This window comes from Schistocerca nitens, chromosome 2, assembly GCF_023898315.1.
Source record: "Schistocerca nitens isolate TAMUIC-IGC-003100 chromosome 2, iqSchNite1.1, whole genome shotgun sequence".
NCBI lineage: Eukaryota > Metazoa > Arthropoda > Insecta > Orthoptera > Acrididae > Schistocerca > Schistocerca nitens.
Window position 1 is genome coordinate 344,180,950 of NC_064615.1, and position 72,089 is coordinate 344,253,038.

General features: G+C 43.0%; 1 non-coding gene across 1 annotated transcript; it reads left to right on the plus strand.

Moving 5' to 3' along the window:
• The first annotated feature begins 34,968 nt into the window (after positions 1-34,968).
• On the plus strand, positions 34,969-35,041 carry Trnaa-agc (transfer RNA alanine (anticodon AGC)). Its single transcript has one exon. It is a non-coding gene; the product is annotated as a tRNA-Ala (tRNA).
• The last annotated feature ends 37,048 nt before the right edge of the window (positions 35,042-72,089 follow it).

A 72,089-nucleotide genomic window follows, 5' to 3' on the forward strand; every position in this document is an offset into this window, starting at 1 on the left:
CAACACAGTATATGTTCCAAAATCCTATTGGAAATCGACGTTAGTGATATGGGTCTGTAATTCAGCGGATTACTCCTGCTTCCTTTCTTGGGTATTGCTGTGACTTGTGCAACAGATCTCTTGACGAGCTGTGCAACAGATCTCTTGACGAGCGAGCGATTGTATATGAATGCTAAGTACGCAACTGTTGCATCACCATACCCTGAAAGGAACCTGACTGGTGTATAATCTGAACCGGAGGCGTTGCATTTTTAATTGATTTTAGCTGCCTCGCGACACTAGGGGTATCTACAAAAAAATGGTTCAAATGGCTCTGAGCACTATGGGACTCAACTGCTGAGGTCATTAGTCCCCTAGAACTTAGAACTAGTTAAACCTAACTAACCGAAGGACATCACAAACATCCATGCCCGAGGCAGGATTCGAACCTGCGACCGTAGCGGTCTTGCGGTTCCAGACTGCAGCGCCTTTAACCGCACGGCCACTTCGGCCGGCTAGGGGTATCTACTTCGTAACTAATCATGCTGGCAGTTGTTCTAAGTTCTAATTCTGGAATATTAACTTCGTCTTCTTTAGGGAAGAAGTTTTGGAAAACAATGTTTAGTAATTCTGCTTTAGTGGCATTGTCATCAGCGACGTCACCATTGTAATCGCGCAATGAAGATACTGATTACGTCTTGCCGTTGGTGTACTTTACAGATGACCAGAATCTCTTAGGATTTCCTGCCAGATATCGAGACATAGTTTCGTTGTGGAAACTATTAAAAGCATCTTGCATTGAAGATGGTGATGAATTTCAAACTTCTGTAAAACTTCCGCAATCGTGGGGATTTTCCGTTTTTTTTTTTTTAAATTTGGCATGCTTTTTCGTTGGTTCTGCAACAGTGTTCTTAGCCGTTTTGTGTACCATGGGAGATCAGTACCATCTCCTATTAACTTATTTGGTATATATCTCTCAACTGCAGTCGATAGTATTTCTTTGAATTTAAACAGCATCTGGTTTACGCTTACATAGCCAGATCGGAAGGAGTGGAGACTGTCTCTTAGAAAGTCGTAAAGCGAAATTTTATCTGCTTATTTAAACATATATTCTTTGCGTTTACTTTTGGTGGTTTTGAATGTTACAGTTATCAGTCTCACTACAACAACCTTGCAGTCACTGCTCCGTGTGTCTGTCATGATGCGCCCTGTTTGTTGAGAATTATTTTTTGCTAAAGGGGCAAGTACGTTTTCGCAGACATTACTCTTCGAGTGCGCTCCTGAACTAATTGTTCAAAATAATTTTCCGAGAAAGCCTTTAGAACAATTTCAGACGCCGTTTTATGCCTACCGCCGGCTTTAAATATATATCTTTGCCAACATATCGACAGTAGATTGAAGCCACCACCATCTATCATTGTATGAATGGGGTGCCTGTTTGAATTGAGACTCAAGTTTTCTTTGAACTGCCACAGCAACTGTATCACCTGAGCCAGGGGGCGGTAAAAAGAAGCAATTATTAATTTATTCCAGTTGTCAAGTATAACATCTACCCATATTAAGTCACAGGAACTATCTACTTCAGTTTCCCTACAAGATAAACTGCTTCTGACAGCAATAATCATTGCAACTGCATTTAATCTATCCTTTCTGAATACAGATGGTTTGTAAAAATTTCTGCTGAAAAAATGGTCAAATGTGTGTGAAATCTTATGGGACTTAACAGCTAAGGTCATCAGTCCCTAAGCTTACACACTACTCAACCTAAATTATCCTAAGGACAAACACACACCCATGCTCGGGGGAGGGCTCGAACCTCCGCCGGGAGCTCCTCTGATTCTTTACCAACACAGTTAAGACAGTTTACAGCTGCAATACCGATTATTGCTAGGTCTATCTTCCTCTGCTTGCCCTACACCCTTTTAGACTGAGGCCCTTTCTATAACTTCCCAAGACCCTCTAACCTACCCGAGTCCCCGCCACACAGCCCCCGCTACTCGCGTGTAGTGGATCCTTGACCTATAAAGCGGACCGCGCGGTTAGAGGCGCCATGTCACGGATTGCGCGGCCCCTCCCGCCGGAGGTTCGAGTCCTTCCTCGGCCATGGATGTGGGTGTTGTTCTTAGCATAACTTCGTAAAGTTAGTTGAAGTAGTGTGTAAGTCTAGGGACCGATGGCCTCAGCAGTTTGGTCCCTTCGGAATTCACACACATTTGAACCCATTAAGCGGAGCCCGGGATCCCACTACCCTATGGCCCATGTCGAAAAATCCGCAGCTTACACGGTCGCAGAACCGTCTGAGACTCTGATTCATACACTCCGCTGGGCTCTATACCTATCGCCACAGTCGGTTCTGTTGACGATACTACAGATGGTGAGCTCCGCCTTCATATGGAAAGACTTGCAAACAATAAACTAGCATGGAAGGCTGCATTAAACCAGTCGTCGTACTGAAAATCACAACAATAATAAGTGTAGCTCTTTGTTGCTAACACGGCGATACGAGAAAGAGCTGGTGGGAGCCTTAAAATAAGTGGTACATCGTTAGTGCTGTTATCATTATCTTAAGCAACAAAGCGAAATATGCGTTTTGTGCTTAACCGGGAAGCTTAGATAATAAGTTCTCAATTCAGGGTCACAATAACTAGATCCTCTCGTAGTATATGTTATTCCTCACAATGTAGTTGTCAGTTTAGTCACGCACTCCACTTGGTCGGGCTGTATCAGGGAAACCGTAATTGACTGCGAAAACATCGATCACGCGAAAACTCGCGCAATTGGCACGCGGGATATAATGTGTCTTGAATACACGTAAGCATATGTATTCGACCTTTCTAGGCTCCAGATAAACTTATGCCTCAGTACCAGTCATGTGCCTATCAAACAAATAGCGCGTGCACGGAAAAATCTAACCAGGCTTGCCAGTGGATGGAAATTTACGGACTGAACGCAGCACATTGTACTGGTTGGAGGGCATCTGCAGACGCTAAAATTATATCTGGCTTGCCCCAGAGACATGTATTCGGCGTATTACCGTTGATGTTATACATCAACCACTTCGCTGATATTTTATGATCTTCGCCATTATTACAGAAGCATAATTTTATTTACTGGTCCGTAGCTGACAATGTAGTTTCTGGAAACAGAAAATCCTCAACTAAACTTTTTTATTTCAGTTTATTTATATGACAACGGGACTGTGAGTCCGAAACTAGTCGAAAAGAATAAGACATAAATAAAAACAGTGCAGTCTAACTGTGGAATTGCTACTTGCAGAAAATAATACCTAGCGGATAGTGTTCACTTGCAATATTCGATTTTTCAGAATTGCGGTTATTTATCGGCAAGTTTTATCCACTGAGATTGTACTGATAGCCAGAAGTATCTTAAGTCTGATGCAAACGATGGCAACGAACTCGTAATGCAGAGACATGTACACTTCACGAGGTGTAGAAACGTACTGGGTTTTAATTGCACGATTTGTAAGTCACTTGGTTCAAGAATCATTACAGAAGGTTGTATACATGGAAGAGGCCTGGAGATACTCGAAGGTTTCAAATAGATTATATAATGATAAGACAGAGATTTAGGAACCAGGTTTTAAATTGTAATACATTTCCAGGGGCAGATGTGGACTCTGACCACAATCTATTGGTTATGAACTGTACATTAAAACTGAAGAAACTGCAAAAAGGTGGGAATTTAAGGAGATGGGATCTGGATAAACTGACAGAACCTGAGGTTGTATAGAGTTTCAGGGATAGCATTGGGGAACTATTGAGAGGAATGGGGGAAAGAAATACAGTAGAAGAAGAATGGATAGCTTTGAGTGATGAAATAGTGAAGGCAGCAAAAGATCAAGTAGGTAAAAAGTCGAGGGCTAGTAGAAATCCTTGGGTAACAGAAGATATATGAAAGAAGAAAATATAAAAATGCAGTAAATGAAGCAGGCAAAAAGAAATACAAACGTCTCAAAAATGAGATCGGCGGAAAGTGCAAAATGGCTAAGCAGGCATGGCTCGAGGACAAATGTAAGGATGTAGAGGCATATCTCACAAGGGGTAAGATAGATACTGCCTACAGGAAAATTAAAGAGAGATTTGGAGAAAAGAGAACTACCTATGTGAATATCAAGAGCTCAGATGGAAACCCAGTTTTAAACAAAGAAGGGAAAGCAGAAAGGTGGAAGGAGTATATAGGGAATCTGTACAAGGGTGGTGTACTTGAGGACAATATTATAGAAATGGAAGAGGATGTAGATGAAGATGAAATGGGAGATATGATACTGCGTGAAGAGTTTGACAGAGCACTGAAAGACCTAAGCCGAAACAAGGCCCCGGGAGTAGACAACATTCCATTAGAACTACTGATAGCCTTGGGAGAGCCAGCCCTGACAAAACTCTACCATCTGGTGAGCAATATGTGTGATACAGGCGAACTACCTTCAGACTTCAAGAAGAATATAATAATTCCAATCCCAAAGGAAGCAGGTGTTGACAGATGTAAAAATTACCGAACTATCAGTTTAATAAGCCACGGCTGCAAAATACTACACGAATTCTTTACAGACGAATGGAAAAACTGGTAGAAGCCGACCTCGGGGAAGAGTTTGGATTCCGTAGAAATGTTGGAACACGTGAGGCAATATTGACCCTACGACTTATCTTAGAAAATAGATTAAGGAAAGGAAAACCTACATTTCTAGCATTTGTAGACTTAGAGAAAGCTTTTGAAAATGTTGACTGAAATACTCTCTTTCAAATTCTGAAGGTGGCAGGGGTAAATTTACAATTTATAAAGAAACCAGATGGCAGTTATAAGAGTCGAGGGGCATGAAAGGGAAGCAGTTCGTGATGTGATTGTAAAGTGGAAACGCAAGGAACAATGAGAGCCAAACCAATAGGTAGATTTCTTGTACTGACGGGACCGTCGAGCCTTGTAAAAAAAAAAATCGCGTATCGCATGAAATCACCGCAAGAAATCACTCGTGAGTTCAAAATATGCACCAGCAATGCAGCTAGTACAATAACGGTGCGTATGCGGCACAGTGGTCGGGCAACTCCTCATATGCCACACATATCTGTAGTCGGTGCTAATCGACCCTTGAGGTGGCGTAAAGAGTGAGGCTATTGGACAGTGGATGACTGGAAACGAGTGATATGGAGCGATGAATCACGCTAAATCCTATATATGGATGGGTTTGGGTGTAGTGAACGTCTGGAGAATTTATGTGTAGTGCCAATAATGAAATACGGAGAAGGTGATGTTACAGTAGGAGGGTGCTTATCGCGGTTAGGGTGTAGTACCCTTATTCCGCTTCTACAAGGGTCACTCCAAAATAAATGCACACTATTTTTGTAAAAATACATTCTGCATGTGTGAAAGTTTTACAATGTGTAGATACATCCTTCCCGCTTGTTTTCAAACTTAATTCAACCTTTTCCCGTGAGTGGCGCCGTCACAGCATGTCTTCAACATGGCTGCTACACTTGACGATCGTCAGAAGCAACGTGCTGTCATAGAATTTCTGTGCTGTGAAAACGAGACAGTGGGAAACATCTACAAGAGGTTGAAAAAGGCGTATGGAGATGCTGCTGTCGATCGCAGTACAGTTAGTCGGTGGGCAAGCAAGTTACGTGATGAAAGCGGGCACGGCAGTATTGAGGATTGTCCTTGCAGTGGCAGAGCTTGTACTGCAGACACTCCAGACAATGTGCAGAGAGTTAACGAAGTGGTAACTGCTGACAGACGCATCACAGTGAACGAATTGTCACGCTACGTTGGGAAAAGAGAAAGAAGTGTTTGCAAAATACTGAAAGTGTTGGCGTTAAAAAAGGTTTGTGCCAGGTGCGTTCCCAGAATGTTAACAGTGGCTCACAAAGAAACAAGAAAAACGGTATGCAGCGAACTTTTGGAACAGTACGAGAATGGAGGAGATGAATTTCTTGGAAGAATTGTGACAGGTGATGAAACATGGCTCCATCATTTTTCACCAGAGACAAAGAGGCAATCAATTGAGTGGCATCATGCAAATTCACCCAAGGAAAAAAAAATTCAAAACCACAGCTTCTGCTGGAAAAGTAATGGCTACGGTGTTTTTCGATTCCCAAGGACTCTTGCTTGTGGACATCATGCGAAGTGGAACCACCATAATTCTGATGCATATGTGACGACACTGAAGAAACTTCACACTCGACTGAGTCGTGTTCGACCACGTCGGCGAAAGCAGGATGTTTTGCTGTTGCACGACAATGCACGGTCACATGTCAGTCAAAAAACCATGGAAGTGATCACAAAACTCGGATGGACAACACTGAAACACCCGCCTTACAGTCCTGACCTGGCTCCATGTGACTATCACCTCTTTGGGAAACTGAAAGACGCTCTTCGTGGAACAAGGTTTGAAGATGATGACTCCCTTGTGCACACTGCCAAACAGTGGCTCCAACAGGTCGGTCCAGAACTTTATCGTGCGGGTATACAGGCGCTGGTTCCAAGATGACATAAGGCAGTTGAGAGGGATGAAAATTATGTGGAGAAATGAAAATATTGTTCCTAAAGGATGTATCTACTCACTGTAAAACTTTCAAACATGTACAATAAAAGATGGATTTAAAAAAAAAATAGCGTGCATTTCTTTTGGAGTGACCCTCGTAAGAAAACGATATATGAACAAGGACGTGAACACATTTTACAGCATCAGTTCGGAGACGATGGTTGTTTGTACAAGCATGGCAATGTACCTTGTCATAAAACAGCATCTGCAAGGCAATGGTTTGTGGACTGGATCGTTCTTGAAATGGACTGACGTGCTCAGAGACCCTATATGAACCCAATGGAACACCTTTGCAATGAGTTACAAACGTCGACATCGCTCAAGACCCGAGCGTCCAACATCAGTATTTTCTCTGGTTTCGGCTCTGGAGGATGAATGGACTACCGTTCTTCCATAGACATTCAAACGCTTCATTAAAAGTATACCCAATAGAGTTCAAGCTGTCAAAAAGCCAATATTAATATCCACTAACAGGACTAGTCTCAAGATACTTTTGGTAAGATAGCGCATGTGAAATGGGATGGTGAAGAGAGCTCAGTTTTAGCTACAGAAAAGAACAGCATTCGAGTCATCAATTAGAAACAGGAAAACCACAGTTTATCTAAAAAAAGAGAGCCCTTAGAAAGACACTTTTACTGTCTGTAAAGGAATACAGCTATAGTTCATGGCATTTGTCTCAGGGTGCATTAGCAATGCATACTGAACGTTGCCTCTGGAAAACCACTACGCTGTCTAAGTACACAGTACCACGTCACAATAACGTCGATAACAAGAAATAGAAAGCGTCCTAGAGACTCTGAAAGTAACTCAAAGGTATTATTTGCACATGTCAGCCGTTTCCACCGGAAACCAGTACTCTTGGGTATTGTATTCATGCGTCATTGTGATGCTGAGTTCTTGAGCATTGTATTCATGAGCCACGCTGAAATATGAGCGTGAGTGTATCCATGCGCTACAAATCACAGAGAATTTTTTTCTTGAAGTAGAACAAAATAATTACGTATCATTAAGAACAATTGAATTTAGCAAGTAAGAATATACACAATTCCAGAACGCAAGAAACGTAACAAAATTATTGCCATTTTGGAGGGGAGTATTTAGTATGTTGGGAGAGGAGTGCAGGCGGTAATGGGCCCAGGCACATGTTGTTCGGTGTCTGGGCAGTGGTGGAGTGTGGTCAGAAATGGCATAAAGAATATCTTTAAACTGTGATTTTTGTTTGTCCCACTCAGATTCATACATACAACAAATCGTGATTTAACGGTAAAATGGCAAAGAACTGAGTTCTTGTAAGAGCCAAAAGTGAGCTGTAGCTTTTACGGCAAGACTTTAGTAGCCGGAAGTGCCGGTTAGGTCGTCCTCGAGAAATTATCTTTCTAGATAATAAAGGTAAATATGGATACCACTATTTTATGAGCTTTGACAATTCACCGTTAAAGCAAATCATCAGGTGCAAAAATATTACATGTGTCTGAAGACCATTCATGGAGAACAGAGCTGACGCTCACCGTCGACAACATCATAAGGTATTTGGAACACCTTGGGAGAATGTATGAGTACCATGACGAAACTATTCCACCTGGAATGCAAGATATATGAGAGGTGGAATATCGTAAGACTTATCGATTAATTCAATTCCAAAGAAGGAAGTTGCTGAAAGGTGAACCATCCTTAAGTCGTAGTTGCGAAATCCTGACACGAATAGTTTACAGAAGAATGGAAAGACTTGTAGAAACTAACTTTGGGAAAGTTCAGTTTGAATTCCAATGAAATGTGCGAAGACTAGAGGTAATCCTTACTGTAGAATTTGTTTTAGTAGACTGAGCGAAGAAAGACAAAGTTACATTTACAGTATTTGTAGATTTAGAGATAGCAAACGACAATTTCTGCAGGAAGCAGACTGTACTTTTAAGATCGAAGGACATGAAAAGAAAGTAGCCTTTGAGAAGAGATTGAGACAATTCAAGATATATGAGAGGTGTCGGAAGTTCCATGCGGCTTTTTGCGGATGATGCTGTAGTATACAGAGAAGTTGCAGCATTAGAAAATTGCAGTGAAATGCAGGAAGATCTGCAGCGGATGGGCACTTGGTGCAGGGAGTGGCAACTGACCCTTAACATAGACAAATGTAATGTATTGCGAATACATAGAAAGAAGGATCCTTTATTGTATGACTATATGATAGCAGAACAAACACTGGTAGCAGTTACTTCTGTAAAATATCTGGGAGTATGCGTACGGAACGATTTAAAGTGGAATGATCATATAAAATTAATTGCTGGTAAGGCGGGTGCCAGGTTGAGATTCATTGGGAGAGTCCTTAGAAAATGTAGTCCATCAACAAAGGAGGTGGCTTACAAAACACTCGTTCGACCTATACTTGAGTATTGCTCATCAGTTTGGGATCCGTACCAGGTCGGGTTGACAGAGGAGATAGCGAAGATCCAAAGAAGAGCGGCACGTTTCGTCACAGGGTTATTTGGTAAGCGTGATAGCGTTACGGAGATGTTTAACAAACTCAAGTGGCAGACTCTGCAAGAGAGGCGCTCTGCATCGCGGTGTAGCTTGCTGTCCAGGTTTCGAGAGGGTGCGTTTCTGGATGAGGTATCAAATATATTGCTTCCCCCTACTTATACCTCCCGAGGAGAATGTAAAATTAGAGATTCGAGCGCGCACGGAGGCTTCCCGGCAGTCGTTCTTCCCGCGAAGTATACGCGACTGGAACAGGAAAGGGAGATAATGACAGTGGCACGTAAAGTGCCCTCTGCCTCACACCGTTGGGTGGCTTGCGTAGTATAAATGTAGATGTAGATGTAGAAGGTTCTAGGTTATTTTCGAAGTTACTGAATTTGTATGTTGGACAAGCAGTAAAGGAAACCAAGATGAAATTCGGAAGGGGAATGAAAGTTTAGAAAGAAGAAAAAAGTTTGATGTTGCCGATAACATTGTAATACTGTCAGAGACAGGGAAGATCTATTGGATATAAAGTATAGGACCTTGAAGAGAAGTTACAAGATGAATATCAACTAAAGTAAAACAAAAGTAATGGAATCAGGTGATGCTGAGGGAATTAGATTAGGAAACGAGGCACTAAAAATAGTAGGAGAGTTTTGATGTTGGTCAACAAAATAACTGACGATGGTCGAAGTAGAGAGGGTATAAAATGCAGACTGGCAACAGCAAGTAAAGCGTTTCTGAAGAAGAGAAATTTCCCATCATCAATTATAAACTTAAAAGTCAGGAAGTATTTCTGAAGGTATTTGTTCGTAATGTAGCGTTGTAGGGAAGGGAAATGTGGGCATTAACCAGTTCAGAGTAAAAGAGAACAGAAGATTTTGAAATGTGGTGCTATAGAAGAACGTTGAAAGTTAGATGGATAGATCGGATTAATAAGGAAGAGGTACTGAATAGAATTGGAGTGAGAAGAAATTTCTGGCAAAACTTGATAGATTGATAGGAAAAATCTTGAAGGAGTTCGGTATTGTCAGTTACGTAACGGAGGGAATTATGGGGCGAGGGGCAAAATTGGTAGAAGGAGAGCAAGGCTCGACAGTAGGTTGTAGTAGTTATGCAGAGATGAAAAGATCTGCAGAAGGGGAGCTGCACCGTACTACCTGACCACGATATTATTGCCGGCCGAAGTGGCCGTGCGGTTAAAGGCGCTGCAGTCTGGAACCGCAAGACCGCTACGGTCGCAGGTTCGAATCCTGCCTCGGGCATGGATGTTTGTGATGTCCTTAGATTAGTTAGGTTTAACTAGTTCTAAGTTCTAGGGGACTAATGACCTCAGAAGTTGAGTCCCATAGTGCTCAGAGCCATTTGAACCATTTGAACCACGATATTATTGCACTTGGCCTCCCGGTGCTGTCATCGCAAACCCGAGATGACGTCACCGTAAACAAATATAGTGGAGACTGAGGAAAACGCAGCGCACTGTGAATGATTTCAAGGCAGATGTGGGTATTCTATTAAGTGGTTCAACGTGTTCTCGTGAAATATCACGAAAAAACTCACGATAAGCCTACCGAAGCGCCCTCACTAGCAGGTGCAGTAATATTGTAGTCGACTAATGCCATTCCTCGAAATGAAGACCACAACAACAACAACAACATTCGAGCGACTTCGCAATCCGTTATTCTGTATTGCAGCCCGTTACTCAATACTACAGTAGGTTGTCTCCGCAGCCGTTACGAAAGCTAGCTCAGAACGAAAAGCGTGTGATTCCTATGAGACAACGGAACGATGTTAAAGCGGCCACAGCGCGACGTCACGGTGGCAGAGAGTGAAAGTGCTGGCAGGGAAAGCTTACAGCACAGAGAGCGCGGCGCCCGCTCACCACAGAGCAGCGTTCTTGCCGATGTGAAGCAGTCGTTTGTCTCAAGATCCACAGTCAACTGCTGCAACGGATATGCAACCAGAAATACAGGATGTTTTAGGAGGAGTGGTAAATATTTTAGGAGGTGGTAGTGTAGACGAATTGCAGTAAAATATGTCAGATACAGGGTGACATTTATTTAACTATGCGAAAAAAATCGTTATAAATTCTGAACGGTTTGAGCTAGGACGTTCAGACTGCATAGTTGGCCGCGGGGCATGATGGGAATCAGTATGCGCATTGTTGTTTGGTTTAGAGAGGAAGCCCACTTTCATTTGGATGGGTTCGCCAATAAGCAAAATTGGCTCATTTGGGGGGAATACGCATTTCACGATAGAGAGGCTTCTTCACTCTCAATGGGTGACTGTTTGGTGCGCAGTGTCCAGTCACGGAATAATCGGTGCTACGAGGGCCGTTCAGAAAATAACCTCCTGTTGATTTAAAAAAATACACCAAGTTAAATAAAAATATTTTAATATATACATCTTACAACTACATCTTTGCACTATTTTTCTACATAGTCTCCATAGCGATTGAGGCACTTATCGTATCTCTTCACAAGCTTTGAAATTCCTTCTGCATAAAAATCACCCGCTTGTGCCTGGAGCCAGCCTGTGACCGCATCTTTGAGCTCTTCGTCGTCATCAAACCGCTGTGACCCGAGCCATTTCTTCAAATGCATGAAGAGGTGATAATCACTTGGCGCCAGGTCTGGGCTGTAAGGTGGATGGTTGATAACGTCCCACTTGAAGGACTCAAGAAGGGCCGTTGTTCTGCGAGCAGAGTGAGGTCGGGCGTTATCCTGCAAGAAAACGATACCGGAAGTCAGCATACCACGGCGTTTGTTCTGTATAGCCCGTCGTAACTTTTTTATTGTTTCACAGTACACGTCTTGATTAATGGTCGTACCACGTTCCATGAATTCAACCAACAACACCCCTTTGGCATCCCAAAACACCGTTGCCATCAGTTTTCTGGCAGAAAAATCTTGCGAGGCTTTTCTTGGTTTGGTAGGCGAATTTGAATGTGCCCACATCTTTGATTGTTCTTTTGTCTCAGGGTTCACGTACTTAATCCAGGTTTCGTCACCGATCACGATTCTGTTTAACAATGGTTCTCCTTCGTCCTCATAACGTGACAGAAAGTCTAATGCAGAGGCCATTCTTTGAGTTTTGTGGTGGTCGGTAAGAATTTTGGGCACCCATCGTGCACAGAACTTACGGTAACCCAATCTTGCTGTCACTATCTCGTACAAGAGAGTCTTAGAAATCTGTGGAAAACCAGTAGACAACTCCGACATTGAGAAACGTCGATTTTCACGAACTTTTGCATCAACTGTCTGAACCAGTTCGTCAGTCACCAATGATGGTCTACCACTCCTCTCTTCATCATGAACGTTTTCTCGTCCACTTTTAAATAAACGTACCCATTCACGGACAACTCCTTCACTCATAACTCTTGGTCCGTACACGGCACAAAGCTCACGATGAATAGCTGCTGCAGAATATCCTTTGGCTGTAAAAAACCTTATGACAGCACGCACTTCACATTTGGTGGGGTTTTCTATTGCAGCACACATTTCAAACTGCCACAAAAACTAAACTAGCGCAGGTACGACGTTCACTCGACCACAGCTTGATGCCGACTGACCTGTTGAGTGCGTGAACGCACAGATGGCGTCGCTACTCCCCCCACAACCCGCACTGTGACCAATCGGAGGTTACTTTCTGAACCGCCCTCGTATATTCCTTTATGGCACGGTGGCCACCGAATGGTACGTGCACGTTTTGGAAGATGATTTGATCCCCATTACCCAAAGTGACCCTGATTTCGATAAGATGTGGTTCATGCAAAATGAAGCTCGACCCCCATCGAAGTAGCAAAGTGTTTGATGCCCTGGAGGGGCACTCAGGGGACCGCGTTCTGGCTCTGGGGTACCCGGAGGCCACTGGCATGGTCTAGATTTATCCGCCATATTCTCTGTGCCTGCACACATGCGACTCCTTTTTGTGGGGCTATATCAAACACACATTGTACATCGATAACCCCAAAACCATTGCTGAGCGAGCGGTTCTAGGCGCTTCAGTCAGGAACCACGCTGCAGCTACGGTCGCAGGTTCGAATCCTGCCTCGGTCATGGATGTGTGTGATGCCCTTAGGTTAGTTAGGTTTAAGTAGTTCTAAGTCTAGGGGACTGATGACCTCAGATGTTAAGTCCCATAGTGATTAGAGACATTTGAACCATTTGAACCATTGCTGAGCTGAAAACAGCCTTCAGGAGGTCATCGACAGCATCGATGTTCCGACTCTTCAGCGGGTCATGCAGAATTTCTCTATTCGTCTGGGTCACATCATCGCCAATGACGGCAGGCATGTCGAACATGTCATAACATAAATCCGAATAGCTGTAACGAGGTTTACATGTTGAATAAAGTGTGTGCACGCCGTAGTTTGTAACTAATTTCCATTTTTTCATGTAGTTAAATAATTGTCGCCCTGTAACATGTGTCCAGTATTTATTGAGTACAGAGGTACAGCTGAGTTCAATGCATTTTCGTTTCGTGCTTTGGTACAACGGTTTCTATGGGCGTATTTATCGAATGTCAGCAGTAGAGTATTGATGTTCACATTGTGAAGTTGTGCTTTAGTTAGCAGAGAAGTTTTCATTCTGATTTGTTGGCCAAGTCTACTGTACTGTAGAGTGTAAACATGCCGCACGTTTTTACACATGCTGAATATGCCGATATTGTACTTGTGTATGGGTTTCGTATTGGAAACGCTGCTGTTGCTTGTAGAGAATACGGCATATGATTTCCTAACCACAGACTATCACATTCAAGAGTGTTTACTCATTTGTTCAATACACTGAGTAACACTGGTACAATGCACAGCTGTATATTGCATCTAAAAGTTTAAATGAGCACACTGTGGATGAAGTAAAAAACATTACTCAGTCGATAGAACGCAGTCCTTCAACAAGAACACATAGAATTTCTGCACGTTTCGGTATTCGACATACAAGAGTATAGCGAACATTACATATGCACGGGTTCCATCCATATCATTTACAGCTCATTCAACAGCTTCGAGAAGGAGATGGATGATAGACGATTGGAATTTTGTCACTGAATACTTGTAACACTCGTAATTCACATCAATGATCTGTAGGAAACCGACATGCCTTTGTGGAGACACATTTTCAAGAACCCTTCTCTGTAAATGTGTGGTGTGTTTTGATAGACAATAAGTTGATTGGGCTTTTTGTGTTACCGCGTAGTCTTACAGGACCCCGTTATCTACACTTTCTTGAAAATGAGCTTCCAACATTATTGGGAGAGATTCCTTTGGCTAAAAGAATGAGTATGTTAATCAGCATAACCGGGCTTCTACACATTGTAGTCGTCGGATGACACATCATCTAACCCTAACATTCCCTGGAAGATGGATCGGTAGATATGGGCACGTTTTTTGCCCATCAACATCTCCGGACCGTACCCCTTTGGATCTTTGCCTGTGGGGATGGTCGAAAGGCGAAGTCTACAAAGAAGCAGTAACCACAAGAGTCGATTTGACCATACGGATTATGATTAGTGCAGCCCTTATAAAACAACGTAAAGATGACCTCAGAAGAGCTGCACGTGGTGTTATCAAGCGAAGTCAATAGTACATTGAAGGTGGCGGTGGAATTTTTGAAACTCAGCTGTGAACGTCCTCATTTGCCTTTCCTTTAAGTTAGTTTGGGTTACATAATCAAAAAAAAATGTGGGATTTTTATTGCCTTCCTAAAATATTTGCTATTCCTCCTGAAACACCCTGTATAACTGTGTAACGCGTCCGCAGCTCTCTCGAATTTGCATGTGGCCTCCTTGTGAATCAGCAGCTCACCCAGTATTGTCTAGAGTCAGGTTTGGTTAGCTTGGGGCTTCCGGCCTGGGGCGTTCACCACCACCGTCAGTCTTCTGTCAATGTCGTCACGCACTGAGCGTCAGCGGAACGGAGCGAAAGGCACCACTGACATTTATTTCCTCGAGGAAATATAGAAACTCGTCAAACAATACTGACATTCAATGCATAGAGACTTTTTATCTAACCCACTGTGTTTTGTTTTGTTTCTAACTACCAAAAAACGCCAAGAAACTAATTTTTCTTCGTCGATAGAGCTCACTTTTTCTTTCCTGAAAAACTTCTGTGAAAGAAAATTGTTTCATTACTTTGCTTTCTCATTTATTGCCAATGTAGTCTTTTTTGTCAAGTTATTGTAAAACTTAAATCACTTTTCCCTTTAATATACATCCTAAGACAAAAAAAGACACTCCACGAGGGAATCATCCGAATGGGACGGAAATCGGTAGATGTGATGTACATATACAGTCAAGCAAATAATTACAGTTTCAGGAAAACTGAATGATTTATTCGCCAGGAAGAGCTTTACAAATTGAGCAAGTCAATAACGCATTGATCCTCCTCTGGCCCTTTTTCAACAAGTTATTCGGCTTGGCACTGATCGATGAAGTTGTTGGATGTCCTCTGAGCCGGTTGGAGGTCCCTGCCCAGAATACGCCAAACGTTCTTAATTGGGGCGATCTTGCTGGCCAAAGTAGAATTTGGCAAACACGAGGACAAGCAGCAGAAACTCTCGCTCTGTGCTGGCGGGTATTATTTTGCTGAAATATAAGTCCAGGGTGGCTTATATGAAGGACAACAAAACCGGCCGTAGAATATCGTCGACGATCCGCCGTACTATAAGGGTTCCGCGGACGACAATCAGAGGAGTGCTGCTGTGAACAGAAACGACACACTATACCGTCTAGCGGGTTCATATCTCACCGCCGTCGGGAGCTTCTCCATACACGTCTTCGCTGGTCGTCGAGCTAATTTCAAAGCGGGACTCATCACTGAAGACAATTCTTCTCCAGCCAATGAGATTCCAGGCCAAAGACGTGTCTAGCTAGAGAGAGTGGTGGGATTCCAACCTGACTGTCTCTCGCCATAGGGTCTCACAACCAGGAGTGGTGGTATGTGGTGTCATTCCTTTACATAGCACAACTCCTTTGGTTGTCACCTGCGATATCCTTACAGCATACTGGTACATCGACAATATTCTACGACCCGTCTTGTTGCTCTTCATGGTATGCCATCCTGGGCTTACTTTTCAGCAAGATAACTCCTGCCCGCACATGGCGAGAGCTTCTACTGCTTGTCTTTGTGCTTTTTAAACCCTACCTTGGCAAGGGAGGTCGCCGGATCTCTACCCAGTTGAGAACATTTGGAGCATTTTGGGCAGGGGGCTCCAACCATCTCGGGATTTTGACGATCTAACGCGCCAATTGGACAGAGTTTGGCGCGATATGCCTCAAGAGGACATCCACACACTTTTATCAATCAATGCCAAGCTGAATAACTGCTTCCACGAGGGCCAGAGGGGGACCACCGCTTTATTGAATTGCTCAATTTGTGAAGCTCTTTCTTTCTCTTGAATATCATCCATTTTTTCTGAAATTGCAGTCACCGATTTCCGTCCCATTCGGATAATTCCTTGTTTTGCCTTAGAGTGTATTTAGCCTCTTCTGTGTAACAGCACACTCGTAGGAAGACTTATAGGGTAGCTATCCAAGTTCTCACAGAACCTTTGCAGTGTGGCACTAAAACCAAGTAAACTATAAAATAATGGTTAAGAAGAGACAAAAGCACAAGCACCACTGCTATAGCGTGAGCGAGAATAGGTGCACATCCGATGTTAAGAAACGAAGCCATGTCAACGACAGAACTGTTGGTTGGTTGGTTGATTTGGGGGAGAGGACCAAACAGCGGGTTCATCGGACAAGGAACCATCCTGGCATTACCTGGAGCGATTTAGGGAAATCACGGAAAACCTGAATCAGGATGGTCGGACGCGGGCTTGAACTGTCGTTCTCCCGATTACGAGTCCAGTGTGCTAACCACTGCGCCACCTCGCTCAGTATCAAAACTACACTACCGAGGATGTTGACGTTGATTTTTCCTGTTCTGTTCCATTGACGATTAATGTGAATGCCACCATTTGCAATGTGTTGTGCATTTGTGACGTTCCCTTCCTTTCGGTTCCGTTCCATGACGTTCAGGATGAATCGACCTTTAGCAGCGGGATGAGCGCTTCATTTATCATCACTGGGTCCGACTGTGGAACGTAATGTGCAACAGAAGATTGATACACTGACTTGAGAAAATGCAATGAGAGAGCGTTAAATATCTCTGTAAGTTGAGCAACATGCCATGGAGGTGAAGTGTTGTAGAGATGGTGCATAAACTAGTGTGAGAATGTTGGAACACCTGCCGTACTGCAGTTGTATTAGTCTTACTCTGGCGCGCCTTGGTCTGCCTTGAGGAACCGTTTAGTTTTCTAGATATTCGTGACACACGATGGACATCAGTCCTGAAATAATCAAAGAAACTATCAACAGACAGGATGCTCTCTTTGTATCGCCACAACCCTAGCAAGTTTCGTCACGCATCGGGACACGCACTTTTGCGTTCGCGACAAGCCATTAGAAAAGAAAAAAAAACCCGGATAATTAAAAATCTATACATACCATTGCAGATTCAGGACCAACTTTTAATGACTGGCTCATTGGTGAACGTATCAAGTTGTTATTGTTGGATGTAAGGTCCGCCAGTTATTCAAAACATCGTTTTTCCAAGCTCCCAAACATGTTTCAGCACTTCTGTGCCATCATCAGTGGGTTTTTGTTTTATTTAATCTGTAATGTGAACATTTTTACAAAATGATTACAAAATTACGGGAATATTTAATTCAAACATCAATTTGTTTCTTTTAGTTAATACCTCTACACTTGGTTTGCATGGTTTTTCAGGACCTCTTGTGTGTTATTTATTACAGGTAGCTTGCCATCTACAACCAAACGATGTTGATGAGAAATTTTGTTGGGTTCAAAATGGTTCAAATGGCTCTGAGCACTATGGGACTTAAGTTTCGAGGTCATCAGTCCCCTAGAACTTAGAACTACTTAAACCTAACTAACCTAAGGACATCACACACATCCATGCCCAAGGCAGGATTCGAACCTGCGACTGTAGCGGTCGCGCGGTTCCAGACTGTAGCGCCTAGAACCGCCCGGCCACCCCGGCCGGCAAATTTTGTTGGGAGTTCACTTTATGTTTTAAACGGAATTTAGTTTGTTGCGATATTTCGCATTCTTTTTTACTTATGTTTTTGTGTTGACTTAAAACATTACTTATGTTTTTGTGTACGATCCTGCAGAACAATCTGTCTGCTCTCTCTTTTGTTAGTCGCTTGGGGATCGCTGGGACCCTACATATCGTTGTATGTGGCTCTCCTGGGCCCAATGATTTCGTATTCGCGTGACAGTGTTGGAATCCCCACCAACACGAGTAGCAATACTGCGTAAAGACAAATCACCAGCATCGCACGTGGTGCTGGCGGGTTTCGCCACATGCTGAAAGACGTTTGTTCTTTTCTCACAACAGAACCAACATTTACATGCGATTTCTGGAGGAGGAATGTGCTGCGTAATCTTTCCTTATATACAGAACGAGGATGGTGTCACTCTTAGCTACTTTGTGTGGCAGCGCGGAAATGCTAATCTGTTTGCTTACCCAAATATGCAGTACACTTCATGCCAGTTTGACGTTTGTTGCATGCCGTCCTCATAATGTTGCAGTTTTAATGTCTAACAGTGTAGCCAGAACTGTAACCTAACCGTAGCTGAGCATGTTAAAGCGCTGCCCCCGATCGAATCCACCTCGCGGATTACCGACGACGGCTGGTGAGCCGGCTAGTCTGAATGCGCTTTTTAAGCGCTTTCCCACGGCCACCCAGGTAACTAACGGCCGGGTTCCTCCGTCTCGTCTGAGATATACGTTGTGCAAACATGTAGGAAATGTTTTCACACATGAACATAGATTTACTGTAGACGAAGATTGATGGGATATACTGATTCTGTCCCGCGCGGGAATAGTGGCATAATCCGGCCACTAACGACCACTAACATTGTCTTAACACATACAACAATGACGACCCAGTAGAAGAAACGGAAAAAGGCAAAATTAGTAGAAGAGGAGTGTAGTTAGAGTCGCAAAGAAGCTCTTACTGCAACCATACGTCGATAAATTACATTTTATAAGAATGTATTGCTAAGTGTAATATGGTTCAAATGGCTCTGAGCACTATGGGACTTAACATCTGAGGTCATCAGTCCCCTAGAACGTAGAACTACTTAAACCTAACTAACCTAAGGACATCACACACATCCATGCCCGAGGCAGGATTCGAACCTCCGACCGTAGCAGTCGTGCGGTTCCGGATTGAAGCGCCTAGTACCGCTCGGCCACCACGGCCGGCTTAAGTGTAATAAATGGCATACTTCGTAATATAGCTTTTAAGACACTGTACTCTCATTCGGGAGACTAAGATTCTGTTCCCGATAAAATCCTGTGTTCAGTGATTCCCTAAATCACTCAAGGCAAATTCCAGGATAGTTCATTTGTGATGTGGTGCTCCATCTCTTATGACCTCGTCATCAGTTGCTTTAAGTATGATGCACTTTTGAGGCCAGCGTACGAGGACACATTCCCGTGCACCAAAAAATTGTGAAACAACGACATCATAACTGCAACATTTTTCCGGTGAATGGAAAAGGTTGGAGGACAGGGGATGTAGAAGGGAAGGAGTGAGCATTTCAAGATATGATACGTACCTACCTCTGCTTAAAGAGGTCTGAAATTTTGCGACTACATTTTGATATCCGTGATATGCCTCCTAAACAAATAAAGGTCGTAGCCCACCTACACTTACACTCAAGAAGGCGCACTATCTCACTGTGTGATGTTCCTGACTTGCAAAAGTTGACCCTACTCTCTGCTTCTTGAATGTTCTGTGGCATGATCCCCCTCTGGCATCAGAAGTTATTTTTTCCCAGGTGACTAACCTCCTGTTAACAGCCTGACCATTAGAGGTGCACTGATGAATGAGGAAAACGTGTGTTCCTTCGATTGAGTAATGGCCTCAGTATTTCCTTTTCTTAACATGGGGAGCATTTCTTCCTCTAAGGGCCTTTCTGAATTATTCACAGTACAGAGATCTGCCACTTCACGGAAAAACGTTAACAAAAGACTTAAGTTCCCTGTTAGAAGAAACTCAAGCATGTCTCGCGCATGTTGATCGTTCCCGATTTTGGCATATGGTTTACAGCCTTATGAAAGTGTTGTTGAAAGGAATGGTTCCCACCAACACCAACCTTTGATTTAAGTCCCGTTGCCTTCTCCCGAACACAGACGAACGGCTTTTACGACACTTAACAGGAATGAAGGGGCACAAACAGAAATATCACATAAACTTTACTCGATGACTGAGAGTAAAATCGTATTGGTCAAATGGTTCAAATGGCTCTGAGCACAATGGGACTCAACTGCTGAGGTCATTAGTCCCCTAGAACTTAGAACTAGTTAAACCTAACTAAGCTAAGGACATCACACACATCCATGCCCGAGGCAGGATTCGAACCTGCGACCGTAGCGGTCTCGCGGTTCCAGACTGCAGCGCCAGAACCGCGCGGCCACTTCGGCCGGCGTATTGGTCATTTACGATTTATTTATAGTATGAATACCACACATAAACACAAATAACTCCCTTCCAAAATGGCACACAGGGTTCACTGTAGGACTGAGGAAACAACACAGGAACAGACAAAATACTACGACGGTGTTTCACAACGCTGTCTACCCTGACATATCGATCACATTTCACACAAGTAGTGTCAGTAGGACCAAAAGGTGCTCGTCCAACGTAATGCCCAGCGCGCTAGCTTCCGAGACAGAGATTTGAGCCAGACCCAGTCCCGGGCCCAGGTTAAGTCTGCGCAGCGTTGATCTCGTTTACCAGGCTACCTGAGAATAGTTTCTGGGAGGATTGCCACGCTCGTATACGCAAATTTTGGGCTGGCCCCAGTCTTCGCCTTAGAAAATATGATAGCACACAGAACAAAGGCTAACACGATTCACAGACGGGACAGACCCACCGACTTCCCTCTTCTAGGTTAGTTACCCTGACGACTATAATGACAGAAAGAGAAAGTTTTATTCTCTAGATAAACCACGGACATTAAGCTAATACGTCAGCCCCGAGGAAAGCAAATGATAAGCCTGTTGGACGCGTCTGGGATACTGAAGTGAAGTTTGTGATCACATAAGAACATGCCGTGATCAATGTCTTTGAGCTGTGTGTGGCTATTGATTCTTCATGGATCAGTATGACCCCCGAATGTCCATTACATTATGGAGTGTCTACTAGGACTACAAACAGTCGTCATCTGGGCCAAACGGGTTGCTAACACACCCTATAGAAGTGCAAATTTTTTCGTACCATATTCTCCTCTCCTCTACGTTACTTTCTTTTGTTTTATTGTCAGTAACAACGGATTATTTCCAACCAATAGACCAAAACGTGAAACAGTTTCGAATCAAATACACTAATAAAATTAATACTAGACCTAACTCAAAGAGATCTAACACTCCAAGAAAATCTTGACGATCCACAAATGGCAACGACAAGTGTAAGAAAACACAATTATTTATTTTGTTTATTGCTGCTGTATATACACTGCAGTCGCTTGCGCGGTTTTTCATGGGTCGTTTGTGGACTCATTGCTTGCATTCTTGGAATCGTTGTTGCTAGGCTTTCTAAATAAAAACTCCGTGGATTTTTATACTACGACAAACTTGTTCCAGGCACATGCTCTCCTAAAACTGCTCTCCTAAAACTCACTACCGAAATCGACAGATAACGTTTTACTCTATACCTTCCATCCTTCACCACGGAGTTACGAGTCATGCTTCAGGGGCCGTGGTTCCTATCTGGTTCGTTAAATGCCACACAGTACCGGGAAGACCGCTCGTTGTTCCAGGTGAGCAAATGCTCTTCTATCTCGTCCATTTTGCCGATGGTGCCGCAGGCTTCTAGTCATTGCAAGCAAATCGGAAATAATTCTTTAATACTCACGAAACGAAGCAGATTTAGTCCTCCTTTTTCCTTTTATGTCCAATATTCGTTAACAGAAATACAAACACAGTTACAAACCAAACAACATGGTCATCTCTCCAGTACATTTACACATCTGGCGTAGCATTACGGAAAAGTTACAACAGCAGAAAACGGTAGAGAAATGCAGGAATACCCATAGAAGATCGACAGTTGGTGTAGGGATTGGCAGTTGACCCTCAACATAAACAAATGGAACGTACTGCCCATAAACAGGCAGAGAGACCTACTGCTGTTCGATTACGCAGACTGGTGATAATCCACTGGAAAAGTTCCAATATCGTTCTTCTGACGTAATACGGTTACAGTACACATAAATAAATTAACAAAAAGTGCTCCCCACACTCGTTTTGCAATGTACTCGAATTGACTAATAAATTTTAGACCTTTTAGTCCGATTACGCAATATGTGTACTAAATATAATGTTTATTTTACTGTCACTCTCACATAGATGTTACAGACGGCCATTTGGTTATACCGAACACCTGTGCCTCATTTGTTGCTGTTGTTGTTGTCGTGGTCTTCAGCCCTGAGACTGGTTTGATGCAGCTCTCCATGCTATTCTATCCTGTGCAAGCTTCTTCATCTCACAGTACCTACTGCAGCCTACATCCTTCTGAATCTGTTTAATGTATTCATCTCTTGGTCTCCCTCGACGATTTTTACCCTCCACGCTGCCCTCCAATACTAAATTGGTGATCCCTCGAAGTCTCAGAACACGTCCTACCAACCGATCCCTTCTTCCAGTCAAGTTGTGCCACAAGCTCCTCTTCTCCCCAATTCTATTCAATACCTCTTCATTAGTTGTGTGATCTACCCATCTAATCTTCAGCGTTATTCTGTAGCACCACATTTCGAAAGGTTCTATTCTCGTCTTGTCTAAACGATTTATTGTCCACGTTTCACTTCCATACATGGCTACACTCCATACAAATACTTTCACAAACGAATTCCTGAAACTTAAATCTATACTCGATGTTAACAAATTTTTCTTCTTCAGAAACGCTTTCCTTGCCATTGCCAGTCTACATTCTATACCCTCTCTACTTCGACCATCATCAGTTATTTTTCTCCCCAAATAGCAAAACTCATCTACTACTTTAAGTGTCTCATTTCCTAATCTAATTCTCTCAGGATCACCCGACTTAATTCGACTACATTCCATTATCCTCGTTTTGCTTTTGTTGATGTTCATTTTATACCCTCCTTTCAAGACACTGTCCATTCCGTTCAACTGTTCTTCCAAGTCCTTTGCTGTCTCTGACAGAATTACAATGTCATCGGCGGACCTCGAGGTTTTTATTTCTTCTCCATGGATTTTAATACCTACTCCGAACTTTTCTTTTGTTTCCTTTATTGCTTGCTCAATATAAAAAATTGTTCAAATGGCTCTGAGCACTATGGGACTCAACTGCTGAGGTCATCAATCCCCTAGAACTTAGAACTACTTAAACCTAACTAACCTAAGGACATCACACACATCGATGCTCGAGGCAGGATTCGAACCTGCGACCGTAGTTGCTCAATATACAGATTGAATAACGTCGGGGATAGGCTACAACCCTGTCTCACTCCCTTCCCAACCACCGTTTCCCTTTCATACCCCTCGACTCTTATAACTGCCATCTGCTTTCTGTACAAATTGTAAATAGCCTGTCGCTCCCTGTATTTTACTCCTGCCACCTTCAGAATTTGAAAGAGAGTATTCCATTTACTCGTTGGAAAGAAAGTGCATGTAGATACTACGTGAATGCATTTCTCATGATCTTTGCATATACTTCAATATTTGACAGTGATGGTCCACACTAACATTTCGTTTTTAGTACAGTACGCTGTACGTCACAATGTGTTGACCTTGTAATGTGTTGACCACACCGCCTGTCATTTTTCATACTATCCCTTGTTAGTAAGTGTGGGCGTAAGATGCAGCTACGATTTTTACAGTTGTATCAGATAGATGTACATGAGACGTTCTGATCTGGACAACAAGTGTTTATTAAAAAATTATTCAGTTAAAATGGTTTATAACTATTCTTCCCTCACAGTTTCACTACCTTCAAATACATCGTGCATCAGCCGGCCGAAGTGGCCGTGCGGTTAAAGGCGCTTCAGTCCGGAACCACAGTACCGCTACGGTCGCAGGTTCGAATCCTGCCTCGGGCATGGATGTTTGTGATGTCCTTAGGTTAGTTAGGTTTAACTAGTTCTAAGTTCTAGGGGACTAATCACCTCAGCAGTTGAGTCCCATAGTGCTCAGAGCCATTTTTTGAACATCGTGCATCATACCTTTTACTTTGCTATGGCGCAGTAGTGTAATCTGCACTACATTTACGCTTTGTAGAGATTAATCTTCTATTGTTTTATTACATAAATTGGTTTCAGTATAATGTTATTCTAATATAATTTACCAAAATTTGTATCATCATGATAAGACTCTTTCTTTGTGTATTATTTTTGTACAGAAACGATTGAAAATTGGGCTGCGACTCCGAAACAAGTCACAAAGGAACGAAGTATAAATAAATAAAACAACAACGTGTGCATATGGATCTTCTCTTTCCAATACAAACAGTAACACCCATAAAATATTTAAAACTATTTGTCTGGAAGGAAACAACTACAAAGCTGTACAAAAAGCAGATTCCATATTGAAATCCGTTGTAATAATCCCAAGCAAACGTAATGTACCCACAAAACCAGTACTGTTGGTCTGTATGGGACCATTACCAGGTAGGATTTTTAAGAGAAGATAGAAAAGACCAATAATAACAGCTCAGTGCATTGTTTTCTCACAATTATCAATGACATTGCGGCCTGAGTGGTCACGTCTAGGTACTTTTGCAAGATGAGAGAAATGTTTTCCATAGGTATGGTCCTGGGTTGCCAAGTGGCAAGTGATTATATGACATTCGTAGTCTAGTAGCCACCGCCACCTTGCGTCAGATATGACCTTGGAGTGCACACTGATGGTGTTGGCCGACGCTACGCCTGAAGGAACGAGATCCACAGGGTTCTGCGGGCTGACAGCTGCTGTCACGATCCCAGGCGCAAAAATCTGAAACATCCAGTTCCTCACGTTTCTGTCATCGAGCTACTCTGTCAGTCATGTCTATGAGATTTTTCAGATATTCATTGTTTCGACTTAGGTCTTTCAGTGCTCTGTCAAACTCTTCACACAGTATCGTATCTCCCATTTCATCTTCATCTACATCCTCTTTCATTTCCATAATATTGTCCTCAAGAACATCGCCCCTGTATAGACCCTCTATATACTCCTTCCACCTTTCTGCCTTCCCTTCTTTGCGTAGAACTGGGTTTCCATCTCAGCTCTTGATATTCAAGCAAGTGGTTCTCTTTTCTCCAAAGGTCTCTTTAATTTTCCTGTAGGCAATATCTATCTTACCCCTCATGAGATAAGCCTCTACATCCTTATATTTGTCCTCTAGCCATCCCTGCTTAGCCATTTTGCACTTCCTGTCGATCTCATTTTTGAGACGTTTGTATTCCTTTTTGCCTGCTTCATTTGCTGCATTTTTGTATTTTCTCCTTTCATCAATTAAATTCAGTATTTCTTCTGTTACCCATGGATTTCTACTAGCCCTCGTCTTTTTACCTACTTGATCCTCTGCTGCCTTCACTTTTTCATCCCTCAAAGCTACCCATTCTTCTTCTACTGTATTTCTTTCCCCCATTCCTGTCAATTTTTCCCTTATGCTCTCCCCGAAACTCTGTACAACCTCTGGTTCAAATGGTTCAAATGGCTCTGAGCACTATGCGACTTAACTTCTGAGGTCATCAGTCGCCTAGAACTTAGAACTAATTGAACCTAACTAACCTAAGGACATCACACACATCCATGCCCGAGGCAGGATTCGAACCTGCGACCGTAGCGGTCGCTCGGCTCCAGACCGTAACGCCTAGAACCGCACGGCCACTCCGGCCGGCACAACCTCTGGTTTAGTCAGTTTATCCAGGTCCCATCTCCTTAAAATCCCACCTTTTTGCAGTTTCTTCAGTTTTAATCTACAGTTCATAACCAATAGATTGTGGTCAGAGTCCACATCTGCCCCTGGAAATGTCTTACAATTTAAAACCTGGTTCCTAAATCTCTGTCTCACCATTATATAATCTATCTTAAACCTGTCAGTATCTCCAGGCTTCTTCCACGTATACAACCTTCTTTTATGATTCTTGAACCAAGTGTTAGCTCTGATTAAGTTATACTCTGTGCAAAATTCTACCAGGCGGCTTCCTCTTTCATTTCTTAGCCCCAATCCATATTCACCTACTACGTTTCCTTCTCTTCCTTTTCGTACTGTCGAATTCCAGTCACCCATGACTATTAAATTTTCGTCTCCCTTCACTACCTGAATTATTTCTTTTATCTCATCAGACATTTCATCAATTTCTTCATCATCTGCAGAGCTAGTTGGCATATAAACTTGTACTACTGTAGTAGGCGTGGGCTTCGTGTCTATATTGGCCACAATAATGCGTTCACTATGCTGTTTGTAGTAGCTTACGCGTACTCCTACTTTTTTATTCATTATTAAACCGACTCCTGCATTACCCCTTTTTGATTTTGTATTTATAAACCTGTATTCGCCTGACAAAGTCTTGTTCCACCTGCCAGCGAGCTTCACTAATTGCTACTATACCTAACTTTAATCTATCCATTTCCCTTTTGAAATTTTCTAACCTACCTGCCCGATTAAGGGATGTGACATTCCACGCTCCGATCCGTAGAACGCCAGTTTTCTTTCTCCTGATAACGACGTCCTCCTGAGTAGTCCCCCCGCCCGGAGATCCGTAATGTATTAATAACTGCAGCAATAATCCAGTACATACGTAATCGTTTGTGTAGTAAAAAACGCCGAAATTGGCATCTCCACACAATTTTCCTTACGTTTGTTTACAATCACATTCTCATATTCCCTTTCTAACTCAGATTGGAAAGCTCAGAAGCAAGGAAGTCGTGTGTAGCAATACTACGTAAGGCATCGCTTAATGGGTTATCTCTAAAGGAATTGCGTCGTCTTCACTATCACTGTTTTGGTTGTCACTAGACAGAGTATCAGGGTTCATTTCCGCAACATCTTCCCAATTATTATCACTTCACAGGTGACTAAAGATATTTATTGATTCATCGCCATCTTCTTCTTCTCCACCATCCACATTTTGTGCAGGTTGAAGTCAGAATTAATGAAGCATTTTAATTGTTTCGTTTTTCGTTTAATTCCACACACTTTTAATACAGCTGACAGCATCTCCTACGCTCACAGAATTGGTTATGCCATACACCGTTGTGGCGTTGTCCATTATCGCAACTAGGGAACGCAGAAGGTTCTTTCAGTTATTTAATTTAAAAGACCTGATCACTCCTGTCGAAATCACGTCTGTCGTCAGGAAAAAAAATTTACTTCCACATCTGATAACTTTTCACTGAAATCACATGGTGCACTATTTACGAAAAGTAGGATTTTACGTTTCTGGATGCTCATTTTCGAATTTAAATTTTTCAGCCAAGAACGACAAACGTCACACGACATCCATGTATATTTATTTGCATGCCAAGAGCAATAAAAAAGGATATGTCATTGCTTTTGAAGCACCGTGGACTATTTGCTGTATGTATCACTAGTAGTTCTTCTTTTTCACCTCCGAGGTTTTTCCATTTTGCCGCCTTTGATCTGATCACCCTTCGCAGTTACTGTTTTGTCTGGAATAGCTTTAAAAATAGACCTGTTTCATCCAAGTTGTAAATGGCATTATCACAATAAGTACACTAAGTCTCGACTTCCAGTTGGATACAACACCTTGATTAACTTCGGCACTTTCTCCATAGACTGTTCGGAAAACAAAACTGCGTCGAACACGAATTCGGTCTAGCCGACCATTGCTTGCGTTGAAATGAGAAATTCCTAGAAAAGAAGTAAATTTAAGAACTTTTTCTTGTAGCATCGGTCCACTAATACGCAATCCTTTGCATGCGCTGCATTAAACCACCGTAAAACTTCTTTGAATTTTTGTTCGTGCTTTCTTCCCATTTAACATACCTGCAGCGATTTGCAAGCGTATTCTGTATTTGTCTTTTTCCGTAATTAAACTCACTCGCTAACAGACGCTGAGGAATTTCCTTTCTCACTCTGTCTCAAACGACAGAAATTCGCTAGTCTAGTGAAAGAACAACGAATTTTCTTTTATTTGAAGTAGCCACGACTGTTAACTACAAAAGAAAAATCATTTGCTATTAGAAGTACAAATGACAATGAAATTTTTGGGATTGTTGTGTCACATTGTCGACGAGAAACCTTGCAGTAATACAGTATTGTAATATTGTAATTTCCTCTTCTATGATTTTTTGTAGTCGTTTTAAAGGGAGGACATTGTTAGTGAAACAGTGGTCGGAGGTCGGGAAAAGGGGTGGTCATCTTAAAGGAGATAGATGCATTGGTCTAATGGAAGTTTATTTCCGTTCCTCTGGCCGTTTAGAGATGGGTCGGCTTAAAGGGGTGGTCTTCTAGAGAGGTTTCGCTTCATCTGAAATTATCGCACTTTTTAGTACATTGTTGCCAACATTTAAATTTAGCTTCACTTCCAACTCAGTTTTGTAGTTCTCAGTGTTATTTTCTCCGAGCTGTGGGTACACTCATTTCCCCGTTTAACTTCCACGGAAACAAAAATATTTCAAACTTCTGAACTTTAACTGTAGGGCTACAAATATACACCACACACAACCATAGGCGTTCTGAGGCATCTTAAATTAAGCGGTGAAATGCAGTAAACCAGTAATTGTTAGCAGTATGCACCGCCATTACAGATTAAATTATTTACGTTTCCAAACCCTCCAATCATATCATTCCAGTAACCATAACTCCGCAAGCATGTCAGCCATTGTTACGTTCTTCGCAAAATTTTTGCTACGGAAATACGGATACCATGAGAGCAGCCTTACTTTCTTCGAATGAATAACGAAGGGACTACTGCAAGCTTATTGTGACTCCACTATATGGAAATAAATGACAGACGTTTTATTTTCAACTGTAACTGTTATGAATCATTACACTACACTGTGAGAATCTGTTCACCTTCTCGCACTAGGGCATAGGGTGGGTTATCGTTGCCCAGGCACTATAAACAGATAAACAGAGGTTTTAAATAACATCCATGGGAGGAATAAACAAACTCAGAACTTGGAGCTGATAAGATAATAGTCCGTGGTGTGAGGAATTTACAGAAGGATGTTCAAAAGTTAATGATAGTATGTACAAAACATAACTGCAGTATCTCAAGAAATAGTTAACGAACTGGTGTACCAACATTAGCCAAAATGAAAAATACTTTGAAGGAATAGGTACGAATGTGATTAAATAAGCAGGTGATTTGTCCTTTTATTTGCTTTTTAGCAGTAGGGCGGTAGGTTTTTTAGAAAGCTGGAAATCTGCAAAAGCAGTAAATCTGACAACAGTGTGCAGAGCATACGTTTATTTCCACGAGGGTTCAACTTGGTTGAACAGAGTATAGCTGCCTATAGTCACAACGACTAACAACGCCAGTAACATTATTAATCAGTCACAGAAGGCTCATTCTAAAGTTCTTTTTTTATTCACACAACAGATGTTACGAACCGAAAATTGGGAGCAGCAGAAGTACTGGCTGGATTGACAGTAAATTTCATTGGCATTCGTCTTTTCTGCTTGCTTCTTCCATCGTCTCCAATCAGTCGTCAGAAGTCGGAAACTTTTAGGTCAATACCATATTTGCTTCAGCACCCGCCGCTTGCTGACCTTTGAGACCCTACAGTACAGTGGCGAAGTGCCAGCAACAACTTCATTGTTGAGTAGGAGCAAGTTGTGCAGGTGGCAGTTGACTTAACCAAACACTATCTTAGACACAACGAATGTGATTAAATAAGCAGGTGATTTGTCCTTTTATTTGCTTTTCAGCAGTAGGGCGGTAGGTTTTTTTTAAATATACACAAATTTGACATGCTTGCAGAGTCATGGTTACTGGAATGATATGATTGGAGGGTTTGAAAACGTAAATAATTTAATCTCTAATGGCGGTGCATACTGCTAACAATTACTGGTTTACTGCATTTCACCGCTTAGTTTAAGATGCCTCAGAACGCCTATGGTTGTGTGTGGTGTATATTTGTAGCCCTTAAATTTGCCACAAACACCATCTTAGCGTTGGACGTATGTACAGTAGTAGTTGTTTGTTTTTATGCTATTTGGAAGAAATGACACTGAAGGAATGACTCTGTGACAACAGAGTCCGTTTAGAGTCACGGGCCGAGGGAAAAACATTATCTCCACGTGCTAGAGAGAGAAACACGAGGAGAAGGAGTACATGCGTACTTCTCCCGGCTGATTCTTAAACACCTTCTTTTTTCTTGCGTTTATTTTTGGTCAGTTTTCGCGCCCCTCTATACCTGAAATGGCGGGAGCCTATCTCGCCAGCGCCTCGGTATGGAGGAATAGGTTTTCCGTCGAAATTTTACATAGATACACAAGGTGATTTTTTTCCACCGTGTACAAACTCTACAATTTGACTGGAATACTCTCATTCAAATTCTGAAGGTGGCAGGGGAAAAATACAGGGAGCGAAAGGCTATTTACAATTTGTACAGAAACCAGATAGCAGTTATAAGAGTCGAGGGACATAGAAGGGAAGCAGTGGTTGGGAAGTGAGTGAGACAGTGTTGTAGCCCCGATGCTATTCAATCTGTATATTGAGCAAGCAGTAAAGGAAACAAAAGAAAAATTCGAAGTAGGTATTAAAGTCCATGGAGAAGAAATAAAAACTTTGAGGTTCGCCGATGACATTGTAATTCTGTCAGAGACAGCAAAGGACCTGGAAGAGCAGTTGAACGGAATGGACAGTGTCTTGAAAGGAGGGTATAAGATGAACATCAACAAAAGCAAAACGAGGATAATGGAATGTAGTCGAATTAAGTCGGGTGATGCTGAGGGAATTAGTTTAGGAAATGAGACACTTAAAGTAGTAAAGGAGTTTTGCTATATGGGGAGCAAAATAACTGATGATGGTCGAAGTAGAGAGGATATAAAATGTAGACTGGCAATGGCAAGGAAAGCGTTTCTGAAGAAGACAAATTTGTTAACATCGAGTATAGATTTAAGTGTCAGGAAGTCGTTTCTGAAAGTATTTCTATGGAGTGTAGCCATGTTTGGAAGTGAAACATGGACGATAAATAGTTTAGACAAGAAAAGAATAGAAGCTTTCGAAATGTGGTGCTACAGAAGAATGCTGAAGATCAGATGGGTAGATCACATAACTAATGAGGAGGTACTGAATAGAATTGGAGAGAAGAGGAGTTTGTGGCACAACTTGACTAGAAGAAGGGATCGGTTGGTAGGACGTGTTCTGAGGCATCAAGGGATCACCAATTTAGTACTGGAGGGCAGCGTGGAGGGTAAAAATCGTCGAGGGAGACTAAGAGATGAATACACTAAGCAGATTCAGTAGGACCTAGGCTGCAGTAGGTACTGGGAGATGAAGAAGCTTGCACAGGATAGAGTAACATGGAGAGCTGCATCAAACCAGTCTCAGGATTGAAGACCACAACAACTACAACAACAAACTCTAGGGCTTTATCGATGGGAGGATACGGAACACAATAGGTCTAATGAACTTATGTCTAGAAATGCATGTTTCCATGCTAGAGACCATTTATTCAATCATAAATTGTTACAGAGACTGCGGTTTAATACGCGCTGTACCATGCAGCTGCAGTCAGTGTTGAAAATGATAGCCATGCCTGTTAGCGCCGTAGCATGTTCTGTCTCACACGTTCACATCAGCCAGGCTGCATCCGAACAGTGTCAAAGGCAGCCATGAATACGCTGCTCCAATGTCTCCACATCTGGTGTGGGTTCCACATACATCTGGCTAGACTGCCTAGACCGGTCCATCGACCAGGGAAGACACTACTGAGTTGCAGCCGGACGAAGCAGAAAGATGGGAAAGTAATAGCTTCACCCCGGCTCATGAAATTTGACGTCTTCACTTCCGCAGTTCTCCATAAGCAAGTTAAGACAGCAAACTTCCACATAAGAAAATATCTTTCACGGATACACGTGATTTAATATTTATTCCTAGTTCATATCCAGAAGTCAATTATACAGTGCTATAAAGTAGAACTTCAATTATATTCAGTTTAATTGTTGTATTGTGAATTTCAAATTGGTTGCATCTTGGCAGTAGTAAGACATAATGATGAAGAAGCCAGACTCAGTTGTTGTTGGACGTAAATGCAATTATTAACGAAGGTGCTTACGGTGGAAGGTATTTCATATTACTCGTAGATATTTTTATACATCCATAGTCTCAAAATTTTCTCTGTTGAGTTTTATTTCGATTCTTACGTATGATGAAGGTAAGCAATTTGAATACGGTAGACATGTCGATTTGCCGATAGGAAATGAAATCGAGTGAGATAATTTGGTTGAACAAAATGTTGAACAAATTCTCCCTTCGGAAACTGAATTCATGTCAAGTTTGGAAGAGAAAAAACAAATTTTGAATAGTAATCCCGTGCAGCCCAAATCCCTGCCGAAATTACACAGATCCCACAAGTGCATAGAATGGCTTAGGCCTACTTGTAACATACGTTTGAAAAATAACAAGTAGATAACAACAATTTAAGTGTTAGGTTTGACAAACTGTAGAATGAGTTAAAATCTTTGAAAATCAATTTAAATGCTAGGCACGACAAACAAGATAACGACATAAAATCTCTACATATCAATTTAGTCATGAAGTTCAGTCAATTAGAATCTGAACTGTAAACCGAACTAACTACCCTGATCTATAAAAAGTTACACGAAACAACAAAAGATCTTGCCAAACACAGCAACAATTAGATATAAAGCATGCCTTAGTAAATGCAAATATTTTATGCCATCCAAATATGAATTTAGATTTTTGTATAGCAGCTGAAGCTTCATTACATGGTTTTGGAGCTTGTCTTTTCCAAGTAAACACAATAGACGCAAACCAATAGATTAACATAATTAGTTCTGCTACTGAACATTCGTATACGACCACTGAATTAAAACCCTTGGCTTTCCTATGGGCAAGAGTACTCATTTGAAAGTATACACGCGGCACTCCGCGTGATTACACTCTCCATGTCACGGATTGCACGGCCGCTGTCGCCGGAGGTTCGAACCCTCCATCGGGCATGTGTGTGTGTGTTCTTATCATAAGTCAGATTAAGTTAAAGCAGTGTGTTTAAGCCTAGGGGCCGATGACCTGATCTCAGCAGTTGGGTCCCTTAGAAATTCACACACATTTGAACATTTTGAAATTATACGCGTACCTGGAAAAGACGATATCATACTGTATGCACTCTCTAGATCAGCCCGAGGTCTCACAGATGTAAATGTCATTTCAGAAAAGATTACAGGTCACAGAATTTTGTTAATGAAAGACACACACTACTGTCAGTATTACTTAGAGACGTGCGAAGACATACAACAAGATCTAGATGACAGACTGTAAAAACACAGCTTATTCAGAACACCTGTGAAAAGGTAAAAGCACACTATAAAATTCCATGATTTATTATTTTATCAAGAAACACTAAGCAAAACAAGTGGTGTATGTATTCCTGACTCTTATAAACAGGCTTTAGTATGGCACACACTTTTCTTTGTGGGGCCACTATGGAAAAGATAAACGCCTAAGAAAACTTAACAGGTGTTGTCACTTTCCAAACATTCGTAGGTACATTCACAACCACTTAAAAACTTGTTAATTTGGCAGAAAGATAAGCCAGCAAGCACATTGAGTTACATCCAATCACCGAACCAAATCCAGAGAATTATTCTGAGCCAATATCACGGATCGAGTCCCAGCTGGAGGCGACTGTTCAAACGAAAGCATTTTCCTATCGATCTTTCCATCGTTTGATGACATACGGAATTAAACTCTGAGGAAACCAAAAGCTGGCAAAGAAAAGAATGTGGTCCAAAAACATGTACTAAGAATAATGAGTAGTTGTAGAAGCCCTTTCTGGAAATAAAAATTCTTACTACTATTTCCCAATATATTCACAAATGTGTTTCAATAGGAAAAATGCTCAATTGTACAAAGTAAACAATGAATGTCATGAGTACAACACTAGGAGGAAGCAAGATTTCCACAATGCTTATAAAACTGTGTCGATTGTGCAGAGGCGCCTGCTCCACACTGGTAAGGAAGTTCATAATGCTTTCCGTTCAGAAATTGAATGCAAGTTTGACACCAAGTCCGCGTTTAATGAGGCCCTCTGGCGAGGTTGTTTTACGGTTTGGAAGAGTTTCTAAATCTAAAACGCAATGATAAACCCTCTAAAACTACAAAATCTATTTGTAGTGTAATATAAGATAGTACAGATGTGAGGATACAGATCGGTAGTTTCCAAGTCACGAAAATTGACATTCCTGTGCTATAAAATCTATATGTAATGTAATACACCGGGAATTTAAGACTGAAAAAGTAGCATATAGATACTCACGTAGAACTAACATACAGTACATAGTTTTTTCTTTACAGGTGTCCTCTGTACATTTAATTTGCTGTTACGTAATTATAGTGTAATTTGGAGCTTACCACATGTGTATAATATTTTTCTCTCTTTTCTAACATTGCTGCCAATCTAACTCTGTGTTTAAAACAATCACATATTGACAAAAATCAAGGGTAAAATTGACATACACTGTACCCTTGTGAGCTTATCGCAGTTAGACCGATGAAATAAGAAACAAATATATAAAAGTTCCCCTATAGCTGTACGAGACATGCGCTGAGCGGAAGCCGTTATTTCAAGGACGCCACTGGGCCGCTTTCTCCCGAAGGACGCAGCTAATGCTGAGTGCGGAGCAAGTCTGCGAACAAATCGCGTCTGCACGTGAGTGTACCACTGATTTTAAACACCTACAATCTCACTGAAATTAGCTGTTTATTGTCTACCTAGATTTAGAAGCAATGAATACAACGGGGGCGTAGCTCAGATGGTAGAGCGCTCGCTTAGCATGCGAGAGGTACCGGGATCGATACCCGGCGCCTCCAATTATTTTAACTTATCCGTTTCCCCCGTGAGGGCCACACCTCAACGTTAACAACTTCGGGATGTTCATAAAGAAGGCGCTTGTTGATTTCTATGACAGGAGTACAATAAAATATTAGAAAGATAATACGAACTCAGTAGTGGCGTAGTGGCTGATGATTACTCATCAGTATTTTCAGTAGCATGAACTAAATCTTGAAGTGAAATTTTACGTAAACCTGGATATACGCAGTTATGAAAAAATTCCATATATCAACGTAAGCCCGCAAAGAATACCCAGTGGCACGAAGCATCTACACACCTGGAAATTGAAATAAGAACACCGTGAATTCATTGTCCCAGGAAGGGGAAACTTTATTGACACATTCCTGGGGTCAGATACATCATATGATCACACTGACAGAACCACAGGCACATAGACACAGGCAACAGAGCATGCACAATGTCGGCACTAGTACAGTGTATATCCACCTTTCGCAGCAATGCAGGCTGCTATTCTCCCATGGAGACGATCGTAGAGATGCTGGATGTAGTCCCGTGGAACGGCTTGCCATGCCATTTCCACCTGGCGCCTCAGTTGGACCAGCGTTCGTGCTGGACGTGCAGACCGCGTGAGACGACGCTTCATCCAGTCCCAAACATGCTCAATGGGGGACAGATCCGGAGATCTTGCTGGCCAGGGTAGTTGACTTACACCTTCTAGAGCACGTTGGGTGGCACGGGATACATGCGGACGTGCATTGTCCTGTTGGAACAGCAAGTTCCCTTGCCGGTCTAGGAATGGTAGAACGATGGGTTCAATGACGGTTTGGATGTACTGTGCACTATTCAGTGTCCCCTCACCGATCACCAGTGGTGTACGGCCAGTGTAGGAGATCGCTCCCCACACCATGATGCCGGGTGTTGGCCCTGTGTGCCTCGGTCGTATGCAGTCCTGATTGTGGCGCTCACCTGCACGGCGCCAAACACGCATACGACCATCATTGACACCAAGGCAGAAGCGACTCTCATCGCTGAAGACGACACGTCTCCATTCGTCCCTCCATTCACACCTGTCGCGACACCACTGGAGGCGGGCTGCACGATGTTGGGGCGTGAGCGGAAGATGGCCTAACGGTGTGCGGGACCGTAGCCCAGCTTCATGGAGACGGTTGCGAATGGTCCTCGCCGATACCCCAGGAGCAACAGTGTCCCTAATTTGCTGGGAAGTGGCGGTACGGTCCCCTACGTCACTGCGTAGGATCCTACGGTCTTGGCGTGCATCCGTGCGTCGCTGCGGTCCGGTCCCAGGTTGACGGGCACGTGCACCTTCCTCCGACCACTGGCGACAACATCGATGTACTGTGGAGACCTCACGCCCCACGTGTTGAGCAATTCGGCGGTACGTCCACCCGGCCTCCCGCATGCCCACTATACGCCCTCGCTCAAAGTCCGTCAACTGCACATACGGTTCACGTCCACGCTGTCTCGGCATGCTACCAGTGTTAAAGACTGCGATGGAGCTCCGTATGCCACGGCAAACTGGCTGACACTGACGGCGGCGGTGCACAAATGCTGCGCAGCTAGCGCCATTCGACGGCCAACACCGCGGTTCCTGGTGTGTCCGCTGTGCCGTGCGTGTGATCATTGCTTGTACAGCCCTCTCGCAGTGTCCAGAGCAAGTATGGTGGGTCTGACACACCGGTGTCAATGTGTTCTTTTTTCCATTTCCAGGAGTGTATATCTACAATTATTACTCCGCAATTCACATTTAAGTGCTTGGCAGATGGTTCATCGAACCACAATCATACTATCTCTCTACCAAATCGTATACAATCTTTGTTGTTGTGAAGAAGTAGTTGGTTCAAATGGCTCGGAGCACTATGGGACTTAACATCTGAGGCCATCAGTCCCCTAGACTTAGAACTACTTAAACCTAACCAACCTAAGGACATCACACACACCCATGCCCGAGACAGGATTCGAACCTGCGACCATAGCAGCAGCGCGGTTCCGGACTGAAGCGCCTAGAACCGCACGGCCACAACGGCCGGCGCAGAAGTAGTTCAAGGATTTTCTGTCTGTAACCAGACTCGTCACCTGATACATGTTAAAATTTCGGAGAAAACTGTAACATTGTAATTCCTTGGTATTTGTCTGTCCAAGTCCCGCTATAGTAAACGAGCGGACAAGGATTCGTGGTCTGCAGTCGGCTAAAACGATCTCTTGATGTAGCGAATGTTGTGAATCGAATGCATGACCTCAGCGCAGCTGCAGCAAGAAGCTTAAAGTGATGAATGCTTACTTGCTAAGCTGTATCCTGCACCAAAGGATAAAGGTGATCTTTTGGTGAGGTCTGTGTGGGAGAACTGCAGAGTGATCTGTTGAGCAAGTTTGACGAAATATACTTCTAGCAGAACAGCAATGGATGCGGAAAGAGATCCTTCGTGTTATATAAACGAAATTACAATAGTAAAAAAGGCGAAGAAGAAACAAGATTGCGAAAGAAAACGTTACAGAGTACATAAATACTTTTCGACCAATATCGAGTGTAACAAGAGAGGCGATTAATGGTAAAGTGTGTCTTTTTTTACTTGCCATGTATGGCATGGCACTAATGTACAAACTGAGGAGGAACTGGCATCAGGATTGATCCATGAGAGAGTCTACCATTTACTATGAATGACTTCCTAGACTTTTGTCCACTCATAACACGCAGGTCGGAGTTATTTGACATATTTCGCGAAAGAGTTGTTGTTTTTAGGATTGAGTTACATATCTAACTGAATATTCTAATATGTCAAAAAGAACTAATGATGTTTTGAGCTTCTGTAATCTAGACTAGCTACTCCTCTTACGTTCACAGCGTACTTAAGGGCCACAGTACTTTTGCTGTATCCCGCACACCACTTAAAATATGTCTTTCAGGAACTCGGGAAAAATTACATTAGTTAAGTTATTCCTTCAGCACATGTCGTACTAAGGCTCCGTATCTCTCTGTTAAGAGACTGGCATATCAGAAACTAATTTCTCATCAGCAGAGACAAAAGAAAGGCCAGGTTTGGTATCAATCTGCCTTCTAGTTGTAACTGTTCATTTACCTAATGTGGTATCGTCTCGTAAGTTCTTTCGTTAATTTAGTTATTGTCTCTCCATTTACAGTGTAAATTTTACACCGCTGTGCACATATTCCAGCGTAAATCTCTGTAATGGTGCATCATAGATACTTTACGAAATGAAGTAAAAATCAGTTTGCTTCAGTCCCAGAACCAACTTCTGTGTCGTGAGTATCTTGACACGGGAACTAAGTATTTAAAATTAGCAATGATGTTCTTAATAAACATAATCGAGTCATCCATCGTTAAAAAACCTGCTGTTTTGTGTCTCTCGTTACTTATCCCCATTACTACATTTTCTTCTCCGACATGATCTTATTGGTGCTGATTGTGTTGGTACTCGTAACCTCCCAACCAGTGCCTCTAAGTGAAACCCAAGGCAAGGCATTCCGTTCAGTGTAGCTTCAAAAGCGTCATACTCAGTCATGCTAACAGCTGTGAATCAGGCAGTCATTTGCTACATTGTTTAATCGTAGCTAATCACATGGATGTAGATGTACGGAAATGGTAGTGGCAGAGTCATAACACCAGAATGCTCCCTCATTTGAGTCGATAATCTAAATACATTGTTCACCGAAGGTTTACATTCACGTAAGAAAACCCGATATTTTGAACTGATATCGGAGAAAACAGTGCAGTAGTATTAATCATCTTTTTTATTGGATAATAAAGATATGATTTCGTTAAGAATGTTACCAAATTAATGTCGTTCGTTACTTACAAAGACACTGTTAGTTCGGTCGTTTGGTGATTTCGCCTGGAAAGTTTTCTGGGAGTTTTAGAAATCGCTGTTTTGATAGAACTCGACGTGATCTTTTCGAATTCTTGCTTTGCCACCTCGTTTCTTTGCCGCTCGAGCCGCCATGTTGGAAAAATGGCGCCCAAAAATAGTTTTTTGACAATATCTTGTAAGAGGCCCATGATTAAGGAATTTGTTGCTAGCGCACTCGACCAGATGTAATTTCGATGGATTGCTCACGCGCTGCCTGCAATATATAAGCTGTAAGAGAATCTCAGACCAGAGAGCAGTGTTGTATGCAGTAGGAACTGTGTAGCAGTTGTAGTAGTAGTAGCTATCAGTCGAGTCTGGTATATCGTGTTGCCTGGGCCGGTGGTCGTGTGGAGCGATGGCGGTGCCTGAGCGTTGTAGTGTAAGGTAAAAGCAGCCTCGCCCATATGTAGTATTGTTATATCAAGACCCATGTAAATGCTTTTAAAAAAATCTCTTAATAATAATCTTTTTTATTAAAATTAACTTTTGACAATCATTCATCTCAATTTAAAGAATTTACTAATTTCTCCAATCCATGGCCATCCCGATTATTGTAAAGAAAAATCAGTTGTTTCTTTTTATACATGACAAATCCATCGGCCAGCATTGCGCAGGGCTGTGCCAGAAAAGTTTAGTTTCATATAAGAGTAGATATATACAAGTTATCCGGCGACTTGACTGAGGTAAGAATTTTCAATTTATTCAGTATGACCTTTCAGGGCCATGACGCAGCACTGCTGACGTCCAAAATTTACCAGTTTAAATTCACAGTCAATTATTGAAAGGTTATAAGTGAGTCACATTTTTATTGAGATTAGCCACATTGTATTATTCGTAGGTTACGGAATTTATCTGTTGGTAGGCTATGCAGAATGTGAATGCTATACTTATATATTTTTAATGTGGGGAGGTTACAATCTCCTTTCCGACTCATTCTACGATAAAAACAGTTATATAATAAATTAAAATAGAGAAAATTTCCTATTATTTATTGTTGTAACCTTTTCTTGTAAAAAGAATATTTATAGCGTACAAGCGACAACATGTGTTTTGACTTTGATCAAAACACTCATTTTCACATTGCCAGTGAGGTAGAGCTATGTGGCGCGTTTTATTTTATTTTATTTATTTTATTTTTTTTTGTAGGCCTAATCCACTGTTACAAAATTTAGCGTCTTCTCCTTCGCTTCCCTGTCCGTGATGGAGCGGGTTTTGCGAGTTCATCGTCTTCAGTACTGAGCAAAACGTCAGAGACAGAAATTCCTTCCATGTTAGGGAAGGATTATCAGCTTCGTTGTAATCCTCTTGCTCCTCGAATTCGTCATACGTTTCCTCGCGAACAATCTCGATTCGTTCCTTTTCGTCGCTGTCTTGTAGTTAAATCTGCGATTTATTGCAGGTACCATCGCAATTTCTGCAAATAACGGTGCGCTTTAATCCAGTGTTTCTGTATCCACAGGTTCCCCGACATCCCATTATGAATTTGCAAGAAATAGGTTTTAATAAGGTTTCCTGAGCTGTGGGTTCAAGTGTGGTGACAGGAATTAGCCCATTTTTGCTTCTTTTTCCATTCCTATTGTAGGGAAGCAGCCTACTCACGCCTTATAAAATTCACATCAGTCTTTCCATTGTGTGCCAGCCAGTCCGCTGTAACTAGCTCTGACCTCATAAATGTTGCAAAATACTTTAAAATGAAGTAAATAACCTGAATCGTTTCTAGCATGTCAGGAGTAATACAAAATCAATATGTGTTGGATATCAGTTCAATAACTTTAACCATTTTCGAAATTTGGATGTTTTTCTGTAAAAATCATTGGCGCAACAGAAAAGAGCTACAAACTTAAAAATTTATATTTAGATTCCTTTTGCATAATAATTTAGTAGAAACAGTATTCTGGATCTCACAAATTAAAATTTTAGTTGAAATTCACGATTTTCTGGTTTTTGTCTTAGAAATTAAGGAAGCAAGACAGATTAAGTAGGCGAATAAATAAAGCTAGGATGTTTAAATTTAAGCAGAAGGGAGATCTGCTGTAATCATAAAAATGTGAGAAGTTTCAACAGAATAACTATAAAACTATAGCTATAGCGTATCTCCAAAGAGCAAGTTCAGAGCTCGTCTACTGCGTGTAGTGTAATTAAATTAATTCTCTCGCCCAAAATATTTGACTTAGCCACGTCAGACTTTTATTATGATTACTTACTTGTGTGCTGATTGCACAATTAAATTGAAAGCTTCATCGGCCATCAGCAAAGGAAGCAATGATTTATTCGATAACTTAAAGTGGTGCATTACTAGCCCAGCGGCTAGTCGGGAGAGCAGATTTGATCAGGCGTTCCCTTAGCCGTCCGCACCGCGGCTTTATATGTAAGAACGCTGCGCGAGAAAAAAGAAGGCCCCAGTTCTCTCCAGACGCTGATTAGCGCACCACCTGTGCCGGGAGTCGTTTAACCATAAAATCGTTTTCGAGTGAAGTGTTAATTCTGGGATGACTTTAATGATCTATCTTCAGTTTGCGTATGTCGTATTTTCACGTGCCGCCGCAGGACAGGCAAAAAAAATTGGTTCAAATTTTTTTGGCTCTGAGCACTATGGGACTCAACTGCTGTGGTCATAAGTCCCCTAGAACTTCGCACTACTTAAACCTAACTAACCTAAGGACAGCACACAACACCCAGCCATCACGAGGCAGAGAAAATCCCTGACCCCGCCGGGAATCGAACCCGGGAACCCGGGCGTGGGAAGCGAGAACGCTACTGCACGACCACGAGATCGCAGGACAGGCATTCTACCATTATTTAGTGTGGCGTTTGATGAACATTATCATCAAATTATGGCGAGCATTCACTTAAACATTTAATTTGAACAGTTATAGTGGCATCAGCGCATTAGACTCTGAACTGCTCTGGTAGTTGGATTCTTTTTGGTCTGTGACTTTCAGAATATAGTGAACATTTTAGAGAGAATGGTTTTTGATTATGAATCCCAGACAATCTCCTAATTCCTCAGAGCTATAAGCTGTAGCTATAAATGTATTTCTCAGTTGAAGTGGGCACTAGGAATTCTATTTACAGGCTTCACGTTTTGCTAATCACTTTCTGGTTGCCAATATTGTAGTTAGAGAGCCAGTGTCGAGAACCGCAAACAGCATAAATACAAAACATTTACTCTATTATTCCACCTGCCGCCCCACACTATAGCTCGGCATTTTGTTCACCTACATACAACTGCTGAACTTGGTGATAGGTTCAGAGCGAATGTTGTCATACTGCTTCTGTCGGTGGCAGCGATGCAATATTAAATTTATTTTTGTACGCTGATTTTGTGAAGCATGTCTATCTATAGTTGTTTAAAGACGTACTTTTCAGGCCACTTTTTAGGCCACTGGAATCGCATAAGCACAGAGAAAGCGTTTTCCAGATTCAGCAATGATCTTTGGGTCAGTATTTTGGGTCTTGAATTACTGGACAAGCTCGTTTAAATCTAGATTTTGTCGTAGTACAGTAGCACCATTTTATTTTTCCTTGATTAAAGAGTGCCAACGTATCACAGGCATGTAAGAATAATGTTATCTGGGGCTGTTTTATCTACGACTCTTTTTGTTGAATATATTTGTTGCGATATTTTTCCTTTCCACGGTTTGAGAATATATGTTTGAACGCATAAATAGAACCATCACGAGAATAAGAAGATCTACATCTTCGCTGACAACTATCACGGAATCAAATGAAGATTAAGTGGATGGTTGCTGTATTGGTTATTAGCGTATCCGCATCTTGCGTGTCTTCCTTGACCATGGAGTGCGCAGCTTCAGATTTTGTCTTCAACATACCAACGAGGCGGTTCTTGCTTGCATCGTTGCCCAGGAATTTACCTTGTGACACAGTTGGGATCATTCTCTAGTCGAAAAGTTTACGTCATCATTGGGATCGCTACGCATATTTGGTACTACGGTCTATTACATCTTCTGGATATCCGTCAAATATGAAGATGGCATTGGATGTGTAATTTGATCAAATGAAAATGGACGAAAACGATTCACCACAGTGCCAGGTGACTCGTTGCAATAGAAATCCTCTGTCGATGTAATACATAGCGTCTCCAAAATTTATATCTCAATATTTCTCAAATCTCTTACACACAGAAGATTTAACGCACTTGTGCATACCTTCATCATTGAAAAGGGACAACGGGGACGGAGAAAGTTCGTACGCAAGGAATTTTTTGAAGTTCCCACATTCCTTTGCAGTGCACAATTTTTGAAAAACTAATAAGGCTTTAATTGAGATAATGTCTTCTATCCAGTTGCCTGCATTCTTAACGCCAAGAGCTTTTACTCTGTCATTCCGTTTGAATTTTACGGTATAAAAATCACCATTGACGATCCCTTTATACTTGCGGCGATGTCCTTTATACCTGTGGCAAAAAAGGTTCCCACATAAGTTATAGGAACTTTTCTCCAGTTTATTTCATTACATAACTATTTTCATCCTAAAATGAGTCGGGAAGGAGATAATGTCAAAAAACTGTTTTTGGGTGCCATTTTTTCAATATGGCAGCACGAACGGCAAAGATATGGGGTGGCAAAGTGAAAATTCGAAAAATGTTCGTCGAAATCTGTAAATATACCAGATTTAAAAACTCCCGAATAAGGTTCCGGGTAATCCCCTTTTTTCAGCACCAAATGACTCTATATGTAGGATTAATATGAGCGAGAAAGAATTATGAGTAGAACAAACGGTGGATCATTGAAAGCCTCTCACTACTTTATGCCTTAACCAGAGAGTTTATAAGAGATTGACCCTTTTTCAGCGTCCTGAAACATTACCCTGTATATGAAACCTGACCAATGAGTAAACAAACGCAATCCAAGTTAGTTTTGCATTTCATAGTACAAGGAACTTTCTTAAAAGTGCAACAGAATAATTAAAGAGAGTTTTTAACATAAGCTAAACCATGGCAAAACTGAAACCATAATCCTTATAATAGATCTCATGTAGCTACCCGCTATCTGCGCCTATGAATTATGCTTTATAGGTGTAGTTCGTGCAGTGCAAATGTATTTTTACTCTGTATTCTACAACACCTAATAAAATGAGAGGATCTGAGGTAGTGTGGTGTCAAAAGTTCGAAGTTTCCGTGGCTGCAATGAAGTGCCTTGAAGTTCCACAGCAACGCTAACTTCCCTGGCTAGCTGAAAATTTCATGTAAAAGTAAGAAAGTGACTCCTTAGCTGAAGCCAGTTTATTCTCTCTCTGTCTGGAACATATCGAAAGCGAAACATAGTTTGAGAACATAGATCTGAAGGGGATAAACGTAACGATTTGCAAAAAGACCAGAGGAGTGAAAGACAAGTTCGTAAGAAACCCAAATTATATGAATACTGAATATTCATCTCGTTCAGAAAATGAATACAAAGCCTCATCTTTCACACTGAAGTGCCTTTCAGTGGACTACCTGATTCTGCATGATCATACATATACAAAATACAACGAAAAATCACCGTATTTTCGTATTAACGTCTATGATGTTATTTAATGAGTGGAAAAACAATGAGAGACAATCAACTTGCAAACCCGAATAAGTCATTAGAAACTGAATATTGATTCCCATGCGTTCTATAGAAACTGTGAATTGAAATAAAGTAATACTATTGTCCGTGTTGAATACGATTGCAAAGTATCCGTTGGAAATCGCAAGCGAGCAACTATTTACCATAAGACAGGATGATGTCGCTGCAGCCTACCCATTTCTTTATCACAAGACAAAGCATCTACACTTAACACTTCGGCACGTCCTTACCGCACCAAACGGAAGAAAGAGTGTGTCGCTTTTGTCCACTGACCATGTGGCCCTCGCTAACCGACTCCGCCTGCCAAGCGTTTCTCCGGCTTACCTCAGCGTTCAGGCGACTTGTTTAAGATATGCCTTGCAGTTCCCATCCAAAGATAAACTAGTCTGGTGGATGGGTAAGTGACTAAGGTTCTTTGAGACAGAAGAATGTTCACAGATGCACGCCGAATACATACCACGAAAGGTGTCTTTTAACAGCAGACGACTTTCAACACGACGGCGTGTCAGCTTCACTGTAAGCAGCAGCATATAGCGTGGCGGGGGTACCTGACGGTCGCGTTACTTGACGATCGCTGAATCAAGAAAGTAACTCACGCCTCACAAATGGTAAACTTGCCGGTCTGCTGTATACTAGAGCCTGTTAATTCTTCTCTGGATGCGCAAACTCTCAGTAACAGACATTAGGCAACACGGCGGCTAACACGAGGTCCCTTGAGATGTACACAGACTACATGACGCTGACATAACGTTCTGGCTGCTTCTCAAAATTGACGAAAGTCGGGGAAAGTAATCCTGCTGAATCCTCTTTAAACACTCGATGGCGGAAAGAAAACAGCATTCCACTGTTGTTGCCGCTATTTTGTACTGTAATCCTAAACGTCGATCGTGAAAAAAGAGGAAAAATCTAGATCACATTTGCAAGTGAATTCTCAGGGAATTGTACATATCTGTTAAACTGCCACGACCTACCTGGTCCTAACCGCCAACTATCTCCCATCAAAGGTATCGTTTTGGTCATGATGCCTCCCTTCATATTAAGGAACCCATCCAATGGCTACCACCGTGATGGTCATAATTAATAACTACAAATCCACTTACATAAAAATTAAATCCAAGAATACCGGGTGGTTACAATAAAACTGACAGTGTTCCGAAAACTGCAGTGCGGGTTGTATACATCGCCGAACGTTGAAATATCGTAGCTATTTTCGTTAACCGGCGTGCTCGCAGAGTATGCTGAAAAAATAATAGTCCCACTTTCTGCCACCAGGTTAAAATACGGCGCTGTAAGCAGTCAGAATGTGGTATGGGTGCAGGAAAAAGGGAGAAACGATCAAACACATGATAATGACGGTTCTGCCATATTTGTTAGGATATGCTCACAGGTTAGAACACGTGTTCAGTATGGTCTCAAAACTCAAGTAACATGGTGCATCCATAACACAGCATGGTCGACAGTGACAGTTGCTCACAGCATATCCAGTGCAATCAGAGCAATATATCGTCATGTGCTTTCCTTCAGATCAAGAAGAGTCCGGATACATCCATGATAGACACTCTCCACAACCAAAAGTCGCATGAATTTAGGTCAGGGGACCTAGAAGGCTACATATCTTGAAATTGCCTAGAGGTGATACAGTCAATAACTATGGCTTCACGAAAGAAATGTTTCACTTGACAAGCGACATGTGGTGTTGCCCCATCGTGTATTAAAACAGTGGTGAGGACATAGTTGCGTCCTTGGGAATCTGGAATCAGGTGTTGCACAAGGAGGTCCCTACAACGTGCAGATGTCACTGTACACCTAACAGGCCCATGAGGTGCCTCTCCTCGAAGAAAAATGGACCGAGAATGAAGGAGTTTGTCAAACCACATCACACACTCACTTAAACTGAGTGCAGTGGATGTTCTTGCACAACATATGACGGATTAGAGGCCTTATCCAATATATACGAAGACAGTAACTTGTTCTCGAAAGAACAGTTACTGTTGATGACCGTGCAGCTGTTTCCCTGGAATAAATGATGACTAACTGACAACCTCAGCTGCCGACAGGTGTTGTTGATATACCTCGATGTGGCCGGCTGAAAATGTTTGCCCCGACCGAGACTCGAACCCGGGAGGTATATCAACAACACCTGTCGGCAGCTGAGGTTGTTCTTTCGAGAACAAGTTACTGTCTTCGTATATATAGTTAAAGGCTATCCAGACATTGACCTTCGTCTGTGCGAATGCGCACAGGTTGCTCAAACTCTTACGGGAATCGCCAAAGCGTGCGCGAGTAATGAGTAGGTGGGCAAATGTCGATAAGGTAAATTACATATGTAGAATTGTGGACAGTTGGGAATGCGAGTCTCACGGGAAGCGTGCAAGGGATAAGTCCCTGCAGTCGCGCTATTCATCTGTGTCCTCGGTGGCTCAGATGGATAGAGCGTCTGCCATGTAAGCAGGAGATCCCGGGTTCGAGTCCCGGTCGGCGCACACATTTTCAGCCGTCCACATCGAGGTATATCAACAACACCTGTCGGCAGCTGAGGTTGTCAGTTAGTCATCATTTATTCCTTATCCAATAGTTCTGTGCATTCACGGCTCCACGCTGAGTAAAATGTGACTCGTCCGTCCCTGGCCACATGTCATCCATTTCCATGCGTGCCAAAAAACGAAGGGAAAAGTCACTATGTTGTAGGCTATATTTGAGCTTCATTTAGTGCACATTCTGAATCTTGAAGGAATACCAGTTTAAAATAAGCCGCGAAACCTTTTTTACTGTTGACCAAGTGAGACAATTCCCGTACACAGCTCGAGCACTGGCTGCAGAATTTGAGGCACTTGCTGCACGTTCGGCTACGGCTACAACCATCAAAAGCTGCCGTGGGAATGGGCCGCCTCCTTCTCCATGCTGCACTACCTAATTCGCCTGTTTGTTAAAATTTCTTGGTTATATATTTAATTCATTTATTGGAATGGGGCCTCTTCGCAATTGTTTCTGTCGGCGATATTAACAGCAGTGCAGCACTGCTATTGCTGCCGTTCTGATAAAACAACTTTACCAGCAGTGCACAATCATTTTTCGACTTTGTTAACCCTTCACACCGACATCACTTCACAAAAGAGAGCAACATGCCTCAGCAAGTGACAAACATCATACTGACGTCAAAACAGGAAACATTGCTCATTCTGATTGCTCACAAGCCATATTTTCATGTGGTGACTGGAAGTGGAACTATTATTTTTTAAATTATACTTCACAAGCGCACCGATTAATGAACATACCTGGATGTTTCAGTGTCATGCTATGTATACAGCCCGCACTGTAGCATTCGGAACAGTGTCAGTTTAATTATTACGATTCGGTACTTCCTTACGTAACGAGTTACAATAACGAAGTTCAGTTTCTCTTTCCTCGCGGGAACAGATAGAAAATCGCTTTTTAATGTTACTAATTAATATCTTATTCATTAAAGAAAATATCGCACTTCAATACAGTTAAGTGTATTTGAATTTTGGCCAGACGTTTATAGTTATATCTTCACCATTTTGCACATTTCGATATTGTACTGCAGATTTAAAGGCCCGTGCCTAGATCCCTGGTGGGGCCTTACTGAAGACTTGCACTATGACGCTGAGCCTCGCGCAGCTATCATTATCATCATCTCTGGAAAAACTTCGCCATTATGGCAGACTCAAGTTGCATCACCATTTGGATTCCATGTTAAGGTGGAACCTCATGAGAACAGGCTGGACGAGTCATGTCTCATACTTAAGCAGGCAAGGGCATCTTCTTCTTCTTTGACCTATAAGTTTAACGCCAGATATCGACTAGACACTTCTTATGTTCCTCGAGCCTCTGCTTCTTGCTTAGTCTGCTGACAATTTAATCTTTTTCTATATCATTCAGCTTTCCACTCCTCTTCTTCTCTCCCTCGCTTCCGTCTAGTGACACTTCATTGCAGGCAATCTCTCCACAGTACACTATCCAATGGAAAGTACCTGTTCGCATATTAATGGACATTAATATCGAGTGTGTCCACCGTTAGCCTTTATGATGGCTTGAAATCTGCTGGGGACATTTTCAGTGAGGCGCCTGAATGGCTATGGGGGAATGCCAGCTAACCCTTCTTCAAGAACCGAGACCAGGGGAGACAGTGATTTGGACGCAGGGGTTTGGAGCGAAACTAACGTTCTAGCTCATCCCAAAGGTGTTGCATTGGTTCATCTCTTGACTCTGGGAAGGAAAGTCCATCTTAAGAATGTTATTGTCCACAAACCATTGTCTCACAGGCCCTGCTTTATGACAGGGTGCAGTGTCATGCTGATATAATCATCGTCTCCGAACTGTCCCTCTACTGTATGCAGTACATAATGCTGTAAAATGTGTCATCTTAAACACAGTAACGGGGCCACACCCTCACCACGAAAAACAACCCCATACATTAACAATACCTCCTATGTACTTCAGTGTTGGCTCTACATGTGGTGGCAGGTAATGTTCTCCAGATATTCGCATAGACTCAAACCCTTCCATTCGATTGCCCCATATCGCTTGTTTACAATCATCCACTGTATAATGGCGTCGCTCTTTACACCAGCTCAAGCGTCGCTTAATAATGACTACAGTAATCTGTGGCTTGTGAGGAGCTGCTCAACCGTTTTCTCCATTCTTTTTAAATCGCTACGCACAGATTTTGTGCTAACTGGAATGCGGGTAGCACGTTGAAAAACGCAAGTGATCCCTTTCACAGATTTCATCTGATTTACAAACACCATCCTCAATGCTCAACAATACCCATATGTCAGTACATGAGCTCCCCATGGCAACATTATAAAATTATCCACGTATTTATCATCTTTTCGTTTATACTATCAATGAGGCATACCACCGTCATTAGGATAATGTGTAGTGAAGCTCTATGAGGTTCAAAGCAGCATTCCTATTGAGGTAAACAGTACTTTTTGTAACCTTAATCCTTGTAGAGAGATTTTCTGATTGTTAAATTTAGGTTATGTACTTTTCATATGTGGTTCTGTAAACAGCCTTTGGGCCAGTTCTTGTCTTTGGCCCAGGAAACACTGGGAATGACAAATAGCTGGATGTTGTGGTGGCATAAATACTGCTGCTTTCACTGGATACGGAACATCGTCAGTGTAGTGTGGCATTCGTTAGAGGAGACTTCCAGCCGTCGTGCGCTATCAGCCCGTTATCGGACAACAGGGCTCTCGTACAGACCAATTACTGCCCAGCTGACTTACTCGCGCGGCCCTTCTCGCGCCACGTGTTCGCCGTTCGAGCTGTTACTTACCACGGGGCACTCGCGGTGGGGAAACCGACTTTACGTAAGCAGCCCGCTCTAGCCTGTATGCAGTCCTTTCGTGAGTTGTTGCAGGAGATAGCGTTTAATTAACCATCATCACTTAGTATGGCTTTATGGTAGGATTATGGGTAGTTACAGGTAACGCTACCATAAATAATACAGGATGCCCTTTGTTACGTTTTATGATGGCGTTTGAAAACACCTCGAAACATATAGTAACACTTCCCTAACCGAATAATAAAGTTCTTTGTAAATCATTCGAGAGCTGACCCTGGAGATACGTGATTCGTCCGAGTTGTAAAATCTGACTACGTCCAGCGAGCGATTCTTCGTTGGTTGTTATAGTGGACAATCTGACGCATTTTTGTTACTGTCATTTTTGGTAATGTGCTAGATAATCCGTAATTATTTCTACTTGTAATATGTTAATGAATGTAGTTAAGGGAGCTATCTTTTAAGAAAGGCATTGTTATCTTAATAGGACGTATATGGCGTTGGCGTTCGCATGTCTATTACAGTCAGAAGTCTTGTTTGTCGGTAGACACTGTACTCCATCGATGGCGCAGCGTTCGTAGAAACTTGTAAATACGAGTGTCGCGTAGTGCTAAACCATTTCTTCTAATGGACTACAGTACAGATACGAGGGCTGGAACTTTAAAAGTGGAAACTATTTATTTACAGCTCGTACAAAATAGATACGTGTTTCAAAGTTTTACTGCCGGCTGGGGTGGCCGAGCGGTTCTAGGCGCTTCGAGCGACCGCTACGGTCGCAGGTTCGAATCCTGCCTCGGGCGTGGGTGTGTGTGATGTCCTTAGGTTTGTTAGATTTAAGTAGTTCTAAGTTCTAGGGGACTGATGACCTCAGAAGTTAAGTCCCATAGTGCTCAGAGCCATTTTTTCAAAGTTTTACTGATCTTCAAATTAGTCACCAGAATTGTGTATAACCCGTTGCCAGTGATGTGGAAGTCGTAGGATACTCTTAGCAGTGCCAGTTGTGTTGACAGTTCGAGCGGCGCGGTCTATTGCCCGACGAATTTGTAGCAGTTCTGAAGCGAGTGCCGTGAAGTGTTTCCTCCAGTTTAGAAATCGAGTTGAACTTACGAGGGTTTAAGTCAGGGGAGTGCAGTAGGCGGTATAGCACTTATCAGCTCCATCAGTCGAACAAATCAGTAACAGCTTGCACTGCACCTGCTTGAGCATTGTCCTGCAAAATGATGGTCAGGTCCTGCAGAAAGTGTCATCACTTCTGTCTCTAAGTTGGTCGTAGGTTGTGTTCCAAAAATGAATAGCATAGAGACGGAAGTGATGACACTCTCTGCAGAACAATGCTCAAGCACGTACAGTGCAAGCTGTTACTGATTTGTTGCCACTATTGCCACTATTAAAGTTCCAACCATCGTACTTGCTATGTTCATTGAAGTTATGGAGCACAAAACATTGTTAATTACTGGGAAAATTAATGTAAATGTTTATTGTACAAACACTGTTAATCTGTTAAGTTGAAGTCGCCCAGTTAAGATATCGTCTGAATTAAAGATCAGTAAAACTCATGGTGGCCTTACGGATATCACGAAAAAGTGCTGAAATGAAAAGGTACGAAATGTCATAACAGCCTAACCGGTTAAATTTTACATATGCCGCTTTGGGATAACGTAGTGAGAACCCAGCGAGGCGAATGTAGTATCGTCACCTCCCCCTAAAAAGTTCAAAGCTGTGACGGCAGCAGGCAAATTGATGCTCACCGTCGTTTTCGGCGTCCGAGGTCCGATACTCACCGAATTCCTCGAACACAGAAAAACCATTAACAGTGATGTGTACTTTCGAGACACTTCGCAGGCTGCGCAAGTCCATCGAGAGCAAACAGCCTGGGCTGCTCACGGGATGAGTGGTTCTGCTCCAAGATAACGCATGTCCATACGTCTCCAAGGTCAAAAAATGTGTAGTGGCCAAGTTTCACGTGGGAGCAGCTTGAACGTCCTCCCTACAGCCCGGACATGTCGCCCGGCGACTTCTATGCTATTGGCCATTAATAAAACATCTCAAAGTGAAGCGCTTCAGCTCGGACGACGAATTGAAGGACATGGTGGAGGACCGGCTTCTGGGAAGGGAGAGTCCTTCGGTTCGCGAAACAGTAGGATAGTGGTGTTCACGAATCTTTTGATTACTTTCAAATAAAGACTTAATTTTACCCACTCCGTTCTCTCGCACCATTTCCTTTGAATACTCCTCTCACTACAAAGGTTCTAGGAAGAGTACTTCGAAACAAAGTTTCGAAAAGTTCACTTGTAATATGAGAGTCCTTTGTGTGGCTCTTTGTGGCTGTAGATGAAACGTGTACTTGTCATCCCATCCGGGAAACAGCAATCAACACATTGCATTGGACGGCCGGAATGGCCGTGCGGTTCTAGGCGCTACAGTCTGGAACCGAGTGACCGCTACGGTCGCAGGCTCCAATCCTGCCTCGGGCATGGATGTGTGTGATGTCCTTAGGTTAGTCAGGTTTAAGTAGTTCTAAGTTCTAGACGACTGATGACCTCAGAAGTTAAGTCGCATAGTGCTCAGAGCCATTTGAACCATCGCATTGGAGAAGGGAATTTCCTGGAGATTCAACGGGTATCACAGTAATTGGATCTTTAAAAAAGAATGACTGTCCCTTAATGCACAATTTGTCCGCTGAATGGTCAGCGTGACGGATTGTCAATCCTCTGGGCCCGGGTTCGCTTCCCGGCTGGGTCGGGGAATTCTCTCCGCCCTGGGAATGGGTGTTGTGCGGTCCTCATCATCACCCTATCATCCTCATCGACTGCAGGGCGCCGAAGTGGCGTCAAATTGAAAGACGGGCACCCGGCGAATGGTCTGCCTGACAGGGGATCCTAGCCATACAATTAAATGAAAAAAAGTATACACTTTTTGAGCAAAAGTGATCAATATTAATGCGAAACAAGTCTTGCGTCGGGGCAGGACTAGTCTCCTGCCTTCATCGCACACCTCGCTTATGGGCCACGAGAAAAAGGTAAGAGGGATTAGGCTCTATTGATACTAACAAACTCAGCCCTAATCTGTCTCGTGGCTTGCGGAATATTTATATAACTTAGATGTAGGACAATGTGTCTGCTTACATAACAGCCACTGCGGTGGCAAAAATGCACGAGCAGGGCGTCGAAACAGTTTCCGCGGATGGCGCCGTGTGATTCTCATCTGTTTGCTAACCTCGACTGAATACGAGTCACATGCAGAAGAGGAAATAAATTTCTCTCCTAAATGATTGAAAAACCTGAAATACATTGAAAATAAAAATCACTGACCTATATGGAGAAAGTACTGAGTAATAATTTCTTTCTGTTTTTCAAAATAAATCATTTACTACATTCTGTAACAGACATTTTATGCCACCTTTAAATTCTTTCTGGTTATTATTATTGTTCTTATGAATTGGTAGTAGCAAGCATTTGTTTTTACAGCCTGATGATGAACGTCACTGGTCTGACATCGAATAGTTACAGATGAGATAAAAAAATTGAGAGGTGGCATGAGCCCCCTCTCATATTTCTATCTTACGATTCTCCTCTCTAGTTGCATGCGGTGGAGGGTTGCTATTCCTTCACACGCGGACTTCCCATGCAGCGTCTCTCGTCACCCGGGTGGTCCAGTGACAGGCGGGCTCTTCTGACTTTGAAAGGGTAGGCCGACAGGCGTAGGGGGTCGAGTGAATGCTTTCCGGACGCCGGCATTGTCAGGAGACGCGCCCATTTGGGGCCGTAAGTGGCGGCTGGGCTGGAGGTTCCGTTGCTTCGCAGAAGCTTAGCGAAAACACTTTCTGGCGGGCTACCAGCGAGGCGTGGGAATGACTTATGTACCCAGGCAGCTGTGGCGGGAAAATTCCCGCGCTTTCTGCAAAATGGTAACTGTGATTGGCTTGCTCAGGGCATAGCTCCGTGACGTAGCAAAATCAGCACAGAAATTGGCGCCAAGAATCTCCATTGGTGGAATGGTAGTGCTCCGGCAATGGAGTGGAATTTCCGCCGGTTTTCGAGTTGCTGATTGGAACGTAACCACGGCCACTGTCGTGGGGGCGGGAAGGTTGTGTGTTCGGCCTGTACGGGTGCTCTAGAGAGTCGGCAGTCGCCTTTCGGTCGAGGACGTCGAAGCAACCAGCCAACGGCTCCGGTACGCCAGATCGTGTCCTGGCAGTCAAGAAGACAGTTGGTAATGTATGTCCGCAGCACCGGCAGACAGGGATTTTCCTAGGTGATAATCAGAGCTCAGCAGAGCGCGCCTGTTCGTCTTTTTCTAACTTTGTTCTGTCTTGAGTAGCAGCAATTACTGTTGGGTTAGCTGTGTGTCTCTCTTGAGATTTGAGTGGCAAGGAATTGGCTCCACATACCACTTCGTCTTAAACCTCACGATCTAGTTTAGGGACAACTTCACCTTTACAATGTTTGTATGAATCTCCAATGTGAGCCAATTTGATGTATTATAAATATTTACTGTGTTTCTTTTACTATTCTGTGTTTAGTCTTAATAAATCATATTGTTATTTTGGACAGAACTTTCATTCTGTTAATCAATAGAGCAACCCTATCATTCCTCACTATGCTAATGAAACCTTTGTTTATTTAACTTATTTATAAAATTAAATTATTGCAGGTGCCAAACTCTCTTCTACTCCACTGGCAGGGTTGATTAGAGTCAGTTCGCGTATTTTTTTATCCTTGTGCAACAGCAAAAGTCGGAGTTAGAATAGGGGGGGCTTAGAGCATGATTTACATATGTGGATTCTAGTAGAATTTAGTGATAAATACACTGCTAGCCCCGGCACCTCACATAATATGGCGACCCTTAGCCTCGGATCTTTCCTGAGAATCACTGATTAACAAACAGTATTCTTAGTACGAACATTCAAATTTTTTTTCTCTAATTTTTTATTGATTAATACCCAAGTTTTTTTCTGGTAGTTCCGCGTTTAGTTTTAAGTAGCGGCGCATGATTACAGTTTTTGTTTTCAGTGTATATATTTTTTTGTTCATTGTTTTTTGTGTTTCGTTGATGTGGTGTCCGTACCACATCGCACTTTGTCGGATTTGTGTGCAGTTTCTGTGCATGTAGTTACAGCGTTGGAACGGCGTTGTTGAAATTTTGTGTCTATGTCGAAGAATATATGGAGTAGATTATTTTTATTGTGCATCTTAGATAAAATTGTTTTTCATGAATGATCACGAGAAGTAAGGCACGACTATTATCGAGCGAAGTTAAACCAAAAGAGAATTGCATAATGGATAAGGGGCAGTTTACTGACGGGGATAGGTTCGGAGATGAGATGGGCACATTTTTAGCAGGACAGGACGACAGGGTCATTGATGAGGAAGGTGATTTGGACGCGATCTTAGAGCAACGTCGCCGCCGTGATTATGAGAGTGAGGTAGAGGATGAAACAGAGACAGGCACACAGGTCGAGACGGTAGTAGAGGTTTATAATCAAACGAACGAGAGCAGACAGGGGCCAGCTCGGCCACGTCAGAGCTCTAGCGCCCAGGTGTCCAGAGTTACATCACCCATGTGTGACGAGGATCAAGATGATGACATTAACCCAATACTGAGCTTCCTACGATCAATGAAAGAAGAAGCTGACGAACAACGTAAGAAGGAGAAGGAAGAAGCTGACGAACAGCGTAAGAAGGACACTCAGGCAATAATTTCGCATATAGGGAAAATTCGTGGGGAATTATTAACAATAAAGAAAGAATGTGGAGAAGCAAAACAAATGTCACTGGTAGCACAAAAAGTAGCAGGCCTGGCCAAAACGGCAGCAATGGGGGCAATGAAAGTCGCAGAAGTAACTTCTCAACTCGCAGGTCGCTTGCGACGTGCGACACAAGTCCACTCAAAATCCCTAGCGTTCTTAAAAACCCAAGGTAATATTGCGGTTACGAACATCACGAAACAAATGAAAGAAGTAGAGAGTCGGATAGCAAAACTAGAGCGAGAAGGGCACACGAGTACTGCGCGTTCGGATACCAATGATGAAGTACACAGAATTGTGTCTCCGAGGAAAAGCCCGCCGTGCTCTAGCCCAGTGACAGAGGGCGGAACTAACAATGCACACGCAGAAACACCTAGTAATAGCTCCAATAATTGTAGCCCACTTAGGAGAGTGAATTCTGAGTGCCACCGCCACTGTGATACAGAGGCAGCACATCACAGTTATCAGCAAGATAGATCAGGACACTCAGCAGACGTGCAAGTATCGGAAACGAGTGACAACACCAGTGCGAGGATCGGACAGGATTTTGATCACAATCACTTCCTGCCGATACTAAAATTCCAAAAGTTCAGAGATAATGGAGGGTCGATGCATCCGAAGAGCTGGGTGACGCAGTTTACTAATTCATTACCGTCATCATGGCCTACCCACGCAAAATTAGAATTCATGTGTGGACACATCGAAGGCCAAGCCGCGGAAAAGATGCGGGGTGTGGCAGCGACGTGTCGGACCTATCAGGAATTTGTTGATGCATTCCTGCGGACCTACTGGTCAAAGGAAACGCAAGACAGGATTAAAGAGGAAATAATATTTTGTCCTGAACTGGAAGTGTCCGGGCATAGGAACGCAACCAAATTTTTTGATGATTTACTCAAGAAGAATCAGTTTTTAGATAGTCCATATAGCAACGGAGAAATCATTAAATTTTGCTTTTCCAAATTGCCTATTAGGTATCAACAGACACTTGTCGGGAAGTGTGGATCTGACATAGAAGCATTCAAGAGTCTATTGCGCGAACTCGAAGTAGTCTTCGATAAACAAGACGCAAAGGACAGGAAGAAGGCGCAAAATAACAAATACCACGGGCCAGCAAGGGAAGACGACAACAGATCGCAAAATCGCACTCGTCAGTTAGGAAACCAGGGTTACGGAAATCAAGGTTACGCTACTCAAGGTTATGGAAACCAGAGACACGGAAACCAGAACGTCAGGGAGCAGGGTCAATCTAGACAAGGAATCTGGGACAGGAGGAATAACGAACGGCAAAGCGACCGTAATTGGAGAGAGCGAAATCAAGGACAACAGGAGAACCAGGAGATTGAAATTAGACCTGCAAATCCTAATGCACGTCAGAGGAGGGGGAGTCTAACAAGGGATTGGCGCTAGTCCATAGGATTCCACCACATCTCTCACACAAAGAAGTTCGTGGAATAATAGTAGTTTAAGTGGTGTACATAGTAGAATAGGCAAATATATGAACCTTTCTTCGGGGAACAATAATTGTTGCATTAATAGATTAAGATTGTTAAAAGTATTAACACGCTGCATTGTCTCACATAAGAATGTACCGCTGCTATCCTTTTTTTGTTTATGTTCGCGACTTCCAATGTCGATGGAGTAGGAGACACTACCTTTTCATGAGCAATGTTTTTGTCCCTTCCTATCTGGTGTCCATGTTGAGGGATAATGATGAGTGACGAGATGTCGCACAAACGGGCGCATACAAGAACGTGCTCTTAGAAGCGTTCTGAGAAGTCGTGATACGCTCCATAGCGGCCACAACCAGTTCGTTGAGTCGTTCATACCAATGCTTGCAGGCACGCGTCAGTGCACTGCAAGATTGTGGTATATTGCGTGATTTCGAGGATGAATATGGGCAGTATAGTTTTTTGCAGAGCTGCGCCAGCATCGTTGTCTTGCAAGTCGGGGTGATCCTGTGAGCGTTTGACTCCAATGGTGCCCTAGACGAGAGAAATGCGAGCATAAAGCCTACCATGCCAATGTGCTGGTTGGGGATTTAGCGTGCTGCTCGTGACTGTCACAGATGAATAACCAGGGACTTATACTTGGATATTCGTGACATACTGTGTAGCTGGCGTGTGTTGGGCGACTGAATCCTCAACAGGAACCACCCCTGGCTCGGTCATATTACATTGCTTCTGGAAAGGTGTGCTTTGATCCCGAAAACCGCATCAGATAAAGAAGGAAGTTGCAACTATAAATTTATTGTCGTGTATAGCCATGGCTAACCCAGTCTCTGGAGTTTCAGTGAGGCGTAATGAAAACTCGGAGGTCATGTCGTACGGCGCGGACATCACTGTCGGCAATAGCGGCGAGCAGCGAGACATCTCAACGTAACAGGAATTATGTATAAGGTAAAAAAAAAAAAAAAAAGGGTACGATATACTAGGATAAGTTAAACTGTAGGATTTAACAATAACTAGATTAATATTGTGGGGGTTTTCTACCACAAGTGTTGTGTTTGGCGCGCGCCTGTTGGGATGTTATTTTTCAGGTCATGAAACCACAGACCCGAGATGGAGGGACGACCGGCGAGCGAACGTACAATAGTTGCATGTTCGAACGTACAATAGTTGCATGTTCTTTATAGCTCAGTAAAACTTCAGCCCGCATAATAATATAATTTATTTAGAAGACATAGAATGTAGATCGTTGGCATATGGTAGTTAATTCTTGAGCATGTCTACTGTCGATCTATATAATTAATAGTAATATTAGTGCGGGCCCGCACATTTAGTTGTTCATCCATTACATAGCATCAGTTATCACACACCATGTACAATACTGAGATCGGTCTCTACACATATATCAAAATAAATTATTTCCATGTCTAGATTAGATGTTATAATGATTGCCATAGATTAATAACTATAAAAGTAAAATAAGAGTGTCTGAAATGACAGACCATCAATGTTTCATTATGTAAATTTATTATAACATAGAAGGTCATGGGAAAAAGTTAGGCATAAGATTTTTGTAAGAATTGTGCAGATGACGGGGATCGTGGCAATGCGGAGGCCGGCCGGAGCGGGAACAAGAGGTCTGCGGCTACCTGCAAGAAAAGAGCGTCAGCACCCCACCTGACGTGAAGGGCGAGAGCATCCGGTCCTACGAGCTGACAGCACTGGGCCGTGTACCTGAGGGATTAACCGGCAGACAGCCCTCGCCGGGCCACAAGCGAAAGTGGGGCTGGCCGTTGACACTGACACGCGACCCACACGCGACAGCCTGCTAGCTCTCCGGACGCGGCAGCCGTTTGGAGGGATTCCCTGCGGCAGACCACGTTGTCGTGAGTACACGAAGAAGATCACATATCGTGTCAGAATCTGCGCCTCATGTGCCTCAGGACAGAAAGGGACGCTATATACTCACCTGTTTGGGTTTTTACAACTCACTAGCATTGGCCGATCTGCATACACAAAGCAGTATCGTGCCACACTAACAAATGTAGGGTCTCATTTCTTACTTCTCCTCTCTATTAGAGAGCAGTTTTAACAATAGTCGCTCCTAGTTCGATCCTGTATGGATGACCTCACACACTTGTGGAGTCACTCCACGTGCCATCATCCCCCGTCGAACTGCAATATTGGGAAACGTAAAGTTCTGTCCAGTGAGAGAAGAGACCTAGACTAGTGATGTATCCCAACGAGTAGACCTCAGAGACAATTAATCGACGTGAGGAGAGCCTATCACTGTGTCTTCCTACCGTACTGCCGTGATCATATGCGTGGGTCTGACTACAATCTCAACAGCGTACTGCAGACACTCCAGAACTCCCTATTGCTGTTGCCACAACGTAGCAACAACACCCGACGTTTAGCCTTATGTGATGTCAGTACTGTGGAATTAGTGAAGTGCTACGGATATTTCTAACAATGTGATTTAGTGCCTCATTCTCAGCACAGTCGTGAACTTTGTGCAATGTGCACGCAAAATTTGATGCCCCATGAACCTTGTTTTTTTCCTAAATTTCTTTCTCTTATGTTGTTTTTGTAATGTATGTTATACCTTGTATGCGTTTGTGTTTTACACTGTAATTCTTATTACAGATTACCGTATTGTTCTCCACATCATGTTTTTTTTTTGTATTTTGTGTTTATTGTTGTGTGTATGCAAACAGTGTGCCTGAAGTCCCCATAAACTGAAGCAGATACCACCACTGTCATTGTGAATGGACCATCAGTTCAGGGAACATTTTGTAAAGGTTATTCTTGCTGCAGGGAGACAGAATGAATCGGAGGTTGTAACTAGATTCTGAAAGCTCACAAAGAGATTGTTAACTTATATAGTATCATGTGTGAGTGAGTTCAGGTTAGTTTAACGATTAAAATTGTTGTAACATCTTGGGCATTTAATTGCGGAGCACTCCAACTCTGATTGTAAAGAATAAACTGCTCCATATTTGGCTCAGATGCCGGGGCCATATTTAGAGCATGAATGTCTGCGTGAATCGGTGTTTGGGAAGGGGCTCCCTGGGTATGGATGTGTGATGTGAGTGTTAGTGTTCCATATTAAGAAGGTGAAGTTGGCTACATCATAAATAATCCTCCCTCTATGAGCGGCATTTTTTCAGTTGCAATGATTTTTTTATAGAGTGCGGCATGTGGAGTCACTTTGTAAGATTGTTCTTGGGCGATTGACTCACTACCTTGCTCCTAAGTGAGCCAACCGCTCACCAATTACAATCTAAAATGGCGTAGGGGCAATGAGAGGTGGCATGAGCCCCCTCTCATATTTCTATCTTACGATTCTCCTCTCTAGTTGCATGCGGTGGAGGGTTGCTATTCCTTCACACGCGGACTTCCCATGCAGCGTCTCTCGTCACCCGGGTGGTCCAGTGACAGGCGGGCTCTTCTGACTTTGAAAGGGTAGGCCGAAGGCGTGGGGGGTCGAGTGAATGCTTTCCAGACGCCGGCATTGTCAGGAGACGCGCCCGTTTGGGGCCGTAAGTGGCGGCTGGGCTGGAGGTTCCGCTGCTTCGCAGAAGCTTAGCGAAAACACTTTCTGGCGGGCTACCAGCGAGGCGTGGGAATGACTCATGTACCCAGGCAGCTGTGGCGGGAAAATTCCCGCGCTTTCTGCAAAATGGTAACTGTGATTGGCTTGCTCAGGGCATAGCTCCGTGACGTAGCAAAATCAGCACAGAAATTGGCGCCAAGAATCTCCATTGGTGGAATGGTAGTGCTCCGGCAATGGAGTGGAATTTCCGCCGGTTTTCGAGTTGCTGATTGGAACGTAACCACGGCCACTGTCGTGGGGGCGGGAAGGTTGTGTGTTCGGCCTGTACGGGTGCTCTAGAGAGTCGGCAGTCGCCTTTCGGTCGAGGACGTCGAAGCAACCCGCCAACGGCTCCAGTACGCCAGATCGTGTCCTGGCAGTCAAGAAGAAAGTTGGTAATGTATGTCCGCAGCACCGGCAGACAGGGATTTTCCTAGGTGATAATCAGAGCTCAGCAGAGCGCGCCTGTTCGTCTTTTTCTAACTTTGTTCTGTCTTGAGTAGCAGCAATTACTGTTGGGTTAGCTGTGTGTCTCTCTTGAGATTTGAGTGGCAAGGAATTGGCTCCACATACCACTTCGTCTTAAACCTCACGATCTAGTTTAAGGACAACTTCACCTTTACAGTGTTTGTATGAATCTCCAATGTGAGCCAATTTGATGTATTATAAATATTTACTGTGTTTCTTTTACTATTCTGTGTTTAGTCTTAATAAATCATATTGTTATTTTGGACAGAACTTTCATTCTGTTAATCGATAGAGCAACCCTATCATTCCTCACTATGCTAATGAAACCTTTGTTTATTTAACTTATTTATCAAATTAAATTATTGCAGGTGCCAAACTCTCTTCTACTCCACTGGCAGGGTTGATTAGAGTCAGTTCGCGTATTTTTTTATCCTTGTGCAACAGCAAAAGTCGGAGTTAGAATAGGGGGGGCTTAGAGCATGATTTACATATGTGGATTCTAGTAGAATTTAGTGATAAATACACTGCTAGCCCCGGCACCTCGCAAAATTAGCTGGAGTGACAATAATGATATTGGAACTGAAAGAAATCATCGTGTTTAAATGTTGTTCACAAACTATTGCCTCACTGATGCTTCACCGCGCGAGGTAGCGTAGCTGTTAGCACACTTCGGACTCGCATTCGGGAGGACGACGGTTCCAACCCGCGTCCGGCCATCCTGATTTAGTTTTCCGTGATTTCCCTAAATGGCTCAGGCAAATGACGGCATTGTTCCTTTGAAATTGAACGGCCGAATCTCTTCCGCATCCTTCCCTAATCCGATGGGACTGATTACCTCACCGAGCGAGGTGGCGCAGTGGTTAGCACACTGGACTCGCATTCGGGAGGACGACGGTTCAATCCCGCGTCCGACCATCCTGATTTAGGTTTTCCGTGATTTCCCTAAATCTCTCCAGGAAAATGCCGGGATGGTTCCTTTGAAAGGGCACGGCCGACTTCGTTCCCCGTCCTTCCCTAATCCGACGAGACCGATGACCTCGCTGTTTGGTCTCTTCCCCCAAACAACCAACCAACCAACTGATTACCTCGCTGTTTGGTCCCCTTCCCCAAATCAACCAACCAACCCACCAACTGATGCTGCGTTATGACAGGCGCATTGTCATGCTAATGCAGTCAGGCTTATCCAGTCTTCGACTCCTCACTCTTTATGTAACGTACGCAGTACAAAATTCTGTAAGATGTGTTCATATCCTTCTGCATTTAGCGGCGTTTTCTTAAGCGCAATAAGGAGACCATGCCGTAACCACGAAAAATACTCCCCTACCATATCACCACTTCCTTTGTACTTCACTGTTGGCACTACACAAGATGGGAGATAGCACTCTCACGGCACTGCCACAGGGCATAGCGCGATTCATCACGCCGAATCACTCGTCTGAAGTCATCCAACGTCCTGTGGTTCAAATGGTTCAAATGGCTCTGAGCACTATGGGACTCAACTGCTGAGGTCATTAGTCCCCTAGAACTTAGAACTAGTTAAACCTAACTAACCTAAGGACATCACAAACATCCATGCCCGAGGCAGGATTCGAACCTGCGACCGTAGCGGTCTTGCGGTTCCAGACTGCAGCGTCTTTAACCGCACGGCCACTTCGGCCGGCCAACGTCCTGTGGCATCGCCCTTTACACCACCTCAAGCGTCGCTTAGCACAGACTAGAAAAGTGGGTGGCTTATGTCGAGCTGTACCCCATTCTTTGTTAACTCCCTACGCACAGTTATTGTGATAGCTGGACTGCTTGTAGCATTTTAGAAATCACGAGTGATTCTTTCAGCTGATTCCTTGCAATTTTGTACGACCACCCTCCGCAGTGCTGGACAGCCTCTGTCCGCCAGCATGCCTACGAAAGATCTGAATGGTTTTGGCTAGCTGTGGTTGTTACATCGCGTTTATATTTCACAATCACACCACAAACAGTCGACTTGGGCAGCTTTAGATGGGTTGAAATGTCCTACGCATCTGACATCCAACTAATAGTTCATGATCGAAGTCACTGAACTCTCCTGACAGACTGATTTTGCTGTTACCGCTTCTCTACTGTCAACACAATATTCCCCGCTTCCTCTGATACTGGTGGGTCCGCCTCTCCTGACGCCTAATGGTCAAATCTGCATTACACAGTGGTGTACGGATGCTTTTGATCAGATAGTGTATATGAAGCAACATCGTCCTGTGTTGCAGTCCCTGCCACCTCTGCCCTGATTTGTCGCCTGCAGCTGCCGTATCTCAGCGCGGAATGTGGGCTGCTGCTATTACCTGCTCGCGAAGGCAATTACTGGCGTTGAGCAACTGGCCTGCCACGATCTGTGGTAACTGCCTGAGGCCTGGGCAAGCGCCACATTTACCTATATCTAGTTTTTCAGCGCCACAGTGACTTCGGAACCGCCAAATATGTTGAACATTGCTCATTCGCTTACATGTACCTCGAACGAACAGGGATCTTACTTCAGTATTACACACAGTGATTCACAATATATATTAAGAGAGAGTTATAGGGGAAAGATACACTGAAGAGCCAAACAAACTGGTACACATGATTAATATCGTATAAGGCCACCGGGAGCACGCAGAAGTATCGCAACACAACGTGGCATGGACTCGACTAATGTCGGAAGTAGTGCTGGAGGGAACTGACACCATGAATCCTGCAGGGCTGCCCATAAATCCTAAGAGTACGAGGGGGTGGAGATCTCTCCTGAAGAGAACGTTGCAAGGCATCCCAGATATGCTCAATAATTTTCATTTCTGAGGAGTTTGCTAGCCAGCGAAAGTGAACTCAGAAGAGAGCCACTCCGTAGCAATTCTGGACGTGTGGAGTCTCGCATTGTCCTGCTGGCATTGCCCAAGTTCGTCGGAATGCACGCGCCTCACACCATTACAGAGTCTCCGCCAGCTTGAACAGTTCCCTTGCTGACATGCAGGGTCCATAGATTCATGAGGTTGTCTCCATACCTGTACACATCCATCCGCTTGATACAATTTGAAACGAGACTCGTCCGACCAGGCAACATGTTTTCAGTCATCAACATTCCAGTGTCTGTGTTGAAGGGCCCAGGCGAAGCGGAAAGCCTTGTATCGTGCAGTCATCAAAGGTACACGAGTGGGCCTGCGGCTCCGAAAGCCCGTTATCGATGATGTTTCGTTGAATGGTTCGTAAGCTGATACTTGTTGACGGGCCAGCACTGAAATATGCAGCAATTTGCGGAAGGGTTGCACTTGTGTCACGTTGAACGATTCTCTTCAGTCGTCGTTGGTCCCGTTCTTGCACGATCTTTTCCGGCCAAAGCGATTTCGGAGGTTTGATGTTTTACCGGATTCCTACTATTCATGGTACACTCGTGAATGGTCGTATGGGAAAATCCACACTTCATCGCTACCTCGGATATGCTGTGTCCTGTCGCTCGTGCGCCTTCTACTCGCTTAAATCTTGATAACCTACCACTGTTGCAGTAGTGACCGATCTAACAGCTGTGACAGACACTTGTTGTCTTACATAGACGTTGGCGACCCCAGCGTCGTATTCTGGCTGTTTACATATCTCGGTATTTGAATACGCAGGCCTGTATCAGTTTCCTTGGTGCTTCAGTGTAGGTGCTACCCATTGGAAAATTATTTGGAGGAAGGTGAAGTTGCTGTGTGAACGTCAAGGGCTCAGGTGGCAAGCCAGTAATAAGCTGACAGATGGGAGGAATATACAGAGGGCCTATATAAGGGAAACAGACTTGAGGACTATATCTTAGAAAGAGAGGAGGGAGCAGGTGAAGTGAGGTGAAGATATGATACTGCGAGAAGAATTTGACAGACCACTGAAAGACCTAAGCAGAAACAAGGCACCCTGAAGTGTTATTCACATTCTTGGGAAAGCCAGCCATGAAAAAATTACTTCGTCTGGTTTGCAAGATACGGAGATTTTTACAAAAATATATTTGCAAACGTTGGGTACAAATTTCTTAACCCACAAGAAGAAGAAAGTTCAGTAAACGAGTGCTCTAAATGCTTACTTTGAGAGCTATGAGCACTTGTTCAGTAAATGAGATGTGTTTCACAATAGCGAAGATGAACAAGTGTTCATAGCTCTTAAAGTATGGCCGCGCGGGGCAGCCGTGCCGTCTCAGGCGTTTCGTCACGGTTCGCGCGGGTCCCCCCGTCGGAGGTTCGAGGTCTCCCCCTGTTGTCCTTAGCGTAAGTTACTTTAAGTTAGACTAAGTAGTGTTTAAGCTTAGGGACCGATGACATCAGCAGTTTGGTCCCATAGTATCTTACCACAAATTTCCAAAATTTCTTAAAGTATGGATTTCAGACCCTTATCACCAACGGATATTTTTCATGTTTTGGTGTAAGGAGCCTATCTGGAAAGTACGAGGGTAATCCCAAAAGTAGGTCTTCCATTTTTTTTGTAAGAACATAGACCTTTTTATTTCTACAATGGTTTACATCAGTTTACAGCTTGAACATTCAGCTATTTTTCGACATAATCACCATTTCTGTCCATGCATTTTTGTAGACGCTGTGGCAGCTTTTGTATGCCCATGTCATACCAGCTCGCCGACATTCTGTTCAGAAAGTTATGAACCTCTTCTTTCACCTCGTCGTCGGAGCTGAATCGCTTGTCGGCCAAATGTTCTTTCAACCTAGGGAACAGGTGATAGTCAGGACTATAGGGTGGGTGGGTGGTTACGTTCCACTGAAACTGTTGCAGGAGAGCAACGATTTGCCGAGCGATGTGTGGGCGAGCGTTGTCATGGAGAATGTGTACGCCCTTGGTTAACATTCCTCTTCTCCGGTTCTGAATTGCCCGTTTGAGTTATTTCAGAGTCTCACAGTACCTGTCAGCGTTAATTGTGGTCCCAACGATTCAGCTCCGACGACGAGGTGAAAGAAGAGGTTCATAACTTTCTGAACAGCAGCGAGCGAGCTGGTATGACAGGGACATACAAAAACTACCACAGCGTCTACTAAAATGCATCGACAGAAATTATTATTATGTCGAAAAAATAGCTAAATGTTCAAGCTATAAACTGATGTAAACCATTGTAGAAATAAACAGTTCTATGTACTTATAAAATAATGGGAGACCTTACTTTAGGGATTACCCTCGTATTTGTGAAACACCCTGCATAAGACAGGCAGATTACTCTTAGTCTTCAGGAATAATGTGGTAACCACAGTACAAAAGAGTGTAGCTGATGACAAGTGTGAATACTACCAAACTATCAGTTTAATAAGCAGTGGTAGCAAAATATCGAAACGAATTATTTACAGAAGAATGGAAGAACTGGCAGAAGCCGACTTCAGGGAAAATGAATTTCGGTTCCGGAGAAATGTATGAATTCTGGAGGAAATATTGACCCTACGACTTTTCCTAGAAAATAGGTCGAAGAAAGGCAATCCGTCATTTATACTATTTGTGCATTTAGAGAAAGCTATTGAATATCTTGACTACACTTGGAAATTTTGTATGTTGCAGGGATAAAATAAAGAGAGTGCAAAGTTATTTACAACTTGCACGAAACCAGATTGCAGTTATGAAAAGAAAGCCTCCGATGTTATTCAGTCCAATGGAAACCAAGTATGAAGCGCTGACCAGTGAAACATATAATTTTTCTCCCACTGCTGCAGATTTTAGGAGGCAAAGCACTAAGAGTGTGTCTTCGTACTGCGACACAACCTCGGGGTGATCCATTCTGCGTGCTGCGTGCTAACTCGGAGCACGTCATATTCAGGCAGTCGTTCAGACCATTGTCTGGTGCACAAGATGGGAGGTTTTGAGCAGTCTACTCTGATATAATGTGGTGAGGATGCATACTGCAGCGCGCTTTGCGTTTCAATTGAATTATTTGCCCCACTGTTTGTTGCGCTATTGCACAAGCTTACTGTCCTTATTGCTGTTATAATCAGATTGATTTATCCTTTTATGTGTTAAATGTGGGGGCTCACTTCAGGACATAAATAATTATTCTAAGCTTGTATGAACGTGCAAGTGCTAGTTCACAGGATGGGAGACAGCTTAAATATTTCGCTGTTTGGGCAGAAAAATAACTGTTGATGGCCGAAGAAGAGAGGATGAAAAAAGATTAGCTACCCTGTATGGCAAGGAAAGCGTTTCTGAAACAGAAGAATTTGTTAACATCGAATATAAATTTAAGCCATAGGAAGTCTTTTCCTTAGGGAATTTGTCAGGAGTGTGGCCTTTAACAAAAGTGAACATGAACGACAAGCAGCTCAGACAAGAAGAGAGTAGAAGGTTCTTAAATGTGACGCTATAGAAGAATGCTGAAGATTTAATAGGCAAATCACGTAACTAATGACGATATTGCGAATCAAATTATGGAGAAAAGAAATTCGCACAACTTGACTAAAAGTAGGCATTGGTTGATAGGACTCTTTCCGAGGCATCAAGGAACTGTTACTATCGCATTAGAGGGACGTGTGGGGGATAAAAATTAAAGAGGGAGACCAAGGGATGACTGCATAATCAGGTTCAAATGGACATAGTTAGCAGAAGTTGTTCGAAATTGAAGAGGCTTGCACAGGATAGAGTAGGATGGAAAGCTGCGTCAAGGAACTCTTCGGACTGAAGACCAGAGCAACAACAACAACAAAATAAATGAAACAAAATAATAAAAGAAAAATTATTTGTACGTGCTGTCTATAGCTATATGTTTACATAGCTACCTATCAGTCACAGCAGAAATTCACCGTAATATGGAATGATACAGAAACAGAACAAAATGTATGTCTAAACAGGCTACCAGAATTTATAATTTCTGTTTTCCCTTTTCTTTGGTATTATGTTCAGTGGAATTTGCATGTGGATCTGTTATATTTTTTGTAAGACAAGCATAGATGGTAGAAAAAACTGGTGTTAGGGAAGGTAGTATACAGGGACGGGTTTACAACGGTGGCCGTGATTCTAGTACATTCAGATTAAACCACCAGCCAGGTGGTTGGGAATCAAATTCCCTCTACTGTGGTGTGTACCGTCATCTTTTCCTCTCAGTACCATTGCACCAAGGACGATTTTTTCTTCCAATCTTGGATAGTATGTAATATTTTTGTCCTTAAATACTTTTAAACATTTATATATATATTTCTTTATAAAGTTAGTGCAGCTGCTAGAAATAAGTTAATAAGGTACCAAAGTTTTCGCTCTGATGTTACATATTGTGTAAGACATAATCCGAAATATCCGTTAGAAAGCGGATCACAAAGTGAGACGCAGAAATACATATTATAATGAAACATTTCTAGAGCGCGTTAACAATCTCAGCTACAGGAGCAGAATTTGAAGAAAAACTGTTTCTAGAATCTTTAATATGTCAAGCAGAATTTTCTACTTAGTAAGTCGTAGGAAGGCATACCTCTGCGAAGGCGACGACATTACAGAGAGAGTACAACAGCTGGGAAGCGAAGGAACCGGTTTAGGGTTTAAGAAAGCTACAAGGAACCAGTATTACGTACGGGAGATGAGACCAGAAAAAGCTGATATTTGTATCTACAGCAAGGGTGATTTGGCTCTTGCTGAGGTGTTGCGTGCCAAAATATAAAACGATCAAAGACCTGTAGACACTGCCGTTATTGTCACTTACGGGCGTTCCAGATTCAACAATGACGTATTTCACTGCTTAGTAATTTCTTCTAATTATGTGAAATATAACAGCGTGTTATTTTAAATGAAGATCATTTTCATCGAATTTGTCTGATGGCACCGTCGCGGAAGCACATTGACCTCTGACAGAGATTACTTCGATTCCGAAGCGCGCTCCTGCTGTGCTCTTATAAGGGGGCGCCTGTGCTGTTCACCCATTTCGAGTGCTTGAGTTTCAAAATCACGGCGAGCCCTGCCACTGGCGAGCCGAGGACTGATAACGCGTGGTCGGGTCGTAGGTTATCATCGCGTGAAGTATAAAAGGAAGGAAGGAAGTTAGGGTTTAACGTCCCATCAGCATCGAGGTCGTTAGAGACGGTGCATAAGCTAGGATTGGCTCAAGGATGGGGAAGGAAATCGGACGTGCTCTTTCAAACGAACCTTCCCAACATTTGACTGGGGCGGTTTAGGAAATCACGGAAAACCTAAAGCTGGATAGCCGACGCATATTTGAACCGTCGTCCTTCCGAATGCGAGTCCAGAGTTCTACCCACCCCGCCATCTCGCTCGAGGGGACGTATTAAAAGCTTAGTACAGTCTCTGCTATTACTGAAGGCGATCGGTATTGATGTCATGAGGATTCGTTTTGCGATTTTCAGGCATTGAACGTGGCCTTTCATTTGAAGATAATGTTTACAATTTTTGGTAGGTTTTGTATATCGGTATCTTTCTGCAGAACAAGATCCGAAACGCCGTCGGTGACGTTATACAGGGTGTTACAAAAAGGTACGGCCAAACTTTCAGGAAACATTCCTCACACACAAATAAAGAAAAGATGTTATGTGGACATGTGTCCGGCAACGCCTAATTTCCATGTTAGAGCTCATTTTAGTTTCGTCAGTATGTACTGTACTTCCTCGATTCACCGCCAGTTGGCCCAATTGAAGGAAGGTAATGTTGACTTCGGTGCTTGTGTTGACATGCGACTCATTGCTCTACAGTACTAGCATCAAGCACATCAGTACGTAGCATCAACAGGTTAGTGTTCATCACGAACGTGGTTTTGCAGTCAGTGCAATGTTTACAAATGCGGAGTTGGCAGATGCCCATTTGATGTATGGATTAGCACGGGGCAATAGCCGTGGCGCGGTACGTTTGTATCGAGTCAGATTTCCAGGACGAAGGTGTCGCGACAGGAAGACGTTCGAAGCAATTAATCGGCGTCTTAGGGAGCACGGAACATTCCAGCCTATGACTCGCGACTGGGGAAGACCTGGAACGAGGAGGACACCTGCAATGGACGAGGCAATTCTTCGTGCAGTTGACGATAACCTTAATGTCAGCGTCAGAGATGTTGCTGCTGTACAAGGTAACGTTGACCACGTCACTGTATGGAGAGTGCTACGGGAGAACCAGTTGTTCCCGTACCATGTACAGCGTGTGCAGGCACTATCAGCAGCTGATTGGCCTCCACGGGTACACTTCTGCGAATGGTTCATCCAACAATGTGTCAATCCTTATTTCAGTGCAAATGTTCTCTTTACGGATGAGGAATCATTCCAACGTGATCAAATTGTAAATTTTCACAATCAACATGTGTGGGCTGACGAGAATCCGCACGCAATTGTGCAATCACGTCATCAACACAGATTTTCTGTGAACGTTTGGGCAGGCATTGTTGGTTATGTCTTGATTGGGCCCCATGTTTTTCCACCTACGCTCAATGGAGCACGTTATCGTGATTTCATACGGGATACTCTACTTGTGCTGCTAGAACATGTGCCTTTACAAGTACGACACAACATGTGGTTCATGCACGATGGAGCTCCTGCACATTTCAGTCGAAGTGTTCGTACGCTTCTCAGCAACAGATTCGGTGACCGAAGGATTGGTAGAGGCGGACCAATTCCATGGCCTCCACGCTCTCCCGACCTCAACCCTCTTGACTTTCATTTATGGGGGCATTTGAAAGCTCTTGGCTACGCAATCCCGGTACCAAACGTAGACTCTTCGTGCTCGTATTGTGGACGGCTGTGATACAATGCGCCATTCTCCAGGGCTGCATCAGCTCATCAGGGATTCCATGCGACGGAAGGTGGATGCATGTATCCTCGCTAACGGAGGACATTTTGAACATTTCCTGCAACAAAGTGTTTGAAGTCACGCTGGTACGTTCTGTTGCTGTGTGTTTCCATTCCATGATGACTGTGAATGGAAGAGAAGTAATAAAATGAGCTCTAACATGGAAAGTAAGCGTTTCCGGACGCATGTCCACATAACATATTTTCTTTCTTTGTGTGTGAGGAATGTTTCCTGAAAGTTTGGCCGTACCTTTTTGTAACACCCTGTAGGTACTATCATCAGAGGAAAAATAAATGCTTACTCTGTAATAAAAGTCACAGTAATTTTGGGTCTGGGAGAGCTATGCAGCAGAAAAGAAACAGAAGAAGGGTCTGGGAATTCCTTCCCAGAGTGAACACAGAAGCCAAAAGCCCGGGAAGCAATCATTCTTCTAGGTGGTGGTAGTTCTGCGAGAAGCATGTGGAACACTTATATGTTAAATGGTGTAATGTTACAAAAGAGTGAAACGCACTGTATTTAATCATTAATCTATAGAAATTAAAGCAGTTATATTGACAAATAACTTAAAGACTGTAGAAAGTAAAATAGATCGCGTAATTACTGATCGTGTAAATTCTTATTTTGAAAACAATAGACAACCTGTTGTTGGTGTAGAGACAACTTCAGAGAATAAAACTGTTTCAAAAACATTAACTGGTCATTGTAAATTTAACAGTTATGTTACATTTAGTGAGTAGATATTGCCTGTAACTTACTCTATTGCATATAAATTACAAATGTGTAGAATGAACTGTCATGGCTTTACAAGACAAGTGCCATCCCATACGTGAACGACCACCTATCCTTCTTGATGTGTTCAACACTCCTGAAGATGACGTGAATGGAGAAGTACTGCAAACCGGGTATACTTTGATCGACTTTCAGTTTCAAACGCGGTTATCATGACTGTTTGTAACTTCTGTGATATTTATGGTAGTGAACATAGGGACATATATGAAAGGATTGCATACTAATTAGTACAATATATTTTATAAAGCGCAGAGGAATGAACGGAAACGTTGTAGGTGGATTTGGGTTGCATTGACCGGCCTTCCACCACAACTGTCAAGTACCATTCCATTTGTGGTCAATACTTCATTGTGACGGGGCAGTTAAAATGCCTAGCTCTTTGAAGAAGTAGCTGCATGACGTCCGTGGGTGAACATCACATATTATTCTTACTGCCCGCTATTGTGCAATCAATAATTTCTTTCTAAGTGACAAGTTATCACAAAGAATTATTCTGTGTGACATTATTGGGTGCAATATGCAAAATATGG